Source organism: Nerophis ophidion, linkage group LG13, assembly GCF_033978795.1.
Source record: "Nerophis ophidion isolate RoL-2023_Sa linkage group LG13, RoL_Noph_v1.0, whole genome shotgun sequence".
NCBI classification, from domain to species: domain Eukaryota; kingdom Metazoa; phylum Chordata; class Actinopteri; order Syngnathiformes; family Syngnathidae; genus Nerophis; species Nerophis ophidion.
In genome coordinates, this window is record NC_084623.1 from 42848490 (window position 1) to 42919266 (window position 70777).

The 70777-nt window shown below is 38.9% G+C and overlaps 31 non-coding genes across 31 annotated transcripts; all 31 read left to right on the forward strand.

Annotated features, from left to right (window-relative positions):
- The first annotated feature begins 13285 nt into the window (after positions 1 to 13285).
- trnam-cau (transfer RNA methionine (anticodon CAU)) lies at positions 13286 to 13358 on the forward strand. Its single transcript has one exon. It is a non-coding gene; the product is annotated as a tRNA-Met (tRNA).
- A 3068-nt stretch (positions 13359 to 16426) lies between these two features.
- trnam-cau (transfer RNA methionine (anticodon CAU)) lies at positions 16427 to 16499 on the forward strand. The gene has a single exon. It is a non-coding gene; the product is annotated as a tRNA-Met (tRNA).
- A 1435-nt stretch (positions 16500 to 17934) lies between these two features.
- Positions 17935 to 18007, forward strand: trnat-cgu (transfer RNA threonine (anticodon CGU)). Its single transcript has one exon. It is a non-coding gene; the product is annotated as a tRNA-Thr (tRNA).
- Positions 18008 to 18250: 243 nt separating this feature from the next.
- trnam-cau (transfer RNA methionine (anticodon CAU)) lies at positions 18251 to 18323 on the forward strand. Its single transcript has one exon. It is a non-coding gene; the product is annotated as a tRNA-Met (tRNA).
- Positions 18324 to 19864: 1541 nt separating this feature from the next.
- trnam-cau (transfer RNA methionine (anticodon CAU)) lies at positions 19865 to 19937 on the forward strand. The gene has a single exon. It is a non-coding gene; the product is annotated as a tRNA-Met (tRNA).
- Positions 19938 to 20791: 854 nt separating this feature from the next.
- On the forward strand, positions 20792 to 20864 carry trnam-cau (transfer RNA methionine (anticodon CAU)). The gene has a single exon. It is a non-coding gene; the product is annotated as a tRNA-Met (tRNA).
- A 1520-nt stretch (positions 20865 to 22384) lies between these two features.
- trnam-cau (transfer RNA methionine (anticodon CAU)) lies at positions 22385 to 22457 on the forward strand. The gene has a single exon. It is a non-coding gene; the product is annotated as a tRNA-Met (tRNA).
- Positions 22458 to 22708: 251 nt separating this feature from the next.
- Positions 22709 to 22779, forward strand: trnam-cau (transfer RNA methionine (anticodon CAU)). Its single transcript has one exon. It is a non-coding gene; the product is annotated as a tRNA-Met (tRNA).
- Positions 22780 to 23353: 574 nt separating this feature from the next.
- Positions 23354 to 23426, forward strand: trnam-cau (transfer RNA methionine (anticodon CAU)). The gene has a single exon. It is a non-coding gene; the product is annotated as a tRNA-Met (tRNA).
- Positions 23427 to 25379: 1953 nt separating this feature from the next.
- On the forward strand, positions 25380 to 25452 carry trnam-cau (transfer RNA methionine (anticodon CAU)). Its single transcript has one exon. It is a non-coding gene; the product is annotated as a tRNA-Met (tRNA).
- Positions 25453 to 25703: 251 nt separating this feature from the next.
- Positions 25704 to 25776, forward strand: trnam-cau (transfer RNA methionine (anticodon CAU)). The gene has a single exon. It is a non-coding gene; the product is annotated as a tRNA-Met (tRNA).
- A 246-nt stretch (positions 25777 to 26022) lies between these two features.
- trnam-cau (transfer RNA methionine (anticodon CAU)) lies at positions 26023 to 26095 on the forward strand. Its single transcript has one exon. It is a non-coding gene; the product is annotated as a tRNA-Met (tRNA).
- Positions 26096 to 27300: 1205 nt separating this feature from the next.
- trnam-cau (transfer RNA methionine (anticodon CAU)) lies at positions 27301 to 27373 on the forward strand. Its single transcript has one exon. It is a non-coding gene; the product is annotated as a tRNA-Met (tRNA).
- A 579-nt stretch (positions 27374 to 27952) lies between these two features.
- On the forward strand, positions 27953 to 28025 carry trnam-cau (transfer RNA methionine (anticodon CAU)). Its single transcript has one exon. It is a non-coding gene; the product is annotated as a tRNA-Met (tRNA).
- Positions 28026 to 29651: 1626 nt separating this feature from the next.
- On the forward strand, positions 29652 to 29724 carry trnam-cau (transfer RNA methionine (anticodon CAU)). The gene has a single exon. It is a non-coding gene; the product is annotated as a tRNA-Met (tRNA).
- A 251-nt stretch (positions 29725 to 29975) lies between these two features.
- Positions 29976 to 30048, forward strand: trnam-cau (transfer RNA methionine (anticodon CAU)). The gene has a single exon. It is a non-coding gene; the product is annotated as a tRNA-Met (tRNA).
- Positions 30049 to 30947: 899 nt separating this feature from the next.
- On the forward strand, positions 30948 to 31020 carry trnam-cau (transfer RNA methionine (anticodon CAU)). Its single transcript has one exon. It is a non-coding gene; the product is annotated as a tRNA-Met (tRNA).
- Positions 31021 to 31578: 558 nt separating this feature from the next.
- trnam-cau (transfer RNA methionine (anticodon CAU)) lies at positions 31579 to 31651 on the forward strand. Its single transcript has one exon. It is a non-coding gene; the product is annotated as a tRNA-Met (tRNA).
- An 896-nt stretch (positions 31652 to 32547) lies between these two features.
- trnam-cau (transfer RNA methionine (anticodon CAU)) lies at positions 32548 to 32620 on the forward strand. Its single transcript has one exon. It is a non-coding gene; the product is annotated as a tRNA-Met (tRNA).
- Positions 32621 to 33123: 503 nt separating this feature from the next.
- trnam-cau (transfer RNA methionine (anticodon CAU)) lies at positions 33124 to 33196 on the forward strand. The gene has a single exon. It is a non-coding gene; the product is annotated as a tRNA-Met (tRNA).
- Positions 33197 to 33447: 251 nt separating this feature from the next.
- trnam-cau (transfer RNA methionine (anticodon CAU)) lies at positions 33448 to 33520 on the forward strand. Its single transcript has one exon. It is a non-coding gene; the product is annotated as a tRNA-Met (tRNA).
- An 899-nt stretch (positions 33521 to 34419) lies between these two features.
- Positions 34420 to 34492, forward strand: trnam-cau (transfer RNA methionine (anticodon CAU)). Its single transcript has one exon. It is a non-coding gene; the product is annotated as a tRNA-Met (tRNA).
- A 558-nt stretch (positions 34493 to 35050) lies between these two features.
- Positions 35051 to 35123, forward strand: trnam-cau (transfer RNA methionine (anticodon CAU)). The gene has a single exon. It is a non-coding gene; the product is annotated as a tRNA-Met (tRNA).
- An 896-nt stretch (positions 35124 to 36019) lies between these two features.
- trnam-cau (transfer RNA methionine (anticodon CAU)) lies at positions 36020 to 36092 on the forward strand. Its single transcript has one exon. It is a non-coding gene; the product is annotated as a tRNA-Met (tRNA).
- A 574-nt stretch (positions 36093 to 36666) lies between these two features.
- trnam-cau (transfer RNA methionine (anticodon CAU)) lies at positions 36667 to 36739 on the forward strand. The gene has a single exon. It is a non-coding gene; the product is annotated as a tRNA-Met (tRNA).
- A 1749-nt stretch (positions 36740 to 38488) lies between these two features.
- On the forward strand, positions 38489 to 38561 carry trnam-cau (transfer RNA methionine (anticodon CAU)). The gene has a single exon. It is a non-coding gene; the product is annotated as a tRNA-Met (tRNA).
- Positions 38562 to 40013: 1452 nt separating this feature from the next.
- trnam-cau (transfer RNA methionine (anticodon CAU)) lies at positions 40014 to 40086 on the forward strand. The gene has a single exon. It is a non-coding gene; the product is annotated as a tRNA-Met (tRNA).
- A 251-nt stretch (positions 40087 to 40337) lies between these two features.
- trnam-cau (transfer RNA methionine (anticodon CAU)) lies at positions 40338 to 40410 on the forward strand. Its single transcript has one exon. It is a non-coding gene; the product is annotated as a tRNA-Met (tRNA).
- An 885-nt stretch (positions 40411 to 41295) lies between these two features.
- trnam-cau (transfer RNA methionine (anticodon CAU)) lies at positions 41296 to 41368 on the forward strand. Its single transcript has one exon. It is a non-coding gene; the product is annotated as a tRNA-Met (tRNA).
- Positions 41369 to 41926: 558 nt separating this feature from the next.
- trnam-cau (transfer RNA methionine (anticodon CAU)) lies at positions 41927 to 41999 on the forward strand. The gene has a single exon. It is a non-coding gene; the product is annotated as a tRNA-Met (tRNA).
- An 895-nt stretch (positions 42000 to 42894) lies between these two features.
- trnam-cau (transfer RNA methionine (anticodon CAU)) lies at positions 42895 to 42967 on the forward strand. The gene has a single exon. It is a non-coding gene; the product is annotated as a tRNA-Met (tRNA).
- Positions 42968 to 70777: the final 27810 nt, after the last annotated feature.

The following is a 70777-nucleotide window of genomic DNA, read 5'->3' on the forward strand; positions in this document are numbered from 1 at the left end:
GGTATCAATCACAAATCCATAATAAAAAATTACATTTATTCACGCTTAATAATTAATCATTGTTATACAGCCTGTTTGTTACAGGTATTTAATCATCATTACTTGAATATAAAATGCAGTTCTCCTCTCATACTTTCTTGCTTTTTCTTGTCAAACAACATTAACAAATGGAGGTCAAATCCAAACATTTACAGGCATTATGACAGTTAATGTCCTAAAATAGAAGTCTTCAACAGGGGTTCTGTGGAGGTACTGCAAGGCGGTCGTGAAATGTTACTTTGATTGGATTTAAAACCAAATATTAGTTTTTATATTCCTTTAAGTGTTCTCTGTGAGTGCCTTAGAAGATAATTTAGGAATATTTTAGGTGTGTCTTGCAGAATAACAAGGTACTCTTTTGTGATTAGCAATATTATGTTTTCAGACTATTCCAATACCTTTTAGTTCATTTTCTAGATGTCACGCCTGTGGATTATGTTGTTTTTGTTGTTTGGTCATGTTATGTTTTGCTTTTTTGGACATTCAGTTCTTGCATTTTGCACTTCCTGGTTTGTTTTGTTTCCATAGTTACTGATTAGTTTCCACCTGGTCTCCTAGTCACGCCCCCGTCCTCAGCCTCACACTTGTTAGTAATTGTCATCATAGTCATTATTTAAACCATTCTGTTTTTGTCCTCGTCCTGGCAAATTTATTGAACTTTACCCTACCTTCCGATACCGAAACGACATTTCCATGTATCTACCTTCATGCTTTGCTTGTTTGTTTTCTGATCACGCCACGCCAGATTGTAGATTTTATTTATGCCTCAGTGCAAGTTTTTGGTTTGTTTGTGACACAGTTAGTGTCTTTTGTTCGTTTGTATTCAGCCATGCCATTGCGCTGTTTTTGTTTTCGAGTATAGTGTAGTTTGTTATCCGCCATTGTGCGCGCCCTTGGTTTTCCTGTTTTGTATTATAGTGTTTAACTAAATCAAATATGTACTCACACTCTCGTCTGGCTCGTGCCAATCTTCTTTTGCGTGGAAGAAGCAAAACAAATCCGAGTCCAGTTTGACACTAGGCACCTTCATATCCATATTTTACCTGTTTTATTTATCAGTCTTAATTTTTTTTTCCCAAAAGCACTCTGTATTTCCTCACTACACTTCATGCATCATATTTCTCCCATATTACTTATCATAACTAAGGTTTTGAGCATTTGTATTGTTATATCACTCCTTAGGGCCGAATTTACTAAAGAATTGCGTGTATTAAAATACCTGCAAACTTGATGACACACATGCAAAGCTGATCTACTAAACGTGTGAAAAGTGAATTGCGTCTGTTAAGCGAGCAGAATAAGGTGTGCAATTCATTTTGCGTCTCTGTCTTCATTAATATGCAAAATATGCTGATCATCAAAACGGCCACAATAGTGGGAAGGGAAAATGCAAATATAATTATTCAGCAACACTCATCACCGTGTTAAGTTTTAATTAGCACGTTTAAAATGGATGCGCAAACTAACACAGTTAATTATAATTAAAAACTAATAGCTGCTAGATGACTTAAAGAGGAACTGCTATTTTTTTTTTATGTTGCCTAGCATTCACAATCCTTATATAAGACAATAACACATACTGTATTTTTCTGCACTCTATATATTAAAAATATGCGATCAAAAGTTCGCTTACAATGGAGCCTAAGGGAGTTCTTCTATTTTGTACATACCGCCCTTAATAAAACATGCAAACACCTTCATTAAGGTTTTATATACATGCTGTATGTGTCACGACGCAGACTCGATCTCACTTGTCTTCTGCAGCAAGGGCTGCCAGTATCTCTGTTGGCAGCAAGCCAGGGCACGCCTCTGCTCACGCCCACACGACGGCAAGGCTGTGAGCGATCAGCAATCAGCACCCCTGGAGAGGATGGGGCGAATTGTATAAAAACCATTGGACCCAAGGATCCGCGCCGGAACTTAATATTCTGTTACCTTTGTATTCAACCCGTGTCTGGCTTCTATCCCACAAACTCGGTCTCCCTCTTCCCTGTTTCCCTTGATCCCCTGTTGTTATCCTCTGGTGCTTTGGCTGCCCCTTTTGGGTTCTCGACCTCCCGCTTGGACACGTACCTTTGACGCCTAGCCATTCGCCCTGACTATCTGCCTGCCCATGGACTGCCTTCTTGCCTCGTCCCTCCTCTCGCTTAACACATCACAGTAATACACCACAATTAATCACACACATATACATCCTTTTGGATTTTGGTCAAACGCCATTTTCTAGTTTACTTATAGTACTATTGTTGATTATTCTATGTATAAATATTGTAAATATATATAACAAAATACATACAGCTACATCATCCCCTGTGGTTCTGTGCCGTCAACTCCCCCTGTTTTGGATGGTTATTTATTAGGTTTTATAGGCGTAATAGAGGACTTCCCTTTGAATCCATTGTAAGCTGACTTTTGATAACGAGTTAGAATGTGTGTGCGTGTGTGTCATAGATTCCTTTTTTAAAAAAAAAAAAGTTGCATAGCACTTTGTGTTTGCCACTCGCCTGTGTATTAAAAGTGCTATTTGAAAAAGGTTTGATTTGATTAGATAAGCAGTGTTTTAGTGCTCCAAATTAGCTTTCCTCTGTGAGGCATGGAACCAATTGGCCACGATAAATGAGGGAGGGCTGTATATTGTTTGGTATATTGATTACGATTAACCCTTTTCAAAACCGGTTACAGAAACTCCTTTGTCGCCTGGCATATAACGTATACATGCAGCAAGTAAAACTGATCCAGTCCTTTGCAACCCTCCTGCTTACCTTTCATTGAATCCTGACAATTTATATGTTTTTCAGTACACCGGTGGTTTACTGCGTTTGGATTTTCCACATGGCTATATTTGTAGATTGACTGATGTTCTCTTTGGTTTTCCAAGGATGCTTTTACCCACAGCATAATTGCACGGCCAAAGTATATGTTGGGGGAGAGACTAATACAATTTATTTTTCGACAAATCATCATCAACAAACATCCAGATATAATTTAATGACAGACTTCCAAATTCTAATCTTGTGAATGTGATTAATTAAGACGAATAAGTCAATAAAGGAACAAAACAATGCAATAGTAACCTCAGCTGTGACCACTGAGAGTAGCAATAATGAGATTTAGGAAACAAAAGCAAATACTTTCCAGGCCTTAAGTGGATCACATTAACTTCTACTTCTGAGTAGAGGAGATTCTTTTTATCTTTAATTATATTTTCCAAAACAGACCATTTAACAAGTTAGCTGAACTGTCAATTCATGGACTGTTAAATATTGGTGGGTTGCAACCATGTTACCTAAAGGCACCGTCAGGTTGGAATTTGTGGGCATGCAACCAATGTGGTTACTGTCTTTTCACCGTATTTACCATGTAAATACATAAAGATTGAGAGCCGAATATACAAGCCAGATATCATCAAAAATACCTTGATGGGATCGACTGGATCCATACACTCTTAAGGAGACATACGTTTCACATGGCTCCAAAAATAAGGCTTTAAAGGCAAAATGTACTTTTAAAATTTGTTTTGCCTAACACAAAAACATTAATGTTTTTTTTTATTGTGTGCATTCTGATTAATAAAGTACAGACAATACAAAGTGGATAACAAAACTGCGAATGGGAAAAAAAGCCATCTAAAAAAACCTCAAAAATAATACTCCATTTCCATCTTGTGACCGGAATTTTAATAAAGTATTTGCGATATTGTTATTCCAACAAACTTTTGACAAACTTTTTGTAGTGATGCCTTGATCATAGAGCGCTAACTAGCTTGTGCCATTGTATTGACATACTGAGCCGGCGAGCTGCTGCATAACCTCTGAGCTCGTGAAAGTTAATTCTCAATTATGAATCATTGCCTTTTTCCTGAAAAGTAGAACGATGTGGCCATAAACTGAAAATTTGGTAAACTTTAGCATTCCATTCCATTCTGTTTAATTCTTCATCTAAACGGGAATATATGAACATCCCATCAGTCGGCATCCCAGTGAGAACAGATATTGAACCGTAAGTGATTGTTTTATTATGCTCGTAGTTTGTATTTCTTGTATAACACCTTGGCAATACTTCTGCATGATGCTTATAGTTTAACTGAAGCAAGATTTGTTTAACACACAGCTTCTAAAATTTATAGATCCTCCTCCTTATTTTTAGGCTTAAAAAGATGAGGTACTGGATCATCATTTGTACCAAAATAGTCTTTGATGGCTCTGTCATGATTAGTAGTAGTTGTTAAATGGTAAAGTTAATGTTGTGATGCATCTATGAAATTAATACGCTGCCGTATGTTTCACGGTTTCTGCAGGTAATTAAAAAAACAAGTCATTATTGGATTTTGAAAATATATTTAGGCATTAAATGACAATAGAAAGCGTTAAATTCAATGTCCAGAGGCATTAAAAAAATATAACAAATGTAGACTGGTACAGAACGATAAATGAAAATGAAATTAATAATGTTGTTGTCATCGATAAATCGCTATGGTTGAGTATAAAACTCTGAGACTGGTTTATTAGGATATTGACCACGTTGGGGTTCCGGTCATGGAAGGCAAAATATGTATGACTCAAACCAGTTTCAAAGTGGACACTTGTAAAGTTGGACTCGTCAACTTCAATGGCACACATTGGAGTATACACAGCAGTACTTTGGTTCAAGTTAGTATCTGTATTACACAAGTAAAATACTTACTAATATTTATGTTATCCAATTAAAAAACAATCTATGTATTTTGCCTATAGATATGTTTAAAGTATATAGTGTATGTTTTCCAGAAATAATATGAAGATCAGAAAACATACATGCACAAACAAGCTGTCAATATATTGTAGTTTCACGATAGCATGTGTGAACTAGCCACATTAGCAGCAGCAGTGCTACCCATAGCAGTGAGATAGATGTTAGCCGGTAGTTTCTTAACAACCACGCACTAATAATGTTCTTAAAACACTACTAAACATTACATAAACACCTGTAATGTCTATTAATAGTTTAAATCATGGGTGTCAAACTCTGGCCAACGGGCCAAATTTGGCCCGCCGTGCAATTTCATTTGGCCTTTGAGGCAATATCAAATTAACATTAGAGCTGGTCCGCCGCTGTAACACCGCATTCACCACTAATACTCATACTCATAAACCCTCCCAATTTTCCCGCGAGACTCCCGAAGTTCAGTGCTCCTCCCAAATTTCGCACGATTTCCACCCGGATAATAATATTGGGGCATGCCGTAAAAAGCACTGCCTTTGGCGTTCTCTACATGTCGCCACGTCCGCTTTTCCTACATACGAACAGCGTGCCGGCCCACACACATAATATATGCGGCTCATTCACACACATAAGTGTATGCAAGGCAAACTTGGTCAACAGCCATACAGGTCACACTGAGGGTGGCCGTATAAACAACTTAAACACTGTTACAAATATACGCCACACTGTGAACCCACAGCAAACAAGAATGACAAACACATTTCGGGAGAACATCTGCACCGTAACACAACATAAACACAAACCAAGAAATACCCAGAGTCCCTTGCAGCACTAACTCTTCCGGGACGCTACAATATACACCCCCGCTACCACCAATTCCCGCCCCAACTCAAACCCGCCGCCGAAAAGAGACATTCAATTTATATCTTTATTTTATTTGATATGCCATTGATATTTTTTAATTATTATAATTTAAATCTCGATTTTGCATGTCACTATAAAGTTATATAAGCCTTGCTTGGTCAATATTCAATGCAAAACTTGTTTGGGTCCCTATTAGAGGATTAATTTGTTCAACCTCGGCCCGCGGCTTCGTTCAGTTTTAAATTTTGGCCCACTCTGTATTTGGGTTTGACACCCCTGGTCTAAATGAATATTGTCTATCTGTGTTGGCCTTGCGATGAGGTGGTCGACTTGTCCAGGGTGTACCCCGCCTTCCGCCCGATTGTAGCTGAGATAGGCGCCAGCGCCCCCCGCGACCCCAAATGGGAATAAGCGGTAGAAAATGGGTGGATGGATACAATCATCAAAATACTCACACCGTCAAAGACCAGAGCACCGATTAAAAATAGCAGAGAGAAAACAAGTTACCACACATTAACACCAGTCAAAAAGGACGGGAAAGTGACACTTTCAAGAAATGCTTCAAAATAAAAGTTTCTGTAAAACATATATAACCATGGAGAATTCTTAACAGCTACTTATGTGTGTTTCTTTCTTCCTCTCTGGCTTTCATACTAGATACAAGAGGACTCCCTCTGTGCATCGCTGGCAGCACCTGTATTCGACAGTGCAATTACCTGAACAAGGTGAACCTCTTGTCAGTCATCTACAATCTTTGTTTTAAGTATGTGCTGGTGGGACCTACCTCTTCGAACTGTTTTCCTGTTTGTAGCAGAGGAGTGGGAGTGACACAATATTTATTGTTGGAGCTGAAACTAATCATGTTAAAACAGCACTAAGTAACTTTTCAACATTGATAAAGTATTTTCAGAACTTTTGGGATGAGACATCGACTTATGTCTAGTTGAATGACACCTCTGTCATGGCCTGAGGGGATCTACATCGCTTTCAGTGGCATTCAGCAATTTTGTTGAGGGTGGCAGGAATCCTGCTACAAAAAAATAACTACGCATGTGCTGAGTTGCTTTACGGCTAACATGACTTCCCCTTTTTCCATTCGTTAATAAGACGGAAGTCGATTCAAGCGTTTACGTGCAATTAATGCTATCATGGTAGAAGCTGCAAAACAACCCAAGGAACTGCAAGTTTTGTCTGAGGAGAAAAATTTAGTTAAAAGGACAGTCAAGGATCAACATTGCCCTGTCTTTCATTTGCTGGCATGAGCTTAAAGACCAGGAGATAATTTCGACCAATGCTGCCGTTGCTCGGTTCATACTGAAGTAGTAAGTGACTTTCGATGTAAAAATCAAAATCCATCCATTTCTATCGCTTGTCCCTCTACCGCTTGTCCCTTTCGGGTCGTGAGGGGTGCCGGAGCCTATCTCAGCTGCATTCAGGCGTTAGTCGGGGTACACCCTAGACAAGTGGCCACCTCATCACAGGGCCATTACAGACAACATTCACACTCACATTCACACACTAAGGCCAATTTGGTGTTGCCAATCAAGGAGGAAAAGTTATTCCAGAAGGAAGAAAAGAACAAAAAAATAGTAAAATGTTCCAGCAAAACAGCGCGCTAATATCCGGAAACGGACAAGCTGAGAGGACAAACGACGGCTTTTCTCCACCGGAAATGTCAATTCTTCGTCTTGGAGGTGGGAGTTGGGAGTTTCATAAAAAAAAAGTGTGTATGTGTTCAAAAACCTGGTCTGTAAATGATGCACAAGATGAGACCACACATATCAAATAAGAAAACAATCACACAAAAAAACTGTCACAGTATCGGAAACTTTAAACAGGAAGGCAATGTGACTATTTTTTATTTTGAATGTTTAACCTCATGAATAAAACAATATCATAGAGCCGCATGCTTTCCCATTAGACTGTTAAACCAAAGTGTCTGTTCTGTAAACCCGGCACATTTCCACTAAGAATATGCATATATTTTGTATTCAAAAGACAGTTCAGTTAATAACATTATCCTAGGTTAGGTTTGCTCTAGTTTTCAATGATTTGAATATTTTAATTACAGTCGCCCTTGATATGAATCTCCTGCAGTCATGCGTTTAACAAAATGAAATTTATACTGAATGCTGTCTTGGTCACCATTATGAAGTAATTTATGCTATTAAACGGTACAACAAAATCACAATCCTCACTTGCCCGCAAAATCAGTGGTGCTATAGTTTCCCATACTTGCGTTTTGGTTTGTACTGTGACACTGGGGCCAAATTTGACCTCTCAAAACACTTCAATGCCCATTGACCAATTGAGCCAGAAGCAAACAGCGTTCCTTTGTCCAGTTGGGTTTCCCTGTTCTTTTTTCTTCATTGCTGTTCGCTGGTTTGAGGTAGATTCGAAAAGCAACCAACACTGCTTCCCAAAAGTTAGCAAAACCCAAAAACCTTTGCCGCAGCTTCCAAGGGGACGGAATTGGCCAGTCTACCACAGCTTGGACCTTAGCTGGGTCTGACCTAACCAGCCCCTTTTCCACAATCAACCCCTAAATCGACACTTTGGGACAATTAAAACTGCCCGTCTGGGGCTTAACAAATAATCAGTTCTCCAAAGGTCTCTGCAAAACAACACGGACATACTTTTGGTGTATGGAGGGTTAAAAGATAAGTATGGCATCCAGGTAGACTACCACAAATCAGCCTCTTATGTCGCAGAGAACATCATTAAACACTGAAAACCACCAGGAGCATTTGTGAGGCCGAACAGCATGACACAATACTCGACTGAGCCAAGAGGGGTGTTAAAAGCGGTCTATCAGGGTATTTATTTTTAACCGTAATTTCGTGTATACAGGGTCCCCCAACCCACCATCCTTCTTCTTAAAAAAAAAGAACCTAGCCGCCCCAGGAGCGGAAGGGGGATGAAGGTGTCTGGCGGCGAGAAAAGAGAAATATATTCCACAATGGCATGTTGTTCACGACTCAAATATTGTACAGCCGTGAAGAAGGTAGTGGAGACCCTAGAAGAAGATCAATGGCACAGTCATACGGGCGGTGGGAGGGTAGAGACGGAGCCTGGTCTGTAGAAAACATCACTAGGAGAACGGTATTCCTCAGGAATCAACGAAAGATCAGGGGGCTGAAGAGTTGGACGAATGAATGGACTATTACGAGACGAAGTTGAGCGCGAACAGTAACTATGACAAATTTTACTCCAATTACTAATTTTAAGTGTTTTTCAATCTATGCTGGGACTGTGACGTCACAACCATGGACGTCCAACAACTAAGGGTGCCGAACGAGAAGGCGTTATAAAAAAAATGTACCTCCTCACAGTGATTACCAAAAACAAGCAGAGATGTGCCGTGTGTCTGATGACTAATATTAGCCAGGTAGCGCCCGTCAAGTGAGCTAACATTCTTAATGCGTTCAATACCCACAGTAGGAATCTTAAAAGTCTCAACAAACCCACTGTCAATCATGTTCTCAACTGCCCATGAGTCGATTAGTGCCTTATTAGGGCACTAATTGACTCAGACACAGTACCTTCCATTTGAACTCTTGCAACTAACGAAGAAGATGCAGATTACGCCGCAGGAGCAGGTGGTGAAGGTGGCAATCTCTCCCGAGAAGAGCTCCGGTGGAAGCCGAACAGCCCGTGGGGGACCCCACCAGGACAGCGAGCAATGACGTGGTCCGCTGCACCACAGTACAGACACAACCGCAACTTCAGTCAACGACTCCTTTCTACTGCCCCCCAGCAGCATAGGTACGGTGCCGTCGAAGTCCTCTGCCGAGGCACCGTACACAGAAGGTGGAAGCGAAAAGCCCTGTGGCTGGGACTGCGACCGGTGATTGACTTCTGTGGACGGAGGATCCACCCCCTTTTGGGTGTGTCGTTCTTGCAGGCAGTTGTATAATGGTCTGGGTCTCATCTCAGGCAGCCAACTCGTCCTGGATGTGGGCGCTGAGACTAGCCAGGAATGTTACCTGGAATGATCTCTCTCCTCAGCCACTTTCCGCCGCCAGGATCCGGGAGGAGATCAAGCGGTCGGCTACAGTGGAAACCCCTTTGCGAGTAGCGAGGAGGCGGCTGCCTGCCGCTCGTTCCCTTACCGAGTGATCAGAAATGCTATGTAGCTCAGCAGAAAACGGGTAGGCTGGAACAAAGTTTTGGTTTGCTCTCACACACTTCCATGGCCCAGGTGTGCTGCTCTACCAGCAAGTATACTGAGGACCTTTGCCACACGGGCGGGGTCTGTTGTGTACGAGTGAGGCTGTTGTCCAAACACTACGGAGCACTGATATAAAAAAAAGTCTGAATTCTCCAAAGTCCGCCTCGTACCTCTGCAGGTGAGGTATGCTGGGCTGTCTGGTAGGAACACTCGATGGTGAGGCAAGAGGAGCAAGAAGTTTCAGCTGCAGCTTTGACTTGACTCTTGACATGTTGCCAGGTTTGACAAAATGTGTTCACCATGGCTTAAATGCTGGCCATGAACCCTGAGAAACAGCCAAACAGGGTTCTTGTCTGCGGGTTCAATGGATGACTCAGCGATGTTGTCACAATACTGTTTACCACAGTTGAGAAGAAACCAAGAATGGGATGGACGGTGAGTAAAATAGTTTTTTTACTAAGGTATTGTATTCACAAAAACATTCCTCACAGGAGGGACAAAACAACAATCTGCACCGTGGAAAACATTTAAACTATTATGTCCAAAAATAAACTAGACTTGGGTCGGAGTTGCAAGACATGCTCACTACAAAAAAAACACCAAGCTGGAAGGCACTGGGAATGACCAAGGTAGCAAGTAGCAAAAAACTAGAAGCATGGGAGTTGTCAGATGTGGAGAACCAAGGACTGGAATCGCTGAATGCCATTCAGCTGCCAAATTGCTGCTTCAGTGCACATCTCACAACTCCGCCCACAAGGGAAACACAGGAAATCCAAGGGGAAGGAGAAATTTAGTAAGGATACCAGGTCAACTGCACCAGAAGAGGGAAACTAAAAATACAAACCACAAAGTGCCAGCAGGTGGTGATACGTCCCCTACAGTGTTACAATTGTTAAGATTAGATTAGATTAGATTAGATAGTACTTTATTGATTCCGTCAGGAGAGTTCCTTCAGGAAAATTACAATTTTCAGCACAATCCCATTCAAGATCAGACAAACATTACAGGGAGCCAGAACAGGATCGCTGACGGGTCTGCCGGCTTCCAGCGCCCCTTACAAAAAAGATGACATACAGGTAAACGGGGGGGGGGGGAGAAAAGAATAAAAGATTAAAATAAAATAAAATAAAAATCGGTCTTAGCCAGGGCCCTGGAGTGGGGGTGCAGACTGAGGCCAAGGGGAAAAAAAAAAAAATAACGACTCATAGCCATAGTACACATCCCTCTTACATGTGTGTAAGAGGGAAACATCAAACATCAAAGAACACAGAGGACATTAAAGACATTAAATCAGCAGATACAACCAGACACTTCTACATACAGCTATGAATAAAAAGTAAAATAAACATATACACTGTGGTGGCCTCTGCGGTGTTCCACGCCATCGTCCGCTGGGGAGGAGGGAGCATGGCCAGAGACAGAAGCAGACCCAACAAAGCAACCAAGACAGCCGACTCCACTCTTGGCCAATGTCCAGTCCGCATGGATGAGCGAGGATACATCCAAGGTGACTGAGGTGTCCGACACCTGCTCACCCAGTCGAGACACCGCAAAGCCTCTCCGTCCCAGCGCTCAGTGCTAGCTCCGCAGCCCTGTCTCCTCATCCGCATCTCCTCCAGTCCCTCCAAACAGACTCCGGTGTAGCAGAGACCCAGCAGCTGGTCTCCATGGCCAAAAGGCTCCCGGGAGGCAGATCCAAAAGTCCACAAAAAAAGCACCACAGAGGTCACGAAAGTGCCACCCCTTCTTGATCTTTGGTAAGAGAAAGAAAAGTATGCTCCAACAGACCCACAAAATAGTCAGCAATGATATTTATGTGCTCGTATCCTTGTGAGAACTCTTCAGCAGCCTGAAAAAGGAACATTTTGAAAAGAGTGAAATTGTGAGTTAATAAAACCTAAACATGATGTATTAAACAGTCTTGAATAGAAGATCATTACAAAAAAAAATACTTTATCTTTCAGAGGAACATCAAGTCCTGGGGCTTTTAAATGAAGTGTCGGGTAGCTGGCTGGATGTTGCTGGAGAGATCTTTTTTAAGGTGACTGACTGAATGTCCGGGTTGGGGAAGGATTTGAATATTTTTAAAGCCAACTACAGATTTTGACATGAGGGTGTGAGGTACTTGCAAGCTGCAATGATCATCAAGACAGGCCTGCAGAGGTAGAGTAACCATGGACACCAGGAGTCAGGTGGGACAAAGACAACCCAACCCTCCGTTGGAACGGTTTATCAGTCCTTGGGACGTAGGAGAAGATAGACATTTTGCAAGGAGCCAGAGGTGGCAGGATGTCTCCGTTTCCCTGCTTGTGGCCATAAGGTAATTGTATTGCTTTGCTTCAAACAACCACACTGTAAAATAAATCGAAGATGGTTAATCCGAAAATTGATATTGACTTGGTGAGCTTGATGAACACGCGTAGGAAAAAAAACTTCTCCCTTTAATTTGGTGACCCGTCAAGTGATCTCTAAAAGCTGCAGCTCGACAATTTCACACCAGTTAGGGTTAAAAGCCTACTGAAACCCACTACTACCGACCACGCAGTCTGATAGCGTCTAAGTCTCATATTTTGAAGGTTGTGTGTACGACCCTCACGCGAGGCATTTATTTTGAAAATAACAAAGGTTCATCAACCTTTAATCAAGAAGCATTATCCAATGGCAATGAAGGAACTTCATTGCAGAATTTGTGAAAAATGCAGAAGATTAGACCTTCCTGTCTAAGAAAATGGGCAAAGCTTGTCTTTCTCAACTTCTAACACCTACCATTGTCAGATTTCATCATTGTGCATTGTTTCTGATGAAGATAAATATATCAAAAACAGTCTGAACTGATTTCGACAAGACTCTAGAGACAAACCCTGTTGGCGCAGCAGGCAGCGCGCCAGTCTCATAATCTGAAGGTCGTGATTTCGACCCTCACACTAGGCAATTGTTTTGAAAATAACACAGCTTCGTCAATCCCTCATCAAGATACAACATTTCGTGCCAATGAGGGAAAATTATTGAAAAGATTATGAACAATGCTGTCGATCAGACTGGCTTGCCTAAGAAAATGAAAAATGCGAATCTATCTCAACTTGTGACAAGTACTAATGACCAGGATCATCATTATTTAGCGTATTCGAAGAAATTCAAACCAAAAACTCTGTGAACTGATTTTAAAAAAACATTTTAGCACAAGCCCCGTTGGCCCAGCAGGCATCGTGTCAGTCTCATAATCTGAAGGTCGTGAGTTCGAACCTCGCACGAGGCACTTGTTTTGAAAATAACACAGGTTCATCAACCTTTCATCAAGAAGCAACATCCAAAGGCGATGAATGAACTTCATTCCAGATTTTGTGAACAAGGCTGAAGAATGGACTTTCATGTCTAAGAAAATGGGCAAGGCTTGTCTTTCTCAACTTCTAACACCTATCGTTGTCAAAAATCATCATTATGTATCCTCTCTGATAAAGATAAATATACAAAAAACAGTCTGAGCTGACTCCTAACAGTCCCCAGAAACAAGCCCCGTTGGCGCAGCAGGCAGCGCGTCAGTCTCATAATCTGAAGGTCGTGAGTTCAATCCTCACACGAGGCACTTCTTTTGAAAATAACACAGGTTCGTCAATCTCTCATCAAGATGCACCATCTCATGCCAATGAGGGAACTTGATAGAAAATATTATGAATAATGCTGACGATCACACTGCCTTGTTCAACAAAATGGAAAATGCTTATATTTCTCAACCTGTAACAAGTACTATTGTCCAGAATCATCATTTTTTTGCGTATTCGAAGAACTGTATCCAAAAAACTGTCTGAACTGTTTTTAAAAAACTGGTTGAGAACAAGCTCCGTTGGCGCAGCAGGCAGAGCATCAGTCTCATAATGTGAAGGTTGTGAGTTCAATCCTCACATGAGGCACTTGTATTGAAAATAACACAGGTTCATCAACCCTTAATCAAGAAGCAACATCCATTGGCAAGGTAGGAACTTCATTGCAGAGATTGTGAACAATGCTGAAGATTAGACTTTCCTGTTTAAGAAAATGGGCAAGGCTCGTCTTTATCAACTTCTAACACCTACCATTTTCAAAAATCAGCATTGCGTATTGTTTCTGATGAAGATAAATCTACCAAAAACAGTCTAAACTGATTTCTAAAAGTCTCTAGAGACAAGCACTGTTGACGCAGCAGGCAGCGTGTCAGTCTCATAATCTGAAGGTTGTGAGTACGACCCTCACACGAGGCATTTGTTTTGAAAATAACACAGGTCCATCAAACTTTCATCGAAAAGCAACATCCAATGGCGATGAATGAATTTAATTGCAAAGATTGTGAACAATATTGAAGATTATACTTTGCTGTCTAAGTAAATGGGCAACGCTCGTCTTTCTCAACTTCTAACTGCTACCGTTGTCAAAAGTCATCATTGTGCATCGTTTCTGATGAAGATGGAATGAAAATGGAAATGATTTATTGTCAATTCTTAACATGCACAAGACACATAAGAACTGAAAAGTACATTTTCGGCACAGTCCCACTTAGAGCAGACATACGTTACAGGGAGACAAGACGGTACCGCCAACGGATCAGCCGTTTTTACGGCACTCCTTAAAAAAGGTGAGAAAAAGGTGATATTGGGAAAGGGGGGAAGAGTAAAAAAAATATCAGTCAAAGGCTGGACCCAAGGGAAAAAACCTAATTTGCAATGCACACATAAACACATTACATTAATCACGACAACTCGCACAGAAGGAAGGGGGGAGTTGGAGCCCTGGAAGAATCTAAGGGGAAAAACAAGCAGTGGTGAAGGCATGGGGTGGGGGAGGGCAGGTGTGTGTGTGTGTGTGCCCAATTGTCTTGGGTGTGATGGTGTAATGTTTTTGTAGACTGAGGCTGTTCTGAAAAAGTTCGACTCCAGGTGTCGTTGAGAAGGTAGGGAGGCCAAAGCGTCCATCATTGAGGTGTCCTTGGGGGTGTTTTCAGAACAGTCTGGTCCTCAAGGCCATTCAAGGGAGTAAAATCGTAGATTAAGATGTTTGTTTTTTGCGGACAGACAAAACAACGGCTTTTCTGTCCTTAGTCCATGCTGGCGCTCTCAAATTCAATTCAATCTTCCTTTTCAGCAAACTTCTCCATGATGTGATTCATCTTGCGATGTAGGTCAGAAATCGCCACAGTCTCTGTTCCCACTGCCCTGACTAAACCTTCCTTTGCGACGAACAGCCTTTGGGCTCTTTGGGTGGCTGCCATCATCTTACGAATTTTACGATACACGAGAGCAATGCCCAACCTAATCAGCAGGTGCCCTGCGATCAGGGTTCCAAATAGGTAGATGTCTTCCACGTCCTCGATGAAAACGACTAAGAGGCACATGATTTGCCATTTATCAAAGGAGTCTATTACGTACCCCGCAGCAATGGTTCCATCAGGGCAGCCAGGCTCCCCCAAACCGCTTTTCCTCGTCAAAAAGACTTTGTCAATTGCATTTAGCGTCCAGCTGATCATATTCATGTCTGATGTTTTAGATTTGAGGACAGCGCAAAGAAAGAGGCTTCAAAAAAGTTCAAACAAGACAAGAACCAAAAGAGCAAGCTGGGAAAGGAGGGAGCGAAGAAAAATGCGACCGCCCTCACCAGAGGCAAGACAGATAGATATACCAAAATCAATCCGAACTGATTACTAAAAGACAGGTAAAGAAAAGTCCCGTTGGCACAGCAGGCAGGGCGATAATCTGAAGGCCGTGGGTTCAATCCTCACACGAAGCAGTTGTTTTTAAAATAACACAGGTTAGTCAATCACTCATCAAGGTGCACCATTTAGTGCCAATAAAGGAACTTGATAAAAAAATTATGAACAATACTGACGATCGGACTGGCTTGCCTAACAAAATGGAAAATGCTTATCTTTCCCAACTTGTAACAAGTACTATTGTCCAGACTGTTCGTTATTTAGCGTATTCGAAGAAATGTATACGAAAAACTGTCTGTAATTATTTTAAAAAACGGGTGGGGAACAAGCCCGTTGCCGCAGCAGGCAGTGTGTCAGTCTCATAATCTGAAGGTAGTGAGTTCATTCCTCACACGAGGCATTTCTTTTGAAAATAACACAGGTTTGTCAATCTCTCATCAAGAAGCACCATCTCGTGCCAATGAGGGAACTTGATAGAAAAGATTATGAATACTGACGATCAGACTGGCTTGCCAAAATGTAAAATGCTTATCTTTCTCAACTTGTAACAAGAACTATTGTCCAGAATCATCATTATTTTACATATTGGAAGAAATGTATGCAAAAAACTGTCTGAATTGATTTTGAAAAACAAGATGAGACCAACCCCTGTTGGCGCAGCAGGCAGCGTGTCAGTCTCATAATCTGAAGGTCGTGAGTTCAATCCTCACACGAGGCATTTCTTTTGAAAATAACACAGGTTCATCAATCTCTCATCAAGAAGCACCATCTCGTGCCAAAGAAATAACTTGACAGCAAAGATTATAAACAATGTTGACAATCACACTGGCTTGCCAAACACAATGGAAAATGCGGATCTATCTCAACCTGTAACAAGTACTATTGTCCAGAATCTTCATTATTTAGCGTATTGGAAGAGATGTATACAAAAAATTGTCTGAATTGATTTAAAAAAAAAAAATGGTTGAGAACAAGCCCCGTTGGCGCAGCCGGCAGCGCGTCAGTCTCATAATCTGAAGGTCGTGAGTTCAATCCTCACACGAGGCATTTATTTTGAAGATAACAAAAATTCGTCACTCTTTCATCAAGATGCACCATCTTGTGCCAATTAGAGAACTTAATAGAAAAGATTATGAACAATAATGACGATCAGACTGGCTTGCCTAACAAAATGGAAAATGCTTGTCTTTCTCAACTTGTAACAAGTACTATTGTCGAGAATTATCATTATTTCACATATTGGAAGAAATGTATACAAAAAAACTGTCTGAATTGATTTTAAAAAACAACCTGAGTAGAAGCCCCGTTGGCGCAGCAGGCAGTGCTTCAGTGTCATAATCTGAAGGTCCTGAGGTCAATCCTCACATGAGGCATTTTTTAAGATATTAACACAGGTTTGTCAATCTCTCATCAAGAAGTGCCAATGAGAGAACTTGATAGAAAAGATTATGAACAATACTGACGATCAGACTGGCTTGCTTAACAAAATGGAAAATGCTTAACTTTCTCAACTTGTAACAAGTACTGTTGTCCAGTATCATCATTATTTTACGTATTGGAAGAAATGTATAAAAGAAACTGTCTGAATTGATTCTAAAAACAGTTGGAGATGAATCCCGGTTGAAGCAGCAGGCAGCGCGTCAGTGTCATATTCTGAAGGTCGTAAATTCAACCCTCACATGAGGCATACATTTTGATAATAACATAGGTCCGTCAACCCTCCTCAAGAAGTGCCAATGATTGAACTTGATAGAAAAGATTATGAACAATGTACTATTGTCCAGAATCATCATTATTTTACATATCAGAAAAAATGTATATAAAAAACTTACTGAATTGATTTTAAAAAACTAATTGAATACAAGCCCCGTTGGCGCAGCAGGCAGCGCGTCAGTCTCATAACCTGAAGGTCGTGAGTTCAATCCTCACACAAGGCATTTGTTTTGAAAAAAACACAAGTTCATCAATCTCTCATCAAGAAGTGCTTATGAGTGAACAATGTTGACGATCAGACTAACTTGTCCAACAAAATGGAAAATGCTTATCTTTCTCAACTTGTAACAAGTTCTATTGTCCAGAATCCTCATTATTTTACATATTGGAAGAAATCCATACAAAATTCTGTCTGAATTTATTTTTAAAAACAGCTTGAGAACAAGCCCCGTTGGCGCAGCAGGCAGTGCGTCAATCTCATAATCTGAAGGTCGTGAGTTCAATCCTCACACGAGGCATTTGTTTAGAAAATAACACAAATTCGTCAATCTCTCATCAACAAGCACCATCTCGTGCCAATGTGGGAACTTGATAGCTGATATTATGAACAATGCTGACGATCAGACTGTCTTGCCTAACAAAATGGAAAATGCTTATTTTTCTCAACCTGTAACAAGTACTATTGTCCAGAATCTTAATTATTTAGCGTATTTGAAGGAATGTATCCAAAAAATGTCTACATTGGTTTTAAAAAAAAGATTGAAAGGAAGCCCCGTTGGCGCAGCAGGCAGCGTGTCAGTCTCGTAATCTGAAGGTCGTGAGTTCAATCCTCACACGAAGCATTTGTTTTGAAAATGACACAGGTTCGTCGATCACTCATCAAGAAGTGCCAATGAGTGAACTTGATAGAAAAGATTATGAACAATGGTGACCATCAAATTGGCTTGCCTAACAAAAGGGAAAATCCTTATCTTTCTCAACTTTTAACAAGTACTATTGTCCAGAATCATCATTATTATACATATTGGAAGAAAAGTATACAAAAAAACTGTCTGAATTGATTAAAAAAAACAGGTTGAGTACAAGCCTCGTTGGCGCAGCCGGCAGCGCGTCAGTCTCATAATCTGAAGGTCGTGAGTTCAACCCTCACACGAGGCAATTGTTTTGAAAATAACACAACTTCGTCAAACTCTCATGAAGAAACACCATCTTGTGCCAATGAGGGAACTTGATAGAAAAGATTATGAACAATGCTGACGATCAGACTGGCTTGCCTAACAAAATGGAAAATGATTATCTTTTTCAACCTATATCAAGTACTATTGTCCTAAATCTTCATTATTTAGCGTATTCGGAAAAATTTATACAAACAACTTTCTGAATTGATTTTAGAAATCAAGTTGAGAACCAACCCCGTTGGCACAGCAGGCAGCGCGTCAGTCTCATAATCCGAAGGATGTGAGTTCAATCCTCACGTGAGGCATTTGTTTTGAAAATAATACAAGTTTGTCAATCTCTCATCAAGAAGCACCATCTTGTGCCAATGAGGGAACTTGATAGAAAAGATTATGAACAATGCTGACGATCAGACTGGCTTGCCTAACAAAATGGAAAATGATTATCTTTTTCAACTTGTAAAAAGTACTATTGTCCAGAGTCATCATTATTTAGCGTATTCGAAGAAATGTGTACAAAAAACTGTCGAAATTTATTTTAAAAAGTGTTTGAGAACAAGCCCGTTGGCGCAGCAGGTGGTCTGTCAGTCTCATAATCTGAAGATCGTGAGTTCAACATTCACACAAGGCCTTTGTTTTGAAAAAAAGACAGGTTCATCAACCTTTCATAAAGAAATAACATCCAGTGGCAATAAAGAAACTTCTTTGCAGAGATTAAGAACAATATTGAGGATTAGACTTTCCTGTCTAAGAAAATGGGCAAAGCTCGTCTCAATTTATATACAATACAAAATCATGATTTTGTATTGTTTCCGATGAAGAAAATTCAACCAAAAAAAGTCTGAACTGATTTCTTATAGTGTGTCAACACAAGCCCTATTACTGCAGCAGGGAGTGCGTCAGTCCCATAATCTGAAGGTCGTGAGTTCAATCCTCACACGAGGCATTTGTTTAGAAAATAACACAGGTCAATCAATCTCTCATCAAGAAGCACCATCTCGTGCCAATGAAAGAACTTGACAACAAAGATTATAACCAATGTTGACGATCAGAGTGGCTTGCATAACAAAATGGAAAATGCTAATCTTTCTCAACCTGTAACAAGTACTATTTTCCAGAATCTTCATTATATAGCGTATTCGAAGAAATGTAAACAAAAAACTGTTTGAATTGGTTTTAAAAAACAGGTTGAGAGGAAACCTCGTTGCGTTGGCACAGCAGCAGCGCGTCAGTCTCATAATCTGAAGGTGTGAGTTCAATCCTCACATGAGGCATTTGTTTTGAAAATAACACAGGTTAATCAATCTCTCATCAAGAAGCACCATCTCGTGCCAATGGAAGAACTTGACAACAAAGATTATAACCAATGTTGACGATCAGACTGGCTTGCATAACGAAATGGAAAATGCTAATCTTCTCAACCAATAACAAGTACTATTTTCCAGAATCTTCATTATTTAGCGTATTTGATGAAATGTAAACAAAAAACAGTTTGAATTGGTTTTAAAAACAGGTTGAGAGCAAGCCTCGTTGGCGCAGCAGGTAGCGCGTCAGTCTCATAATCTGAAGGTCGTGAGTTCAATCCTCACACGAGGCATTTGTTTTGTAAATGACACAGTTTCGTCAAAACTCTCATCAAGAAGTGCCAATGAGTGAACTTGATGGAAAAGATTATGAACAATACTGACCATCAGACTGGCTTGACTAAGAAAATAGAAAATGCTAATCTTTCTCGACTTGTAATAAGTACTATGGTCTAGAATCATCATTATTTTACATATTGGAAGAAATGTATACAAAAAAAAACTCTCTAAATTAATTTTAAAAATAGGATGCGAACAAGCCCCGTTGGCGCAGCAGGCAGCACGTCAGTCTCATAATCTGAAGGTTGTGAGTTCAACCCTCACATGAGGCATTTATTTTGAAAATAACACAGGTTCGTAATGTCTCATCAAGAAGGTCCAATGAGTGAACTTGATAGAAAAGATTATGAACAATAATGACGGTCAGACTGGCTTGCCTAACAAAATGGAAAATGCTTATCTTTCTCAACCTATAGCAAGTACTATTTTCCAGAATCCTTATTATTTAGCGTATTCACAGAATTGTATACAAAAAACTGTCTGAATTGATTTTAAAATATATGGAGCGTCAGTCTCATAATCTGAAGGTCGTGACATCTATCCTCACAAGAGGCATTTGTTTTGAAAATAACACAGGTTCGTCAATCTTTCATCAAAATGCACCATCTTGTGCCAATGAGTGAATTTGACAGCAAAGATTATGAATAATGTTGACCATCAGACAGGCTTGCCTGACAAAATGGAAAATGCAGATCTACCTCAACCTGTAACAAGTACTATGGTCCAGAATAATCATTATTTAGTGTATTTTAAGAAATGTAAACAAAAAATGTCTGAATTGATTTAAAAAAAAAAAAAATTAGAACGAGCCCCGTTGGCGCAGCAGGCAGCGTGTCAATCTCATAATCTGAAGGTCGTGAGTTCAATCCTCACATGAGGCATTTGTTTCGAAAATAACACAGGTTCATCAATCCCTCATCAAGATGCACCATCTTGTGCCAATGAGAGAACTTATTTTACATATTAGAAGAAATGTATACAAAAAAAAACAGTCTGAATTGATTTAAAAAAACACTTGTAGAACAAACTCCGTTTTTGCAGCAGGCAGCACGTCAATCACATAATCTGAAGGTCATGAGTTCAATCCTCACACGAGGCATATGTTTCGATAATAACACAGCTTCGTCGATCTCTCATCAGGAAGTGCCAATGAGTCAACTCGATAGAAAAGATTATGAACAATGCTGACGATCAGACTGGCTTGCCTAACAAAATGGAAAATGCTTATCTTTCTCAACCTATAACAAGTACTATTCTCCAGAATCTTCATTATTTAGCGTATTCGAAGAAATGTATTCCAAAAACTGTCTACATAGATTTAAAAAAACTGGTCGTTAACAATCCCCGTTGGCGCAGCAATCAGCGCGGCAGTCTCATAATCTGAAGATTGTTATTTCAATCCCCACATGAGGCATTTGTTTTGAAAATAACATAGGTTCGTCAACCCTCATCAAGAAGTGCCAATGATTGAACTTGAAAGAAAAAGTTTATGAATAGGGCGAGAACAAGCCCTGTTGGCATAGCAGGCAGTGTGTCAGTCTCATAATCTAAAAGTCGTGACGTCAACCCACACACGAGGCAATTGTTTTGAAATTAACACAAATTCATCAATCTCTCATCAAGGAGCACCATATATTGCCAATGAGTGAACTTGATAGAAAAGATTATGAACAATACTGACCATCAGACTGGCTTGACTAACAAAATGGAAAATGCTTATCTTTCTCAACTTGTAACAAGTACTATTGTCCAGAATCATACTTATTTTACATATTGGAATAAATGTATACAAAAAAAACTGTCTGAATTGATTTTAAAAAACAACCAGAGCACAAGCCCTGTTTGCGCAACAGGCAGCGCCTCAGTCTCTTAATCTGAAGGTTGTGAGTTCAATCCTCACACGAGGCATTTGTTTTGAAAATGACACAGGTTCGTCAATCCCTCATCAAGAAGTGCCAATGAGTGAACTTGATAGAAAAGATTATGAACAATATTGACCATCAGACTGGCTTGCCTAACAAAATGGAAAATGCTTATCTTTCTCAACTTGTAACAAGTACTATTGTCCAGTATCATCATTATTTTACATATTCAAAGAAATGTATACAAAAAAAACTGTCTGATTTGATTCTAAAGACAGTTGGAGTTTAATCCCGGTTGGCGCACCAGGCATCGGGTCAGTCTCTCTCTCTAATGGTCTTGATTTCAATCCTCATACCAGGCATTTGTTTTGAAAATAACAAAGGTTCGTCAACCCTCATCAAGAAGTGCCAATGATTGAACTTGATAGAAAAGATTATGAACAATGTACTATTGTCCAGAATCATCATTATTTTACATATCAGAAAAAATGTATACAAAAAACTTTCTGAATTGATTTTAAAAAACAAACTGAATACAAGCCCCGTTGGCGCAGCAGGCAGCGCGTCAGTCTCATAATCTGAAGGTCGTGAGTTCAATCCTCACACGAGGCAATTGTTTTAAAAAAAACAGAAGTTCCTCAATCTCTCATCAAGATGCACGATCTCGTGCCAATGAGAGAACTTGATAGAAAAGATTATGAATAACGTTGACGATCAGACTGGCTTGCCTAACAAAATGAAAATGCTTATCTTTCTCAACCTATAACAAGTACTATTTTCCAGAATCTTCATTATTTAGCATATTCGAAGAAATGTAAACAAAAAACTGTTTGAATCGATTTTTAAAAACAATTTGAATACAAGCCCTGTTGGCGCAGCAGCAGCGCGTCAGTCTCATAATCTGAAGTCGTGAGTTCAAACCTCACACGAGGCATTAGTTTTGGAAAAAAACACAGTTTCGTCAAAACTCTCATCAAGAAGCACCATCTCGTGCCAATGAGTGAACTTGATAGCAAAGATTATGAACATTGCTGACGATCAGACTGGCTTGCCTAACAAAATGGAAAATCCTTATCTTCTCAACTTGTAACAAGTACTGTTGTCCAGAATCATCATTATTTTACATATCGGAAGAAAAGTTATAGTAAAAACTTCTCAATTGATTTTAAAAAGTAGATAGAGAACAAACTCGCAGCAGGCAGTGTGTCAGTCTCATAACCTGAAGGTTGTGAGTTCAATCCTCAATCGAGGCTTTTGTTTTTAAAAAAAAAAAAAAAAATCATCAATCTCTCATCAAGAAGCACCGTCTCGTGCCAATGAGTGAACTTGATAGAAAAGATTATGAACAATGCTGACGATCACACTGGCTTGCCTAACAAAATGGAAAATGCTTATCTTTCTCCACCTATAACAAGTAATATTGTCCAGAATCTTAATTTTTTAGGGTATTCGAAGAAAGGTATACAAAAAACTGTCTGAATTGATTTCAAAAGACAAGTTAAAAGCAACCCCCGTTGGCGCAGCAGGTAGCGCGTCAGTCTCATAATCTGAAGGTCGTGAGTTCAATCCTCACACGAGGCATTCGCTCTGAAAATAACATAGGTTCATCACTCTCTCATCAAGAAGCACCAACCCGTGCCAATGAGTGAACTTGATAGAAAAGATTATGAACAATGTTGACGATCAGACTGGCTTGCCTAACAAAATGGAAAATGCTTATCTTTCTCAACTTGTAACAAGAACTATTGTCCAGAATCATCATTATTTTACATATTGGAAGAAATGTATGCAAAAAACTGTCTGAATTGATTTTGAAAAACAAGATGAGACCAACCCCCGTTGGCGCAGCAGGCAGCGTGTCAGTCTCATAATCTGAAGGTCGTGAGTTCAATCCTCACACGAGGCATTTGTTTTGAAAATAACAAAAATTCGTCACTCTTTCATCAAGATGCACCATCTTGTGCCAATTAGAGAACTTAATAGAAAAGATTATGAACAATAATGACGATCAGACTGGCTTGCCTAACAAAATGGAAAATGCTTGTCTTTCTCAACTTGTAACAAGTACTATTGTCGAGAATTATCATTATTTCACATATTGGAAGAAATGTATACAAAAAAACTGTCTGAATTGATTTTAAAAAACAACCTGAGTAGAAGCCCCGTTGGCGCAGCAGGCAGTGCTTCTGTGTCATAATCTGAAGGTCCTGAGGTCAATCCTCACATGAGGCATTTTTTAAGATATTAACACAGGTTTGTCAATGTCTCATCAAGAAGTGCCAATGAGTCAACTCAATAGAAAACATTATGAACAATGCTGACGATCAGACTGGCTCGCCTAACAATATGGAAAATGCTTATCTTTCTCAACCTATAACAAGTACTATTCTCCAGAATCTTCATTATTTAGCGTATTCGAAGAAATGTATTCCAAAAACTGTCTACATAGATTTAAAAAAACTGGTCGTTAACAATCCCCGTTGGCGCAGCAATCAGCGCGGCAGTCTCATAATCTGAAGATTGTTATTTCAATCCCCACATGAGGCATTTGTTTTGAAAATAACATAGGTTCGTCAACCCTCATCAAGAAGTCCCAATGATTGAACTTGAAAGAAAAGTTTATGAATAGGGCGAGAACAAGCCCTGTTGGCATAGCAGGCAGTGTGTCAGTCTCATAATCTAAAAGTCGTGACGTCAACCCACACACGAGGCAATTGTTTTGAAATTAACACAAATTCATCAATCTCTCATCAAGGAGCACCATATATTGCCAATGAGTGAACTTGATAGAAAAGATTATGAACAATACTGACCATCAGACTGGCTTGACTAACAAAATGGAAAATGCTTATCTTTTTCAACTTGTAACAAGTACTATTGTCCAGAATCATACTTATTTTACATATTGGAATAAATGTATACAAAAAAAACTGTCTGAATTGATTTTAAAAAACAACCAGAGCACAAGCCCTGTTTGCGCAATAGGCAGCGCCTCAGTCTCTTAATCTGAAGGTTGTGAGTTCAATCCTCACACGAGGCATTTGTTTTGAAAATGACACAGGTTCATCAATCCCTCATCAAGAAGTGCCAATGAGTGAACTTGATAGAAAAGATTATGAACAATATTGACCATCAGACTGGCTTGCCTAACAAAATGGAAAATGCTTATCTTTCTCAACTTGTAACAAGTACTATTGTCCAGTATCATCATTATTTTACATATTCAAAGAAATGTATACAAAAAAAAACTGTCTGATTTGATTCTAAAGACAGTTGGAGTTTAATCCCGGTTGGCGCACCAGGCATCGGGTCAGTCTCTCTCTCTAATGGTCTTGATTTCAATCCTCATACCAGGCATTTGTTTTGAAAATAACAAAGGTTCGTCAACCCTCATCAAGAAGTGCCAATGATTGAACTTGATAGAAAAGATTATGAACAATGTACTATTGTCCAGAATCATCATTATTTTACATATCAGAAAAAATGTATACAAAAAACTTTCTGAATTGATTTTAAAAAACAAACTGAATACAAGCCCCGTTGGCGCAGCAGGCAGCGCGTCAGTCTCATAATCTGAAGGTCGTGAGTTCAATCCTCACACGAGGCAATTGTTTTAAAAAAAACAGAAGTTCCTCATTCTCTCATCAAGATGCACGATCTCGTGCCAATGAGAGAACTTGATAGAAAAGATTATGAATAACGTTGACAATCAGACTGGCTTGCCTAACAAAAAGAAAATGCTTATCTTTCTCAACCTATAACAAGTACTATTTTCCAGAATCTTCATTATTTAGCATATTCGAAGAAATGTAAACAAAAAACTGTTTGAATCGATTTTTAAAAACAATTTGAATACAAGCCCCGTTGGCGCAGCAGGCAGCGCGTCAGTCTCATAATCTGAAGGTCGTGAGTTCAAACCTCACACGAGGCATTAGTTTTGGAAAAAAACACAGTTTCGTCAAAACTCTCATCAAGAAGCACCATCTCGTGCCAATGAGTGAACTTGATAGCAAAGATTATGAACATTGCTGACGATCAGACTGGCTTGCCTAACAAAATGGAAAATGCTTATCGTTCTCATGTTGTAACAAGTACTGTTGTCCAGAATCATCAATATTTAGCGTATTCGAAGAAATATATACAACATTTTTTTTTTTTTTAAAAAGGTGAAGAACAAGCCCCGTTGGCGCAGCAGGCAGCGCGTCAGTCTCATAATCTGAAGGTCGTGAGTTCAACCCTCACACGAGGCATTTGTTTTGAAAATAACACAGGTTCATCAATCTCTCATCAAGAAGTGCCAAAGAGTGAACTTGATAGAAAAGACTATGAACAATGCTGACCCTCAGACTGGCTTGCCTAAAAAAATGGAAAATCCTTATCTTTCTCAACTTGTAACAAGTACTATTGTCCAGAATCATCATTATTTTACATATTGAAAGAATTATATACACAAAAATTGTCTGAATTGATTTTAAAAAACAGGTTGAGAAGAATCCCCGTTGGCGCAGCAGGCAGTGCGTCAGTCTCATAATCTGAAGGTAGTGAGTTCAACCCTCACACGAGGCATTTGTTTTGAAAATAACACAAGTTCGTCAATTTCTCATCAAGAAGTTTCAATGAGAGAACTTCATAGAAAACATTATGAACAATACTAACCATCAGACTGGCTTGCCTAACTAAATGGAAAATGCTTATCTTTCTCAACTTATAACAAGTACTGTTTTCCAGAATCTTCATTATTTAGCGTATTCGAAGAAATGTAAAAATAAACCTGTTTGAATTGATTTTTAAAAACAATTAGAGAACACACCCCGTTGGCGCATCAGGCAACGCGTCAGTCTCAATATCTAAAGGTCGTGAGTTCAATCCTCACACGAGGCATTTTCTCTGAAAATAACACAGGTTCATCACTCTCTCATTAAGATGCACCATCTCGTGCCAATGAGAGAAATTGATGGCAAAGATGATGAACAATACTGACGATCAGACTGGCTTGCCTAACAAAATGGAAAATCCTTATCTTTCTCAACTTGTAACAAGTACTGTTGTCCAGAATCATCATTATTTTACATATCGGAAGAAAAGTATAGTAAAAACTTTCTCAATTGATTTTAAAAAGTAGATAGAGAACAAACTCGCAGCAGGCAGTGTGTCAGTCTCATAACCTGAAGGTTGTGAGTTCAATCCTCAATCGAGGCTTTTGTTTTTAAAAAAAAAAAAAAAAAATCATCAATCTCTCATCAAGAAGCACCGTCTCGTGCCAATGAGTGAACTTGATAGAAAAGATTATGAACAATGCTGACGATCACACTGGCTTGCCTAACAAAATGGAAAATGCTTATCTTTCTCCACCTATAACAAGTAATATTGTCCAGAATCTTAATTTTTTAGGGTATTCGAAGAAAGGTATACAAAAAACTGTCTGAATTGATTTCAAAAGACAAGTTAAAAGCAAGCCCCGTTGGCGCAGCAGGTAGCGCGTCAGTCTCATAATCTGAAGGTCGTGAGTTCAATCCTCACACGAGGCATTCGCTCTGAAAATAACATAGGTTCATCACTCTCTCATCAAGAAGCACCAACCCGTGCCAATGAGTGAACTTGATAGAAAAGATTATGAACAATGTTGACGATCAGACTGGCTTGCCTAACAAAATGGAAAATGCTTATCTTTCTCAACTTGTAACAAGAACTATTGTCCAGAATCATCATTATTTTACATATTGGAAGAAATGTATGCAAAAAACTGTCTGAATTGATTTTGAAAAACAAGATGAGACCAACCCCCGTTGGCGCAGCAGGCAGCGTGTCAGTCTCATAATCTGAAGGTCGTGAGTTCAATCCTCACACGAGGCATTTGTTTTGAAAATAACAAAAATTCGTCACTCTTTCATCAAGATGCACCATCTTGTGCCAATTAGAGAACTTAATAGAAAAGATTATAAACAATGTTGACTATCAGACTGGCTTGCCAGACACAATGGAAAATGCGGCTCTATCTCAACCTGTAACAAGTACTATTGTCCAGAATCTTCATTATTTAGCGTATTGGAAGAGATGTATACAAAAAATTGTCTGAATTGATTTTAGAAAAAAAAAGTTGAGAACAAGCCCTGTTGGCGCAGCAGGCAGCGCGTCAGTCTCATAATCTGAAGGTCGTGAGTTCAATCCTCACACGAGGCATTTGTTTTGAAAATAACAAAAATTCGTCACTCTTTCATCAAGATGCACCATCTTGTGCCAATTAGAGAACTTAATAGAAAAGATTATGAACAATAATGACGATCAGACTGGCTTGCCTAACAAAATGGAAAATGCTTTTCTTTCTCAACTTGTAACAAGTACTATTGTCGAGAATTATCATTATTTCACATATTGGAAGAAATGTATACAAAAAAACTGTCTGAATTGATTTTAAAAAACAACCTGAGTAGAAGCCCCGTTGGCGCAGCAGGCAGTGCTTCTGTGTCATAATCTGAAGGTCCTGAGGTCAATCCTCACATGAGGCATTTTTTAAGATATTAACACAGGTTTGTCAATGTCTCATCAAGAAGTGCCAATGAGTCAACTCAATAGAAAACATTATGAACAATGCTGACGATCAGACTGGCTCGCCTAACAATATGGAAAATGCTTATCTTTCTCAACCTATAACAAGTACTATTCTCCAGAATCTTCATTATTTAGCGTATTCGAAGAAATGTATTCCAAAAACTGTCTACATAGATTTAAAAAAACTGGTCGTTAACAATCCCCGTTGGCGCAGCAATCAGCGCGGCAGTCTCATAATCTGAAGATTGTTATTTCAATCCCCACATGAGGCATTTGTTTTGAAAATAACATAGGTTCGTCAACCCTCATCAAGAAGTGCCAATGATTGAACTTGAAAGAAAAGTTTATGAATAGGGCGAGAACAAGCCCTGTTGGCATAGCAGGCAGTGTGTCAGTCTCATAATCTAAAAGTCGTGACGTCAACCCACACACGAGGCAATTGTTTTGAAATTAACACAAATTCATCAATCTCTCATCAAGGAGCACCATATATTGCCAATGAGTGAACTTGATAGAAAAGATTATGAACAATACTGACCATCAGACTGGCTTGACTAACAAAATGGAAAATGCTTATCTTTCTCAACTTGTAACAAGTACTATTGTCCAGAATCATACTTATTTTACATATTGGAATAAATGTATACAAAAAAAACTGTCTGAATTGATTTTAAAAACAACCAGAGCACAAGCCCTGTTTGCGCAGCAGGCAGCGCCTCAGTCTCTTAATCTGAAGGTTGTGAGTTCAATCCTCACACGAGGCATTTGTTTTGAAAATGACACAGGTTCGTCAATCTCTCATCAAGAAGTGCCAATGAGTGAACTTGATAGAAAAGATTATGAACAATATTGACCATCAGACTGGCTTGCCTAACAAAATGGAAAATGCTTATCTTTCTCAACTTGTAACAAGTACTATTGTCCAGTATCATCATTATTTTACATATTCAAAGAAATGTATACAAAAAAAACTGTCTGATTTGATTCTAAAGACAGTTGGAGTTTAATCCCGGTTGGCGCACCAGGCATCGGGTCAGTCTCTCTCTCTAATGGTCTTGATTTCAATCCTCATACCAGGCATTTGTTTTGAAAATAACAAAGGTTCGTCAACCCTCATCAAGAAGTGCCAATGATTGAACTTGATAGAAAAGATTATGAACAATGTACTATTGTCCAGAATCATCATTATTTTACATATCAGAAAAAATGTATACAAAAAACTTTCTGAATTGATTTTAAAAAACAAACTGAATACAAGCCCCGTTGGCGCAGCAGGCAGCGCGTCAGTCTCATAATCTGAAGGTCGTGAGTTCAATCCTCACACGAGGCAATTGTTTTAAAAAAAACAGAAGTTCCTCAATCTCTCATCAAGATGCACGATCTCGTGCCAATGAGAGAACTTGATAGAAAAGATTATGAATAACGTTGACAATCAGACTGGCTTGCCTAACAAAATGAAAATGCTTATCTTTCTCAACCTATAACAAGTACTATTTTCCAGAATCTTCATTATTTAGCATATTCGAAGAAATGTAAACAAAAAACTGTTTGAATTGATTTTTAAAAAAAATTTGAATACAAGCCCCGTTGGCGCAGCAGGCAGCGCGTCAGTCTCATAATCTGAAGGTCGTGAGTTCAAACCTCACACGAGGCATTAGTTTTGGAAAAAAACACAGTTTCGTCAAAACTCTCATCAAGAAGCACCATCTCGTGCCAATGAGTGAACTTGATAGCAAAGATTATGAACATTGCTGACGATCAGACTGGCTTGCCTAACAAAATGGAAAATGCTTATCTTTCTCAACTTGTAACAAGTACTGTTGTCCAGAATCATCATTATTTTACATATTGGAAGAAATGTATAGTAAAAACTTTCTCAATTGATTTTAAAAAGTAGGTTGAGAACAAGCTCGTTGGCGCAGCAGGCAGTGCGCCAGTCTCATAATCTGAAGGTTGTGAGTTCAATCCTCAATAGAGGCATTTGTTTTAAAAAAAAAAAAAAAATTGTCAATCCCTCATCAAAAAGCACCATCTCGTGCCAATGAGTGACCTTGATAGAAAAGATTATGAACAATACTGACCATCAGACTGGCTTGCCTAACAAAATGGAAAATGCTTATCTTTCTCCACCTATAACAAGTAATATTGTCCAGAATCTTCATTTTTTTAGGGTATGCGAAGAAACGTATACAAAAAAACTGTCTGAATTGATTTTAAAAAACATTCTGAAAACAAGCCCCGTTGGCGCAGCAGGCAGCGCGTCAGTCTCTTAATCTGAAGGTCTTGAGTTCAAACCTCGCACGAGGAGTTCGTTTTGAAAATAACACAGTTTCCTCAAACTCTCATCAAGAAGCACCATCTCGTGCCAATGAGTGAACTTGATAGCAAAGATTATGAACATTGCTGACGATCAGACTGGCTTGCCTAACAAAATGGAAAATGCTTATCGTTCTCATGTTGTAACAATTACTTTTGTCCAGAATCATCAATATTTAGCGTATTCGAAGAAATATATACAACATTTTTTTTTTTTTTTAAAAAGGTGAAGAACAAGCCCCGTTGGCGCAGCAGGCAGCGCGTCAGTCTCATAATCTGAAGGTCGTGAGTTCAACCCTCACACGAGGCATTTGTTTTGAAAATAACACAGGTTCATCAATCTCTCATCAAGAAGTGCCAAAGAGTGAACTTGATAGAAAAGACTATGAACAATGCTGACCCTCAGACTGGCTTGCCTAAAAAAATGGAAAATCCTTATCTTTCTCAACTTGTAACAAGTACTATTGTCCAGAATCATCATTATTTTACATATTGAAAGAATTATATGCACAAAAATTGTCTGAATTGATTTTAAAAAACAGGTTGAGAAGAATCCCCGTTGGCGCAGCAGGCAGTGCGTCAGTCTCATAATCTGAAGGTAGTGAGTTCAATCCTTACAAGAGGCATTTGTTTTGAAAACAACACAGGTTCGTCAATTTCTCATCGAGAAGTGCCAATGAGTGAACTTGATAGAAAAGATTATGAACAATGCTGACGATCAGACTTGCTTGCCTAACAAAATGGAAAATGCTTATCTTTCTCAAACTATAACAAGTACTATTGTCCAGAATCTTCATTATTTAGTGTATTCAAAGAAATGTATACAAAAAACTGTCTGAACTGATTTTAGGAAACATTTTGAGAAGAAGCCCCGTTGGCGCAGCAGGCAGCGCGTCAGTCTCATTATCTGAAGGTCGTGAGTTCAATCCTCACACGAGGCATTTGTTTTGAAAATAACACAAGTTCGTCAATTTCTCATCAAGAAGTTTCAATGAGAGAACTTCATAGAAAACATTATGAACAATACTAACCATCAGACTGGCTTGCCTAACTAAATGGAAAATGCTTATCTTTCTCAACTTATAACAAGTACTGTTTTCCAGAATCTTCATTATTTAGCGTATTCGAAGAAATGTAAAAAAAAACCTGTTTGAATTGATTTTTAAAAACAATTAGAGAACACACCCCGTTGGCGCATCAGGCAACGCGTCAGTCTCAATATCTAAAGGTCGTGAGTTCAATCCTCACACGAGGCATTTGCTCTGAAAATAACACAGGTTCATCACTCTCTCATTAAGATGCACCATCTCGTGCCAATGAGAGAAATTGATGGCAAAGATGATGAACAATACTGACGATCAGACTGGCTTGCCTAACAAAATGGAAAATGCTTATCTTTCTCAACTTGTAACAAGTACTGTTGTCCAGAATCATCATTATTTTACATATCGGAAGAAAAGTATAGTAAAAACTTTCTCAATTGATTTTAAAAAGTAGATTGAGAACAAACTCGTTGGCGCAGCAGGCAGTGTGTCAGTCTCATAACCTGAAGGTTGTGAGTTCAATCCTCAATCGAGGCTTTTGTTTTTAAAAAAAAAAAAAAAAAAATCATCAATCTCTCATCAAGAAGCACCGTCTCGTGCCAATGAGTGAACTTGATAGAAAAGATTATGAACAATGCTGACGATCACACTGGCTTGCCTAACAAAATGGAAAATGCTTATCTTTCTCCACCTATAACAAGTAATATTGTCCAGAATCTTAATTTTTTAGGGTATTCGAAGAAAGGTATACAAAAAACTGTCTGAATTGATTTCAAAAGACAAGTTAAAAGCAAGCCCCGTTGGCGCAGCAGGTAGCGCGCCAGTCTCATAATCTGAAGGTCGTGAGTTCAATCCTCACATGAGGCATTCGCTCTGAAAATAACATAGGTTCATCACTCTCTCATCAAGAAGCACCATCCTGTGCCAATGAGTGAACTTGATAGAAAAGATTATGAACAATGTTGACGATCAGACTGGCTTGCCTAACAAAATGGAAAATGCTTATCTTTCTCAACTTGTAACAAGTACTATTGTCCAGTATCATCATTATTTTACATATTCAAAGAAATGTATACAAAAAAAACTGTCTGATTTGATTCTAAAGACAGTTGGAGTTTAATCCCGGTTGGCGCACCAGGCATCGGGTCAGTCTCTCTCTCTAATGGTCTTGATTTCAATCCTCATACCAGGCATTTGTTTTGAAAATAACAAAGGTTCGTCAACCCTCATCAAGAAGTGCCAATGATTGAACTTGATAGAAAAGATTATGAACAATGTACTATTGTCCAGAATCATCATTATTTTACATATCAGAAAAAATGTATACAAAAAACTTTCTGAATTGATTTTAAAAAACAAACTGAATACAAGCCCCGTTGGCGCAGCAGGCAGCGCGTCAGTCTCATAATCTGAAGGTCGTGAGTTCAATCCTCACACGAGGCAATTGTTTTAAAAAAAACAGAAGTTCCTCAATCTCTCATCAAGATGCACGATCTCGTGCCAATGAGAGAACTTGATAGAAAAGATTATGAATAACGTTGACAATCAGACTGGCTTGCCTAACAAAATGAAAATGCTTATCTTTCTCAACCTATAACAAGTACTATTTTCCAGAATCTTCATTATTTAGCATATTCGAAGAAATGTAAACAAAAAACTGTTTGAATTGATTTTTAAAAAAAATTTGAATACAAGCCCCGTTGGCGCAGCAGGCAGCGCGTCAGTCTCATAATCTGAAGGTCGTGAGTTCAAACCTCACACGAGGCATTAGTTTTGGAAAAAAACACAGTTTCGTCAAAACTCTCATCAAGAAGCACCATCTCGTGCCAATGAGTGAACTTGATAGCAAAGATTATGAACATTGCTGACGATCAGACTGGCTTGCCTAACAAAATGGAAAATGCTTATCTTTCTCAACTTGTAACAAGTACTGTTGTCCAGAATCATCATTATTTTACATATTGGAAGAAATGTATAGTAAAAACTTTCTCAATTGATTTTAAAAAGTAGGTTGAGAACAAGCTCGTTGGCGCAGCAGGCAGTGCGCCAGTCTCATAATCTGAAGGTTGTGAGTTCAATCCTCAATAGAGGCATTTGTTTTAAAAAAAAAAAAAAAATTGTCAATCCCTCATCAAAAAGCACCATCTCGTGCCAATGAGTGACCTTGATAGAAAAGATTATGAACAATACTGACCATCAGACTGGCTTGCCTAACAAAATGGAAAATGCTTATCTTTCTCCACCTATAACAAGTAATATTGTCCAGAATCTTCATTTTTTTAGGGTATGCGAAGAAACGTATACAAAAAAACTGTCTGAATTGATTTTAAAAAACATTCTGAAAACAAGCCCCGTTGGCGCAGCAGGCAGCGCGTCAGTCTCTTAATCTGAAGGTCTTGAGTTCAAACCTCGCACGAGGAGTTCGTTTTGAAAATAACACAGTTTCCTCAAACTCTCATCAAGAAGCACCATCTCGTGCCAATGAGTGAACTTGATAGCAAAGATTATGAACATTGCTGACGATCAGACTGGCTTGCCTAACAAAATGGAAAATGCTTATCGTTCTCATGTTGTAACAATTACTTTTGTCCAGAATCATCAATATTTAGCGTATTCGAAGAAATATATACAACATTTTTTTTTTTTTTTAAAAAGGTGAAGAACAAGCCCCGTTGGCGCAGCAGGCAGCGCGTCAGTCTCATAATCTGAAGGTCGTGAGTTCAACCCTCACACGAGGCATTTGTTTTGAAAATAACACAGGTTCATCAATCTCTCATCAAGAAGTGCCAAAGAGTGAACTTGATAGAAAAGACTATGAACAATGCTGACCCTCAGACTGGCTTGCCTAAAAAAATGGAAAATCCTTATCTTTCTCAACTTGTAACAAGTACTATTGTCCAGAATCATCATTATTTTACATATTGAAAGAATTATATGCACAAAAATTGTCTGAATTGATTTTAAAAAACAGGTTGAGAAGAATCCCCGTTGGCGCAGCAGGCAGTGCGTCAGTCTCATAATCTGAAGGTAGTGAGTTCAATCCTTACAAGAGGCATTTGTTTTGAAAACAACACAGGTTCGTCAATTTCTCATCGAGAAGTGCCAATGAGTGAACTTGATAGAAAAGATTATGAACAATGCTGACGATCAGACTTGCTTGCCTAACAAAATGGAAAATGCTTATCTTTCTCAAACTATAACAAGTACTATTGTCCAGAATCTTCATTATTTAGTGTATTCAAAGAAATGTATACAAAAAACTGTCTGAACTGATTTTAGGAAACATTTTGAGAAGAAGCCCCGTTGGCGCAGCAGGCAGCGCGTCAGTCTCATTATCTGAAGGTCGTGAGTTCAATCCTCACACGAGGCATTTGTTTTGAAAATAACACAAGTTCGTCAATTTCTCATCAAGAAGTTTCAATGAGAGAACTTCATAGAAAACATTATGAACAATACTAACCATCAGACTGGCTTGCCTAACTAAATGGAAAATGCTTATCTTTCTCAACTTATAACAAGTACTGTTTTCCAGAATCTTCATTATTTAGCGTATTCGAAGAAATGTAAAAAAAAACCTGTTTGAATTGATTTTTAAAAACAATTAGAGAACACACCCCGTTGGCGCATCAGGCAACGCGTCAGTCTCAATATCTAAAGGTCGTGAGTTCAATCCTCACACGAGGCATTTGCTCTGAAAATAACACAGGTTCATCACTCTCTCATTAAGATGCACCATCTCGTGCCAATGAGAGAAATTGATGGCAAAGATGATGAACAATACTGACGATCAGACTGGCTTGCCTAACAAAATGGAAAATGCTTATCTTTCTCAACTTGTAACAAGTACTGTTGTCCAGAATCATCATTATTTTACATATCGGAAGAAAAGTATAGTAAAAACTTTCTCAATTGATTTTAAAAAGTAGATTGAGAACAAACTCGTTGGCGCAGCAGGCAGTGTGTCAGTCTCATAACCTGAAGGTTGTGAGTTCAATCCTCAATCGAGGCTTTTGTTTTTAAAAAAAAAAAAAAAAAAATCATCAATCTCTCATCAAGAAGCACCGTCTCGTGCCAATGAGTGAACTTGATAGAAAAGATTATGAACAATGCTGACGATCACACTGGCTTGCCTAACAAAATGGAAAATGCTTATCTTTCTCCACCTATAACAAGTAATATTGTCCAGAATCTTAATTTTTTAGGGTATTCGAAGAAAGGTATACAAAAAACTGTCTGAATTGATTTCAAAAGACAAGTTAAAAGCAAGCCCCGTTGGCGCAGCAGGTAGCGCGCCAGTCTCATAATCTGAAGGTCGTGAGTTCAATCCTCACATGAGGCATTCGCTCTGAAAATAACATAGGTTCATCACTCTCTCATCAAGAAGCACCATCCTGTGCCAATGAGTGAACTTGATAGAAAAGATTATGAACAATGTTGACGATCAGACTGGCTTGCCTAACAAAATGGAAAATGCTTATCTTTCTCAACTTGTAACAAGAACTATTGTCCAGAATCATCATTATTTTACATATTGGAAGAAATGTATGCAAAAAACTGTCTGAATTGATTTTGAAAAACAAGATGAGACCAACCCCCGTTGGCGCAGCAGGCAGCGTGTCAGTCTCATAATCTGAAGGTCGTGAGTTCAATCCTCACACGAGGCATTTCTTTTGAAAATAACACAGGTTCATCAATCTCTCATCAAGAAGCACTATCTCGTGCCAAAGAAATAACTTGACAGCAAAGATTATAAACAATGTTGACTATCAGACTGGCTTGCCAAACACAATGGAAAATGCGGATCTATCTCAACCTGTAACAAGTACTATTGTCTAGAATCTTCATTATTTAGCGTATTGGAAGAGATGTATAAATTGTCTGAATTGATTTTAGAAAAAAAAAGTTGAGAACAAGCCCTGTTGGCGCAGCAGGCAGCGCGTCAGTCTCATAATCTGAAGGTCGTGAGTTCAATCCTCACACGAGGCATTTGTTTTGAAAATGACAAAAATTCGTCACTCTTTCATCAAGATGCACCATCTTGTGCCAATTAGAGAACTTAATAGAAAAGATTATGAACAATAATGACGATCAGACTGGCTTGCCTAACAAAATGGAAAATGCTTGTCTTTCTCAACTTGTAACAAGTACTATTGTCGAGAATTATCATTATTTCACATATTGGAAGAAATGTATACAAAAAAACTGTCTGAATTGATTTTAAAAAACAACCTGAGTAGAAGCCCCGTTGGCGCAGCAGGCAGTGCTTCAGTGTCATAATCTGAAGGTCCTGAGGTCAATCCTCACATGAGGCATTTTTTAAGATATTAACACAGGTTTGTCAATGTCTCATCAAGAAGTGCCAATGAGAGAACTTGATTGAAAAGATTATGAACAATACTGACGATCAGACTGGCTTGCTTAACAAAATGGAAAATGCTTAACTTTCTCAACTTGTAACAAGTACTATTGTCCAGTATCATCATTATTTTACGTATTGGAAGAAATGTATAAAAGAAACTGTCTGAATTGATTCTAAAAACAGTTGGAGATGAATCCCGGTTGAAGCAGCAGGCAGCGCGTCAGTGTCATATTCTGAAGGTGGTAAACTCAACCCTCACATGAGGCATACATTTTGATAATAACATAGGTTCGTCAACCCTCCTCAAGAAGTGCCAATGATTGAACTTGATAGAAAAGATTATGAACAATGTACTATTGTCCAGAATCATCATTATTTTACATATCAGAAAAAATTTATATAAAAAACTTTCTGAATTGATTTTAAAAAAGTATTGAATACAAGCCCCGTTGGCGCAGCAGGCAGCGCATCAGTCTCATAACCTGAAGGTCGTGAGTTCAATCCTCACACAAGGCATTTGTTTTGAAAAAAACACAAGTTCATCAATCTCTCATCAAGAAGTGCTTATGAGTGAACAATGTTGACGATCAGACTAACTTGTCCAACAAAATGGAAAATGCTTATCTTTCTCAACTTGTAACAAGTTCTATTGTCCAGAATCCTCATTATTTTACATATTGGAAGAAATCCATACAAAATTCTGTCTGAATTTATTTTTAAAAACAGCTTGAGAACAAGCCCCGTTGGCGCAGCAGGCAGTGCGTCAATCTCATAATCTGAAGGTCGTGAGTTCAATCCTCTCACGAGGCATTTGTTTAGAAAATAACACAAATTCGTCAATCTCTCATCAACAAGCACCATCTCGTGCCAATGTGGGAACTTGATAGCTGATATTATGAACAATGCTGACGATCAGACTCCCTTGCCTAACGAAATGGAAAATGCTTATTTTTCTCAACCTGTAACAAGTACTATTGTCCAGAATCTTAATTATTTAGCGTATTTGAAGGAATGTATCCAAAAAATGTCTACATTGGTTTTAAAAAAATATTGAAAGGTAGCCCCGTTGGCGCAGCAGGCAGCATGTCAGTCTCGTAATCTGAAGGTCTTGAGTTCAATCCTCACACGAAGCATTTGTTTTGAAAATGACACAGGTTCGTCAATCACTCATCAAGAAGTGCCAATGAGTGAACTTGATAGAAAAGATTATGAACAATGGTGACCATCAAATTGGCTTGCCTAACAAAAGGGAAAATCCTTATCTTTCTCAACTTGTAACAAGTACTATTGTCCAGAATCATCATTATTATACATATTGGAAGAAAAGTATACAAAAAAACTGTCTGAATTGATTAAAAAAAATAGGTTGAGTACAAGCCTCGTTGGCGCAGCCGGCAGCGCGTCAGTCTCATAATCTGAAGGTCGTGAGTTCAACCCTCACACGATGCAATTGTTTTGAAAATAACACAACTTCGTCAAACCCTCATGAAGAAACACCATCTTGTGCCAATGAGGGAACTTGATAGAAAAGATTATGAACAATGCTGACGATCAGACTGGCTTGCCTAACAAAATGGAAAATGCTTATCTTTTTCAACCTATATCAAGTACTATTGTCCTAAATCTTCATTATTTAGCGTATTCGGAAAAATTTATACAAAAAACTTTCTGAATTGATTTTAGAAATCAGGTTGAGAACCAACCCCGTTGGCACAGCAGGCAGCGCGTCAGTCTCATAATCCGAAGGATGTGAGTTCAATTCTCACGTGAGGCATTTGTTTTGAAAATAACACAAGTTTGTCAATCTCTCATCAAGAAGCACCATCTTGTGCCAATGAGGGAACTTGATAGAAAAGATTATGAACAATGCTGACGATCAGACTGGCTTGCCTAACAAAATGGAAAATGATTATCTTTTTCAACTTGTAAAAAGTACTATTGTCCAGAGTCATCATTATTTAGCGTATTCGAAGAAATGTGTACAAAAAACTGTCGAAATTTATTTTAAAAAGTGTTTGAGAACAAGCCCGTTGGCGCAGCAGGTGGTCTGTCAGTCTCATAATCTGAAGATCGTGAGTTCAACCTTCACACAAGGCCTTTGTTTTGAAAAAAAGACAGGTTCATCAACCTTTCATAAAGAAATAACATCCAGTGGCAATAAAGAAACTTCATTGCAGAGATTAAGAACAATATTGAGGATTAGACTTTCCTGTCTAAGAAAATGGGCAAAGCTCGTCTCAATTTATATACAATACAAAATCATGATTTTGTATTGTTTCCGATGAAGAAAATTCAACCAAAAAAAGTCTGAACTGATTTCTTAAAGTGTGTCAACACAAGCCCTATTGCTGCAGCAGGGAGTGCGTCAGTCTCATAATCTGAAGGTCGTGAGTTCAATCCTCACACGAGGCATATGTTTCGATAATAACACAGCTTCGTCAATCTCTCATCAAGAAGTGCCAATGAGTCAACTCGATAGAAAAGATTATGAACAATGCTGACCATCAGACTGGCTTGCCTAACAAAATGGAAAATGCTTATCTTTCTCAACTTGTAACAAGTACTATTGTCCAGTATCATCATTATTTTACATATTCAAAGAAATGTATACAAAAAAATCTGATTTGATTCTAAAGACAGTTGGAGTTTAATCCCGGTTGGCGCACCAGGCAGCGGGTCAGTCTCTCTCTCTAATGGTCCTGATTTCAATCCTCATACCAGGCATTTGTTTTGAAAATAACAAAGGTTCGTCAACCCTCATCAAGAAGTGCCAATGATTGAACTTGATAGAAAAGATTATGAACAATGTACTATTGTCCAGAATCATCATTATTTTACATATCAGAAAAAATGTATACAAAAAACTTTCTGAATTGATTTTAAAAAACAAACTGAATACAAGCCCCGTTGGCGCAGCAGGCAGCGTGTCAGTCTCATAATCTGAAGGTCGTGAGTTCAATCCTCACACGAGGCAATTGTTTTAAACAAAACAGAAGTTCCTCAATCTCTCATCAAGATGCACGATCTCGTGCCAATGAGAGAACTTGATAGAAAAGATTATGAATAACGTTGACGATCAGACTGGCTTGCCTAACAAAATGATAATGCTTATCTTTCTCAACCTATAACGAGTACTATTTTCCAGAATCTTCATTATTTAGCATATTCGAAGAAATGTAAACAAAAAACTGTTTGAATTGATTTTTAAAAACAATTTGAATACAAGCCCCGTTGGCGCAGCAGGCAGCGCGTCAGTCTCATGATCTGAAGGTCGTGAGTTCAAACCTCACACGAGGCATTAGTTTTGGAAAAAAACACAGTTTCGTCAAAACTCTCATCAAGAAGCACCATCTCGTGCCAATGAGTGAACTTGATAGCAAAGATTATGAACATTGCTGACGATCAGACTGGCTTGCCTAACAAAATGGAAAATGCTTATCTTTCTCAACTTGTAACAAGTACTGTTGTCCAGAATCATCATTATTTTACATATTGGAAGAAATGTATGATAAAAACTTTCTCAATTGATTTTAAAAAGTAGGTTGAGAACAAGCTCGTTGGCGCAGCAGGCAGTGCGCCAGTCTCATAATCTGAAGGTTGTGAGTTCAATCCTCAATAGAGGCAAAAAAAAAAAAATTGTCAATCCCTCATCAAAAAGCACCATCTCGTGCCAATGAGTGACCTTGATAGAAAAGATTATGAACAATACTGACCATCAGACTGGCTTGCCTAACAAAATGGAAAATGCTTATCTTTCTCAACTTGTAACAAGTACTATGTTCCAGAATCTTCATTTTTTTAGGGTATGCGAAGAAACGTATACAAAAAAACTGTCTGAATTGATTTTAAAAAACAAGCTGAAAACAAGCCCCGTTGGCGCAGCAGGCAGCGCGTCAGTCTCTTAATCTGAAGGTCTTGAGTTCAAACCTCGCACGAGGAGTTCGTTTTGAAAATAACACAGTTTCCTCAAACTCTCATCAAGAAGCACCATCTCGTGCCAATGAGTGAACTTGATAGCAAAGATTATGAACATTGCTGACGATCAGACTGGCTTGCCTAACAAAATGGAAAATGCTTATCGTTCTCATGTTGTAACAATTACTTTTGTCCAGAATCATCAATATTTAGCGTATTCGAAGAAATATATACAACATTTTTTTTTTTTTTAAAAGGTGAAGAACAAGCCCTGTTGGCGCAGCAGGCAGCGCGTCAGTCTCATAATCTGAAGGTCGTGAGTTCAACCCTCACACGAGGCATTTGTTTTGAAAATAACACAGGTTCATCAATCTCTCATCAAGAAGTGCCAAAGAGTGAACTTGATAGAAAAGACTATGAACAATGCTGACCCTCAGACTGGCTTGCCTAAAAAAATGGAAAATTCTTATCTTTCTCAACTTGTAACAAGTACTATTGTCCAGAATCATCATTATTTTACATATTAAAAGAATTATATACACAAAAATTGTCTGAATTGACTTTAAAAAACAGGTTGAGAAGAATCCCCGTTGGCGCAGCAGGCAGTGCGCCAGTCTCATAATCTGAAGGTAGTGAGTTCAATCCTTACAAGAGGCATTTGTTTTGAAAACAACACAGGTTCGTCAATCTCTCATCGAGAAGTGCCAATGAGTGAACTTGATAGAAAAGATTATGAACAGTGCTGACGATCAGACTGGCTTGCCTAACAAAATGGAAAATGCTTATCTTTCTCAAACTATAACAAGTACTATTGTCCTAAATCTTCATTATTTGGTGTATTTGAAGAAATGTATACAAAAAACTGTCTGAACTGATTTTAGGAAACATTTTGAGAAGAAGCCCCGTTGGCGCAGCAGGCAGCGCGTCAGTCTCATTATCTGAAGGTCGTGAGTTCAATCCTCACACGAGGCATTTGTTTTGAAAATAACACAAGTTCGTCAATTTCTCATCAAGAAGTTTCAATGAGAGAACTTCATAGAAAACATTATGAACAATACTAACCATCAGACTGGCTTGCCTAACTAAATGGAAAATGCTTATCTTTCTCAACTTATAACAAGTACTGTTTTCCAGAATCTTCATTATTTAGCGTATTTGAAGAAATGTAAAAAAAAACCTGTTTGAATTGATTTTTAAAAACAATTAGAGAACACACCCCGTTGGCGCATCAGGCAACGCGTCAGTCTCAATATCTAAAGGTCGTGAGTTCAATGCTCACACGAGGTATTTGCTCTGGAAATAACACAGGTTCATCACTCTCTCATTAAAATGCACCATCTCGTGCCAATGAGAGAAATTGATGGCAAAGATGATGAACAATACTGACGATCAGACTGGCTTGCCTAACAAAATGGAAAATCCTTATCTTTCTCAACTTGTAACAAGTACTGTTGTCCAGAATCTTCATTATTTTACATATCGGAAGAAAAGTATAGTAAAAACTTTCTCAATTGATTTTAAAAAGTAGATTGAGAACAAACTCGTTGGCGCAGCAGGCAGTGTGTCAGTCTCATAACCTGAAGGTTGTGAGTTCAATCCTCAATCGAGGCTTTTGTTTTTAAAAAAAAAAAATAAAAATCATCAATCTCTCATCAAGAAGCACCGTCTCGTGCCAATGAGTGAACTTGATAGAAAAGATTATGAACAATGCTGACGATCAGACTGGCTTGCCTAACAAAATGGAAAATGCTTATCTTTCTCCACCTATAACAAGTAATATTGTCCAGAATCTTAATTTTTTAGGGTATTCGAAGAAAGGTATACAAAATACTGTCTGAATTGATTTCAAAAGACAAGTTAAAAGCAAGCCCCGTTGGCGCAGCAGGTAGCGCGTCAGTCTCATAATCTGAAGGTCGTGAGTTCAATCCTCACACGAGGCATTCGCTCTGAAAATAACATAGGTTCATCACTCTCTCATCAAGAAGCACCATCCCGTGCCAATGAGTGAACTTGATAGAAAAGATTATGAACAATGTTGACGATCAGACTGGCTTGCCTAACAAAATGGAAAATGCTTATCTTTTTCAACTTGTAAAAGGTACTATTGTCCAGAGTCATCATTATTTAGCGTATTCGAAGAAATGTGTACAAAAAACTGTCGAAATTTATTTTAAAAAGTGTTTGAGAACGAGCCCCGTTGGCGCAGCAGGTGGTCTGTCAGTCTCATAATCTGAAGATCGTGAGTTCAACCTTCACACAAGGAAATTGTTTTTAAAATAACACAAGTTCATCAACCTTTCATAAAGAAACAACATCCAGTGGCAATAAAAGAACTTCAATGCAGAGATTAAGAACAATATTGAGGATTAGACTTTCCTGTCTAAGAAAATGGGAAAAGCTCCTCTCAACTTCTAACACCTACCATTGTCAAAAATCATGATTTTGTATTGTTTCCGATGAAAAAAAAATCGATCAAAAACAGTCTGAACTGATTTCTTAAAATCTGTCAACACAGGCCCTATTGCTGCAGCAGGCAGCGCGTCAGTCTCATAATCTGAAGGTCGTGAGTTCAATCCTCACACGAGGCATTTGTTTTGAAAATAACACAAGTACTTCAATCCCTCATCAAGAATTTCCAATGAGTGAAATTTTGAACGATTTTTCTTTAAGAAGCAACATCTCGTGCCAATGAGTGAACTTGATAGCAAATATTATGAACAATGTTGACGATCAGACTGGCTTGCCTGACATAATGGAAAATGCTTATCTTTCTCAAACTATAACAAGTACAATTGTCCAGAATCATCATTATTTTACATATCGGAAGAAATGTATACAAAAAACTGTCTGATTTGATTTAAAAAATATATTTTAAGTCAAGCTCCGTTGGTGCAGCAGGCAGGGCGTCAGTCTCATAATCTGAAGGTCGTGAGTTCAATCCTCACACGAGGCATTTGTTTTGAAAATAACACAAGTACTTCAATCCCTCATCAAGAATTTCCAATGAGTGAAATTTGGAACAATTTCTCATCAAGAAGCACCATCTCGTGCCAATGAGTGAACTTGATAGCAAATATTATGAACAATGCTGATGATCAGACTGGCTTGCCTAACAAAATGGAAAATGGTTATCTTTCTCAACTTGTAACAAGTACTATTGTCCAGAATCATCACTATTTTACATATTGGAAGAAATATATACACAAAAACTGTCTGAATTGATTTTATGAAACAGGTTAAAAACAAGCCCCGTTGTCGCAGCAGGCAGCGTGTCAGTCTCTTAATCTGAAGGTCTTGAGTTCAAACCTCACACGAGGCATTTCTTTTGAAAATAACACAGTGTCCTCAAACTCTCATCAAGAAGCACCATCTCGTGCCAATGAGTGAACTTGACAGCAAAGATTATGAATATCGTTGACGATCAGACTGGCTTGCCTAACACAATGGAAAATGCGAATCTATCTCAACCTGTAACAAGTACTATTGTCCAGAATCATCAATATTTAGCGTATTCGAAGAAATGTATACAAAAAACTGTCTGAATCGATTTAAAAAAACAGGTCAGGAGCAATCCCCGTTGGCGCAGCAGGCAGCGCGGCAGTCTCATAATCTGAAGGTGGTGAGTTCAATCCTCACACGAGGCATTTGTTTTGAAAATAACACAGCTTCGTCAATCTCTCATCAAGAAGTGCCAATGATTAAATTTAATAGAAAAGATTATGAACAAGGTTGACCATCAGACTGGCTTGTCTAAAAAAATGGAAAATGCTTATCTTTTTCAATTTATAACAAGTACTATTCTCCAGAATCTTCATTATTTAGCGTATTCGAAGAAATGTATTCAAAAAAACTGTCTGAATTGATTTTAAAAAATAGGCTGAGAACAAGCCCCGTTGGTGCAGCAGGCAGCGCGTTAGTCTCATAATCTGAAGGTCGTGAGCTCATTCCTCACACGGGGCATTTGTTTTGAAAATAACACAAGTTCGTCAATCCTTCATCAAGATGCACCATCTCGTGCCAATGAGAGAATTTGATAGCAAAGATTATGAATAACGTTGACGATCAGACTGGCTTGCCAAACACAATGGAAAATACTTATCTTTCTCAACCTATAACAAGTACTATTTTCCAGAATCATCATTATTTAGCGTATTCAAAGAAATGTAAACAAAAAACTGTAAACAAAAAACTGTTTGAATTGATTTTTAAAAACATTTTGAGGAGAAGCCCCATTGGCCAGCAGACAGCGCGTCAGTCTCATAATCTGGAGGTTGTGCGTTCAATCTTCATACGAGGCATTTGTTTTGAAAATAACACAGGTTCATCAATCTCGCATCAAGAAGTGCTAATGAGTGAACTTGATAGAAAAGATTATGAACAATATTGACGATCAGACTGGCTTGCCTAACATCTTTCTCAACCTATAACAAGTACTATTTTCCAGAATCTTCATTATTTAGCGTATTCTAAGAAATGTATACAAAAAACTATCTGAATTGATTTTAAAAAACAGGTTAAGAACAAACCCCGTCGGCGCAGCAGGCAGCGCGTCAGTCTCATAATCTGAAGGTCGTGAGTTCAACCCTCACACGAGGCATTTATTTTGAAAATAACAGGTTCATCAACCTTTCATCAAGAAGCAACATCAAATGGCAATGAGGGAATTTCACTGCAGAGATCGTGAACAATGCCGAATATTAGACATTCCTGCATAAGAAAATGGGCAATTTGTAAATGTATACACAAATATTGTTAGCGCAGCAGGTAGCGTCATCTGAAGGTTGTGAGTTGAATCTTCATACAAGGCATGTCCTTGGAAAAAAACACAGGTTCGTCATCTTTTATCAGGAAGCATTATCTAATGCCAATGCCACCATTATTTAGATTAATCATTATTTAGCGTATTCAAAGAAGATATGTATATGAAAAGCAGTCCAACAACCACATTTGGCAAATAAGGACTGGGTAATCGCCTTGGACCGCTATCCAATGGTGGGTCGCTTGCTATGTTCAGCCGGGATCCGTGGAGGATTTCCCAGTGTCCAGGCGCTTGCTAATCAGCCTGTGCCATGGGCCTGGCTCCAGAGTGGGACCCCGGTATTCTCAATTTTCTTTTCTTCGTAAGACTCTTTTTGACCCATTTTTAGTCCGACCCATCACATTCGGACAGTTTGCCTTGGGAAAGCCTAAAAGGAATTTGTAGCTTCTTGGATCATTTGGGTACTCTAACTCCTCCACCACGTTAAGGTGGCGATTCATGGAGGAGAAGCAGATACCGTTCAATAAAAACAGCAACAATTGTAATGAAGAGACGACGATTAATTTGCTTCACAAATTAGAAGAACAAAACATTTTCTAGTGCCGCGATGGCAGACATAGAGGAATAGATTCATTAAAGAAGGTATCAAAGGAAATGTGAGATTCAGGCTTAATTTAGACCCCTGAACAAAATATGAAAGAGATGAAAGAGAATGAAACACATGTTGTATATTATGAGGTTATTAATAAAGGATACACAAACCTTTTCACGCATTTGTGCACCCCAAACTGATTAACAATAACTCTGTATACCACACAACTGGCAAGAAAGATAGTCCAGATCTATGCCGCAAATGTCAATCAAGTGATGTTATAGTGAAGATCGATGATCACTAACTTTTAGGACCGGTAGCTAGCGATCGACTTAATGGGTACTTCTGCTTTAGATGGACCCTTTTTGTCTTTTCTGGAGAAAAAAACCAACATTGAATAAACATACAGTATATCGCTAATATTCAGTTGGCTGTGTGTTTGTCTAATTTTTGAAACATTTAAGTATGTTGGATTTAGCTTTGGAAGGCTAAATTAGAGATGGATACGAGAGTTGTTTGTGCATTAAAACTTAATTGTTTTTTATCGCCTGTCTATAAATGCTAACACACTCTCAAAAAGGCAGCCAATGTTACGTTTGGATGAGGTTTTTGATTTCTATACCAGCATGCATCACATAATGCAGGGGTGGGGAACCTTTTTGGCTGAGAGAGCCCTGAAAGCCAAATATTTCAAAATGTATTTCCGTGAGAGCCATATAATATTTTTTAACACTGAATACAACTAAATGCGTGCATTTTTAAGTAAGACCAACATTTTTAGAGTATAATAAGTCTATTAGTATTTTTAATAACGTTGTTATTCTGAAGCTAACCAATAATAAATAAAATGTCATGTCTGTTGATCATGTTTTTGTTTAGCCATGTGCTGTTTGTCCTTTGGACTCTTTAAGTTACTGTTTTTTTTCCACTCCCTTGTCTGGTTTCCTTGGTTACTCATTTTGTCCTCCTGTCTCTGGTGGACAAAATGCTCGCTCACCTGCTTCTCTAGCACTAATCAGAGGCAGTATTTAAGCTCGTTTTGCCAGTCTGTCTCCCTGTGCTGACTTGTTTCATGCCTCGCCATAGTTTCGTGCTTCATGCCATGCCAAGTAAGCTTTGTTTGATTTATGTTCATAGTCTGTTTATGCGTTAGCTTTGTTCTTTAGACCAAGTTGTGCCTCCGCTGTGAGCGATTTTTGTTTGTATATTTTTTTAGTTAAAATTAAATCATGTTTTTACCTAAATGCCATGTCCCGAGTAGTCCGTCTGCCTTACTGGGAGAACGACACCGCAGAAAGCTGCAAACCCCCCCGCATCGTGACATAAAATACTTCTTACCATTATTGCGACTTCTTGAACAGGTGCGGTAGAAAACGGATGGATGGATATAAATGCATGAGAATGTTTTAGATTTTGCTCATTAATTTTTAGCACTGTGATTACCAGCAAAATTATTCATAAGTATCGCGTTAAGCAATGTCAGCAAGATTTGTCTGAGAGCCAGATGCAGTCATCAAAAGAGCCACATCTGGCTCTAGAGCCATAGGTTCCCTATCCCTGACATAATGCATTAATAATATGTTCCTGTCAAGGCAATTAAGGGGCCTTATAGCTCTGTACATAAAAGATATATACATTTTTAAAGGCAAATATAAATTCAAATATCTTGGGTTTGGACTTGAATTTAATTATGATTGAACAGAGGGGTCAACAGATATCAAGGAAAACCCACATGCCTGAAATCATATTGTTTAGGCCGGGGGTCGGCCCTAGTGGCTCTCTGGAGCTTTTTCAAAAATGTATGAAAAATAGAAGAAAAAAAAAACAATAATGACATTTTTTTTGTGGTCCTCATTATTTTGAAAAGTATATATGTATATGTATGTATGTATATATGTAGTGTTTTTGACTTTGAGGATTTGCAGCATGTTTGACCATTAGTGTAGTATGATATGTACTTAATATACATTGAAAAGTACATATGCAGTATGTATATTTCTATAGTCCTTGTCATGCTAGAGCCACACACTATCCACTGTAACTGTTACCCCCCCAGAAGTGAATCACTTACAGCAAGGGTACAAATCCCCAGGAGTGTTCTGTGTTAATGACCACTGGAACTCTTGGTAATTCCTCTTGTTGGCCGTGAATAGTCCTCCTTGATTGTTTGCATCCCACTAGTTTCATTACACCTCACTTTCAGTGGCAAGTGACATTGCTGAGAATGTCTGTTTTATGATTTTTTTTCTTGTTACACCCACTAAGAAACAAAGAACCATCACGTCTCAGATTCAAAAGACACATTTTTTCTCTTTGTTTCCTCTACTTTTTTGTCACAATGAAATATAAATCTATTAAATAACTTGAAGTTGTCACCATTATACTGTTTTAAATAGATAGATTAACCAATTAATTGATTCTTTTCAGAAAATACAGCTGGCTTGTTTTTTGAAAATGTCATTCTATATTCAATTTTGTTGTTTGCTAATTTAATGCTACATACTACGCAAACAGATAAGACAGTGTCATTGGCAGAGAAGGCAAATGAATCTGTCCATGCAAAATGTATCTCTCTGGTATTATTTTTTGAGTTATATTTATGCTTATCTTACTGCCAGGGTGTCGCCGATGTCTCTCTGTGTATCACCACACCTGCTAGTCGGAATTCAGCATGGCCTTACAGACAGTCGAAAAGTATAAAACTCTTGTCGTTTCACATTTGGTATAAAAAAGAATAATTTTATAGCTCTGCGAAGGCAGACCAATGGAAGAGCCAGAAGTTTTGCAGGCAAACAAAAACATTAAATATACATTGCTTTGGCAAATGAGTGTCACGATACGCGACTCGGATCGTTTATGGTTTTGCCTGTTATGTTTTTGATCATGTTTAGTTCTAGACTCTGCCGATCCCTGTGTTTGTGCACTTCCTGTTTTATCTCGTTTTCATGGTTTCTTCTTTGTCCCAGCTGCTATGCCTTTGTCGCACACCTGATGGCAATTTTTGTTTGAGTATTTAAGCCTTGATTCTACCTCAGTTCGTTAAATCCACGCCAAGCTCCAACGCCTGCACCACGCCGAGCTGGAACGCCAAGTCTAAGTCGACCGCCAAGTCCAAGTCCTAGTCGACCGCCAAAACCTAGTCGACCGCTAAGTCCTAGTCGACCGCCAAGTCCAAGTTGAATTCGACCGCCAATTCCAAGTCCAAGTCAACCGCCAAGCCCATGTCTAAGTCGACCGCCAAGTCCAAGTTCAAGTCGACGTCCAAGTCCAAGTCCAAGTCGACCGCCAAGTTGACGTCCAAGTCCAAGTCGACGCTCAAGGCCCAGTCGACGTCCAAGTCCAAGTCCAAGACGACCGCCAAGTCGACGTCCAAGTCCAAGTCGACGTCCAAGTCGACGTCCAAGTCCAGGTCGACGTCCAGGTCGACGTCCAAGTCGACGTCCAAGTACGAGTCGACGTCCAAGTCCGAGTCGATGTCCAAGTCCGAGTCGACGTCCAAGTCCACGTCGACGTCCAAGTCGATGTCCAAGTCCGAGTCGACGCCCAAGTCCAAGTCGACGTACAGGTGAAGCTCACAGTCATGATATCAATGATTCACATCTTTGTTTGAACATTTGTGTTTGCATGTTGTTTGAGTTCTGAGCGTTGTCCTTTTGCATCTTAAAATCAAGCATTTTAGGGTAATTGAAGACTCTGAATAGTCCACTCGTGTGAGGGGTTGTTTGTCCATGTATGCCGCATGCATTCATTCCTACATTCCTGGATTTTCCGGGAGATTCCCGAAATTCAGTGCCTCTCCCGAAAACCTCCCGGGACAAATTTTCTCCCGAAAATCTCCCGAAATTCAGGCGGAGCTGGAGGCCACGCCCCCTCCAGCTCCATGAGAACCTGACTCAACAATGTTGTGACCCTCTTAAACAGGACAATACTGCCTTCTACTGTACATAGAATAGAATAGAATGTACTTTATTGATCCCTGGGGGATATTCAGCACCACAGTTCGCTCACAATAAATAATGATAATAATAAATAATATAATATATATAATATATGATATATATATATATATACATATATAATATATATGAATAATATAAATATATTCCACATATATCTACATATAATCCTCCCCTCTTAACCACGCCCCCCATCGCAACCGCGTCTCCGCCCCATCCCCGACCACGACCACCACCCCCCGACCTCCCGAAATCGGAGGTCTCAAGGTTGGCAAGTATGGCCACATGACAGTACAGAGTGTACCCTAAATCACCTAGGATTGGTTCCAGCTCTCCCGTAACGCTCACAAAGACAGATGTTATAGAAGAATGGATGACCAGAGACATTTGTTATACATGAACAAGAACAGCTTCAGGCTTTTGTTCTGACAAAAAAACAAGACGGGAACGACATCAACAATTTATCTGCGGATCAGCCAAGGGACAACACTGAAAGGATGGAATCAAGGACAGGACACTGAGAGGAGACTTCAGGCAGTCCAAGAGGAATAGTGAAAAAAGGTTCACACGAAATGAAGATAATATCCTCATCTTAACTGAGACTGCAGGGTTCTGTCCACAGATATCACTTAATGTGTTGGGCAAATGTCTGCATAAAGTCAGTGTTGTGCAAGGGACACTCTGCAAAAGGAAGATCGACTAGACTGCAAAGTTACTCTAAAAAAGGTGACGTCAAGTTGCATACAGTGGTTTACAAGCCATAATTTGCTTGTAAACCACTGTATGCAACTTGACCTGGGCATGGTTTAATAAAACTACAACCTGACGTGACAATTAGGGACATACTTGCCAACCTTGAGACCTCCGATGTCGCGAGGTGGGGGTCACCAACTCGAGTATTTCATATATATTTCAAATATATATATATATATGTATATGAATTACTTGACTTTCAGTGAATTCTAGCAATATATATTTATTGTATTATATATAATATAAATAAAAGAAATAGTTGAATTTCAGACGGCACCTATCAAATACACAGTAATAAAAACACAGTTGTTCTACTAACCGTACTGTGCTTGCTGGTTACCAAAAAAAAATAAATAAATAAAAAACACTTACCTTTCACTATTTGAGTAACCTTTGTTCTGCCATTAGCGTACTGGCGAGCGATCTCCGAATCCGGGAATATAGCCTTCACAGATTTGTTGTAGACATCCGCAAAGGAGAATGGGATGTTGCTTCCAGCTATCAGCATAGCCATCTTTGTCTCAGCATAAGTTACACCAACGGGTCTCCATTTTGCGAGGTGGCCCATAATACTGGGCTGTGAACGACGCTTTGTGGTCCGCTGACCGTTCATGACTGAGTATATCCGTTTGGCCACCGTGTTCAATGGAGAGGTCTGTTCTACCAAATTTACAGGCAACATACCCCTTCCCCTTCGAACTCTCCTGGATAAACTGAAATTCTTATTTCCATTCGTTTTGGAACTTGCAAGCTTATTTCTTCATTTTGCCTGTCGAGGGTGTAATATATTGGGTTGGAGTCAATAACCAGGCGAGGTGATGAAGTTATGTCCCTTTGCAGTGGGCTTCAGAACAGGCTCCCTCACTTGCCGTCAGGTGCGCAACACCACGTAAATTGTCGGCCAATCAAAAAGCAACTCCATAACGCTATAGCCAACATTCACCAGGAGATGGCAACAGTTAACATGGATCAGTCTATTACAGACGGCGTTGCCGTGGCTGTAACTTCCTCGTTCTTCTGCTTCCTCTCCATGTGTGTGCAGTTTTTTTATTAAAATCCATAGATGTTGAAACGTGATTGGGCAGGCAAGCTGTTTATATAGTGGGAAAGCGGACGTGAAAACAGGCTGTCACCACTCAGGTCCGCATGGAGCTGGAGGGGGCGTGGCCTCCAGCTACGGCTGAATTTTGGGAGGTTTTCGGGAGAGGCGCTGAATGTCGGGGGTCTCCCGGAAAATCCGGGAGGGTTGGTAAGTTTGATTAGGGATGTGCCGATTGATCGTTTGATTTTTGTGAGAAAGTACAATATCGTCATTGCCAAATAAGGCCTTTTAATTTTAAGACCCAATATGGCAGCTAATTATGGCTCCATCCGCAGTGTGGAGACACTCCCCTAAGCTAATAATAACCTCCATTATGTCAAATAAAGTGCATTAAGAAAGTTGTATTCTTTAATTAAAAAAAAATCATATTAGCATCGTACAGTAACAGTAATAATTTCAGAAAAAAATCATAGGTCCCATGCTCTCCGTGCCTTATAATTGAGTATTTTCTTCCTGGCAGTCAACCCCTCAGATTCAACCACAGGATTTAGAGAAAGGAGGCTTAAGCAGAGCCTCCTCATTGGCTATAGTATCAAATATCAAATAAATGCAATCAAAAGACTTCTTACAATGGAACCTGAGGAAGTCGCTCTATTCTGCCTATAAAAGCCCTCGAAAGAGATCCAAACATCTCCATTGAAGTTTTAAATACATGATGTAAGTTTGTATGTAATGTAGTAAGGGGCACATTTATAATAGCATTTAATATTGACATATACTGCAATCGCAGCGTATTAATTGAAAAAAGGTATCACAACGTTCGCTTTTTCCCCCACTACATCACTGCAGACTTCATGAGATCCAACAAACATAATAAAACATCACTTTACAAAATGTCTGCTATCACAAGGATGCCAACTGAGAGACTCTTGTTAAATCCCCATTTTAGATTAAAAAATGACTCATAATTCGCACGAAGAAAAGTGGGGTGAAACCAACCGTCTTTTTCGATTGTTGTTGCCTTTATCGGGTCTAAATTGGCTGTCAAAGTGTACTAACATGTCAGATTACATCCTCTTCCTTCTACTATCCAGGTGAGAACTTGGATAGTAGAAAACTTTCACAAGCAAGGGAAGCGAGGAAGCACCTTAACACTCGATGATGTCAGCAAAAGCCACACAAGCTCATGATCAAGGGGCCGCTATAAATAGTTTTTTCTGTGTGAGCGCTTGTAATACCAATATCACTAATAGTTGGTTAATATTCAAGTCACGAAATGTAAATGGAATATTGTTGGCACTTTTTAGATGTTTTTAGTTGTGTTTTAAGGGAGATATAAAGGACCTCCAAATCACTCATCAGCAAGCAGACTTATTTGTTTATTTGCGAGTTTGAGCAAGACAATTCACCCTTGCGCCTGATGGGTCGTGGTTAGGTCCTTGCATGGCAGCTCCTGCCGTCAGTGTGTGAATGTGTATGAATGGGTGGATGTGGAAATAGTGTCAAAGTGCTTTGAGTACTTTGAAGGTAGAAAAGAGCTATACAGCTACATCCCATTTATGTTACAAAACCTTCTTTAAAGTAATAGGTGTGAACAATTACAAGTCATGGTTATTATTTACAACAGTGTGAGAGTTGATTTCATTTACTTCATCTAAAATATACTGCTGCAACTCATATATATATATATATATATATATATATATATATATATATATATATATATATATATATATATATATATATATATATCTATATCAATCAATCAATCAATGTTTATTTATATAGCCCTAAATCACAAATGTCTCAAAGGACTGTACAAACCATTACGACTACGACATCTTCGAAAGAACCCACATCAGGGCAAGAAAAACTCACACCCGGTGGGCAGGGAGAATTCACACTCAGTGGGACGCCAGTGACAATGATGACTATGAGAAACCTTGGAGAGGACCTCAAATGTGGGAAACCCCCCCGGCCCCCTCTAGGGGACCGAAAGCAATGGATGTCGAGCGGGTCTAACATGATACTGTGAAAGTTCAATCCATAGTGGCTCCAACACAGCCGCGAGAGTTCAGTTCAAAGCGGATCCAAGACAGCAGCGAGAGTCCCGTCCACAGGAAACCATCCCGAGCGGAGGCGGATCAGCAGCGTAGAGATGTCCCCAACCGATACACAGGCGAGCGGTCCATCCTGGGTCCCGACAGCCAGTACTTCATCCAAGGTCATCGGACCGGACCCCCTCCACAATGGAGGGGGGCACAGAGGAGAAAAAGAAAAGATGCGGCAGATCAACTGGTCTAAAAAGGAGGTCTATTTAAAGGCTAGAGTATACAGATGAGTTTTAAGGTGAGACTTAAATGTTTCTACTGAGGTAGCATCTCGAACTGGTATATATATATATATATATATATATATATATATATATATATATATATATATATATATATATATATATATATATATATATATATATATATATATTTATTTTTTTTTTGTCCTGTCCAGCTTTTCAGGCAAATCATATATTTGATGTAAAAGCCCATATCGTCTGTTCAGATTTACTTTACAAAAGAGAAGTGTAGGATACTTCTCTTGTTGCCTTATTTGAATTTGACTTTATTAAATGTATTTATATTATCATTTGGTGCAGCCGGGCCGGAGCAGGAGGGGATAGGAAGAGAAAAAAAAGAAGATGGAGGGGGAAATTGTGGGGATAAGAGGGGGGTTGGACAGAGAGACAAAAACAACAACAGCAAACACAACAATAACAACAAAAATAACAACAACAATAGAACACCAGCACATATGATATAAACAAATATGATCGTAAAAGTGATAGCAAATAAGCAGTTAGTGAAATAAATACCAATATAGAAATGACATTGAGCATTTTTACACTACAACTGGTGCAATACAAATACCAATAGAAAAAGCGCTATTGATCATGAACAATACCAATAGTTTACCTCTATTATGAACAATACAGTCGTTCAAATGCAACAATACGTATACATAATGATAACTAGAGAGATGAAAAAAAAAGGAATACCGAAATATGGAGGGGAAGAGAGGGACACAACCTAGTAGATTGTTATAGTAACAATGGGTTAAGCTTGGTCAGTGTGCCATGTGGTACTCAGTTTCCCCTAGGACAACAAAGTAGATATATTTTTGATGAAACGTGATTATGTGCATGAGTGTATGTATGTATATGTACTTGGATATGTACAGAATGTGTATGCTCCAAATCATATTTGATTTCACAGCAAGACAGTTTCCAAGAAAAAAAAAACATGAGCATTACGTCATCTTGGCTGTGTGTGGGTGAGTAAAAGATTGAAGGGGAAGGTCTTAATGTCCTCCCAAAACACTGCTCATTTGAAAGACAAGACATAAATAATACATGAACCTGCCAAGCACCTTGGAGTGTGCGCACCTTGAGATCAGGCTGATATTTACAAGATAATACATTTTGAATTCAACATGAAACTCAACTATTTACTGGCTGCTGTCTGAGCTGCTTCACGACCATTCCGGTCATCTTGGAAACTGTGAGCTACGACCAATTTTAACTGTTTCGTCGACTGAATATCAGATTGAACCCAAGGGCACCTGAGAGCTCACAGATCACAGTTAATACTCATGTCATATTTTAGTTTGGAAAACAGGATGCAAGTATCACAATTTCAAAGATACATTCATAAAAAACCAAGTTGTTCTTAGGCTTTGTTGATCCCCAGACTAAAAACCGCCTCTGTTATCACTGAAAACCATACTGAAACATTTGTGTTTTTAGGGACCAAAACCACAATTTTTATATTTATAGTTAACATGATTAGTAGTAGTGGTACAGGTACGGTTAATGTTACAATTCCGAATGGTGTGCCTTAGTGCGGTGCAATATGTCCACGATGTTTATATTGAAATTTTTCGTTTGGGCTGTACTTAACATAATTGCAGCAACAATGCTATTTTGATATTTTAAATCACTTGAAACAACCTTACGATGGCAACATGGTTGTCAACAACATTGAAGAGACGGAGACCACCATGGAAGCTACACCAACAAAATCCGAAAAAATAATTATGCCGAAAAGACGAACGAGAATCTCCGTTAGCTGGGTTAAAAAAGTCAAACAACAGGAGGCTAATCTGCCAAACGGGCATCCAAAGCTAATTTTTATGGCCCAGTAATTCTCAAACTATTGGTTCGCGGGTTCCATGTAGTGGTACGCCAAAGGATCACTTGAATATAGGGATGTTCCAATGCCGATACAGTACTTTTTGAAGGTATTGGTATTATTTCTTGACAGTCCGTGAAGTCACAAACGCGCGTCATCATTCCGCGACGTTTTCAACAAGAAACTCCGCGGGAAATTTAAAATTGCAATTTAGTCTTATTTTCACAATTTATTTTGAATTTTTTCAAGGTCAAATGTACCATTTTTTGATTAAATAAGTAGTCTTCTTATACTCATTGTAACATGTTTTCATGTGGCCCCCTGCGACAGTGCTGCATATAAGAGCAACCCTAGTTTGAATGGTTTCATCAAGGCTATTAGGGTGATGTGTTCTGCGAGCCAAATGAAAAGCTTTGGCGGGCCGCATGTGGCCCTTGGGCCGTCAGTTGAATAGCGGTGCTTTAAGATTGTCAACCACTCAACAAACTGCAGTGTGTATCGGTTCACTAATTCAGTGGTTCTCAAATGGAGATACACGTATTCCTGGGGGTACTTGCAGGTATGCCAAGAGGTACGTGAGATTTTTTTTAAATATTCTAAAAATAGCAAATATTTAAAAATCCTTTATAAATATATTTATTGAATAATACTTCAACAAAATATGACCTACTCAGTGGCCTAGTGGTTAGAGTGTCCACCCTGAGATCAGTAGGTTGGGAGTTCAAACCCCGGCCGAGTCATACCAAAGACTATAAAAAAACGGCACCCATTGCCTCCCTGCTTGGCACTCAGCATCAAGGGTTGGAATTGGGGGTTAAATCGCCATAAATGATTCCCGGGCGCGGCCCTGCTGCTGCCCACTGCTCCCCTCACTTCCCGGGGGGGTGGGGGTGATCAAGGGGATGGGTCTAATGCAGAGGACAAATTTCACCACACCTAGTGTGAGAGTGACAATCATTGGTACTTTAACTTTAACAAATGTAAGTTCATAAACTTCAGTGTTGACACCTAAATTTTTTTGTGGACATGTTCCATTAATATTGATGTTAAAGATTCATTTTTTTGTGAAGAAATGTTTAGAATTAAGTTCATGAATCCAGATGGATCTCTATTACAATCCCCAAAGAGGGCACTTTAAGTGGATGATTACTTCTATGTGTAGAAATCTTTATTTATAATTGAATTATTTGTTTATTTTTTAACAAGTTTTTTGTTATTTTTATATCTTTTTTTCCCCAATAGTTTAAGAAAGACTACTACAAATGAGCAATATTTTGCACTATTATACAATTTAATAAATCAGAAACTTATGACATAGTGCTGTATTTTACTTTTCAACCAAAAATGCTTTGCTCCGATTAGGGTGTACTTGAATAAAAAAAAATGTTCACAGGGGGTACATCACTGAAAAAAGGTTGAGAACCACTCCACTAATTCATCCTTTAATATGGTATTTGTCATGATGTCACTTGACCGTTTTAACCTTGTTCACTATTTGCTGTGTTTTGTTTACTTTCCTGTCCTGGTGCTCTTATTTTGGTAGTATTTCTTGTTTTGCTGTACCTTCACTTTCTGCTGTTTCCTACCAGCATGCCTGTTTCTCATGAGCTAATCAAGCCTAGTTAGTTTCACCTGTTGCTCCTCCTTCCTATAAATAATTTGGCTGTGTACCTTGACAAGTGATTGACTTTTGTGCACTCCCATGCTGTGCTAGATTCGTACGGCACTACCTGTGTTTTAATATTGAATGGACTTCTTGCCCGTATTCCTCCTTCCTTGCTCTATATTCTGGGGTACAAATTAACAACTCCAACATAAGATCCTGCATGGTTAAACCTCTAAAATATTAAAAAAATGGGACGTCTGTATACAGTCATTCTCCGCCCCTTTGAAGTTTGCAGTTTCAGGGTCAAAGTATATTTTGTTCATTGAATTATATTAAGAATGGGATTGGTTTATTTGAAATTAATTTTGAAATACAAAACATTTATTAGAAAACAAAGCATTCTTCTTTTTCGTGTCAATAAACAGATCTAAAAATTAATTAAAATTGTATATTTTAAAATACAAAAATAAAGAGACAAGAATGTTACTGTGTTACTGGCTGGTAGGGAAAAAAACGGTGTGGTGTTGTATCTGGTATCAGAAAGACCAGATGATCATTAATCAATATTTTTTTTGTGACAGACCTTTTTTTTTATATCGGCTTACTGATAATTTTCATTATTTTTTTATTTATTTTTAAATGTAACTTTAAACAGGTTGCAAACAGTCCCTTTGGTCATTTCTACTTTGCAGATATTCATTTACCACCAATTAACCATTTACCTGCGATGAGTGAGGTTTAACTGTGTATTGAAGTCATCCGTCCATTTTCTACCGCTTGTCCCTTAGCCGGTCGCAGGGGGGTGCTGGAGCCTATCCCAGCTACATACGGGCGGAAGGCGGGGTACACCCAGGACAAGTCGCCACTCAACACTTTCTGAAAAAGAAAACACCAAATAATTTAGGAAGGTTTAAGATTAATTTAGGGAGTCTTTAGTTGCCCTAAAAAGAACTTAGGTGCCACTAGTTTGAACGCTTGAATTTGAGTGTGTTTATTTCGAACATGCATGCATACGACATGATACATCACAATTCCCAGTTTTTCTATTCAACATGTTCGAAAAGAAGTAGGAAGAAGCAGAGTTTATTTAATCCAACCCCTTCTCCTTTACATAGCAGTTGCAAAACATGGACGGTTCTCAATGTATTCACAATTAACTCCATAATAATAATAAATAAATAATAATTTGTGAATTAGGTTACCGTATTTCCTTGAATTGACGCCGGGGCGCTAATTAATTCAAAACCTCTTCTCACCCCTGCGCTTACCAAAGGCATGTGGTAAAAGTAAGCATGCGCTAATTATTTGAAAACTTCTTCTCACTCCGGCACTTACCAAAGGTACACAGTAAACATTTGAGTGTGATGTAATCTTGGACCTTAAATCCTACTGAATAGCTCTTAATCTTCTCCCCTTTATGCGATTTCAAATTACCAGGATTGAAATCAGCCTCCTCCCTTTTGAAAATGATGACAGGGGAAGGGTCACTCGTGACGTCCCAAGTTTGACCAGGTGGTAATACTAAGCATGCGCTAATTATTTTGGGAAGCGAGTTTGACCCGGCAGTAATTCAAGTAAATACGGTATATTTCATATAGTGAGATAAATAAGATTATCTAGATAATGAATAGATGGATGAGATAAATTCAGAATGTTTATCATGTTTTTTTTTTCTTTGTACTTTGTAAACACTTGAAGTTTGAAGAGTTTCTTAAAGTGGATCATATTAGTACATTGATTTCTTTGATTAATCCATTCCATAATTTAATTTCACATACTGATATAGTGAAGGTCTTGAGTGTTGTATGTGCATACAAATGTTTTAAATTACGTTTTTCTCGAAGATTATATTCCTCCTCTTTTGTTGAGAAGAATTGTGGTATATTCTTGGGTAGCAGGTTACAGTTTGCGTTGTGCATAATTTTAGCTGTGTCCAAATTCACTATGTTGTAGATTTTTTAGTATTTTCGATTCAATGAATGAGGGGTTTGTATGTTCTCTGTATCCAACATTATGTGTTATTTTAACTGATCTTTTTTGTAAAACGAATAATGACTGAAGTGTACTTCTGTTGTTATTTCCCCATATTTCTGTACTTGCGAGCAGCAGGTAATATGAAGTGATTTTTGGTCTAGAACATAATTTCCTTTTTTTTTACTATTGACTTGTTTATTGCCACTTTATGTTGTATATTTTGTATATGAAATGTCCGGTTCATTTTATCATCAATCACTATACCTAGAAATTTGGTTTCATATACTCTTTCCATTTCTATTCTGTCTATTTGTATTTGTGTTTGACTTTACCTTCTACTGTTACCGAATAACATTATTTTAGTTTTACTGGGGTTTAAGAGGAATCACATTATTGATGAAACAAAGACATAAACATTTAAATATGGTGAGCTTTCTGATCATTGAAGACACCATCTGCACCAAGACTAGCAATGAGAACACTGCGTTATAGCCTACTGTATGATATCTAGGGGAGGTGAAGAACATAGTCTGACAGCAATTAATGCACATTAATATACTGCATATGTGATAATAGGAGAAAAAAACCTTAAGTAATCTTTTTTCCGTATATCCCACCTCCTAGCGAATACTACGACTATCGACCATTCATCAAAGATCTTCAATTAAGTCAATCTATTCTGTTTTTTGTTTCTCTGACCACATGTGAGGTTTGTTTTGTAACTTGACTCATAACAGCAATTTCTCCTTCCGCTCATTTTTATAGCAAGTAATCACAAACAGTGGACATTCTCTCCATCCTAAGGGGAAAATTATTTAAATTACATCTATTAAAGAGCACCAAATGATACACAAAAAAAAATATGATGCGTATTTACATCCAACGTGCATAGCAAGTGTTTCATCAAGCACTGCTACTGAATCAACAATAAAGTGTTTTTTTTCTAATGATTTGTGATTTGACTACAAATGCATGTCTTAAACAAAAGGGGTAACCTGTGCTGATTATGGACCTGCCTTGGTTCATTCTGTGGGTGTGATTTAACGTCCTTGTGCATCACTACCTTACCGTATATTATCTTGGAAACAAGGCTACCTTTCAAAACAGACAGTGTTAGGCAAAGTTCAAGGGTGGACCCCGGGATGCAGAGAATGAAGGCAAAGTATGCGACAAAAAATGAAAATATTTAATAAGTCCAAAATGGTAACAAAGGGTGATGGGGCAAAAGTGCACACCATGGGACATTTAACAAAATTAGTATCTTTCGGTGGTTGGCGGAGAAATGGCCAGGACGCACAAAGCGTGGCAAAAATAGTCCTCTCAAAACAAGGTGGCTAGGAAACAAAACACAACAAGGTCAAAATTAACAGGAATATGCAAAGGCAACAACTTACCAGGGCAGCTGAATCATAGTAGCACATGTCAGAGCGGAGTTCAGTAACAATAAATGGCAGGGACCAGCTGGCGGTGACGCGCTTAAATGCTACAGAGTAGTGATTAACAGCAGGTGTGCCTCGTTTGGGACAAATAGACTGGGGAAAGAAACTGACAAACCAATAGACATGGCCGGGAGAAGACAACAAACACAACAGACAGCATGTTAAGTTATGTTATGTAATTTCACCTAATTGGGTTAAAAATATTTTTTTGCAAACCAGTAATTATAATCCGCAAATAATGTGCCATTGTTTCGTGTCTGTGATGTCTAGAGCTCGGCAGAGTAACCATGTAATATTCTTCCATATCAGTAGGTGGCAGAAGGTAGCTAATTGCTTTGTAGAGGTCGGGAACATGGTTTGTTGTGATCAGAATATGCTTAAACCTAAAATAAGCTAAGAAAAAGTATTGTTAAAGGGGAACATCATCACCATACCAATGTAAGTGTCAATATATATCTTGATGTTGCAGAAAAAAGACCAAATGTTTTTTTAACCGATTTCCAAACTCTAAAAGGGTGAATTTTACGATTGAAACGCCTTTCAATTGTTCGCTGTCGCAGCAATGACCTTTCACCCGTGACGTCACAACGTGAAGCAATCCGCCATTTTCTCAAACACATTACACACACCAAGTCAAATCAGCTCTGTTATTTTCCGTTTTTTCGACTGTTTTCCTTACTTTGGAGACATTATGCCTCGTCGGTGTGTTGTCGGAGGATGTAACAACACGAAAGGGGACGGATTCAAGTTGCACCAGTGGCCAAAAGATGCGAAAGTCCCTCGTTTGTTCAGCACACTTTACCGACGACAGCTATGCTACGACAGAGATGGCACAGAGATGACAAGAATGTGTGGATATCCTGCGACACTCAATGCAGATGCATTTCCAATGATAAAGTCAACGAAATCACAAAGGTGTGTTTTGTTGATGTTGTTGACTTATGTGGAGTGTGCTAATCAGTCATATTTGGTCACGGCATGACTGCAAGCTAATTGATGCTAACATGCTATTTAGGCCAGCTGTATGTACATATTGCATCATTATGCCTCATTTGTAGCTATACTTGCATCCAGCCTTTCCCTCCACCCACATTTAATGTCGTTGGTTAGAAGGCGATCGCCGAATTTGTCCTTGCTTCTTCCCGTGCCGCTGTCTGTCTTGATATGGCTCAATAGCTTCAGTTTCTTCTGCAATTTTGTTTTTGCTATATGCCTCCCCACTCCAAACATCCGTTTCAATACATGCGTAATCTGTTGAATCGCTTGCGCCACTGAAATCCGAGTCTGAATCCTAGCTACTATGCTATACCTTTCTGTGCTATCCGCCATGTTTGTTTCTGGTGGCTTCACGCAGTGACGTCACAGGACAATAGACAGGTGGCTATAACAACGGTTAAAATTAGGCACTTTGAAGCCGTTTTTCGGGGTATTGCGTGATGGGTAAAATTTAGAGAAAAACTTCGAAAAATAAAATAAGCCACTGGGAACTGATTTTTATTGGTTTTAACCCTTCAGAAATTGTGATAAATATTCCCCTTTAAGGGATGGCTACGCAAAACGAAACTAAAATTGCTGCAATGTACACAAAAACAGAATGCTGGATGACAGCAAAGACTTACAGCGTGTGGAGCAGACAGCGTCCACAAAGTACATCCGTACATGACATGACAATCAACAATGTCCCCACAAAGAAGGATAGGGTCCGCACTACTTAAATAGTCTTGATTGCCAAAACAAAGCAGGTGCGGGGAATAGCGTTCAAGGAAGACATGAAACTGCTATAGGAAAATAACAACAAAACAGGAAAAGCCACCGAAATAGGAGCGCAAGACAAGAACTAAAACACGACACACATTAAAACGTCAAAAATAAGTCACAACATGATGTGACAGGTCGTGACGGTACACCTAATTTGAGACAAGAGCTATAGTGATGCATGTTTGGTTATGGTTTAAAGTCACATCCAACAATTGCGAAAACTGTTTTATTTTCAATATCGGCTGCTGAGTTTCATTTTTCAATGATTTCTGCTGGTTGTGTGCCTCAGGATTTTTTCAATGAATAAAATGTGCCTTGGCTCAGAAAAGGTTGAAAAGCACTGGCATAGGCCAGACTATATTGTCACTCACTCCGCATAACAACACGTACACCAATACAATCATATAAACTGTATCCATTCTTGTCATATGTTGCATTTCTTAATTTTAATTATGGGTGAGCTGGAAGGATTTTAAACCATACGTATAATGAAGTAATTTTAGAAATGATATCTATGCCTTATAAAATATATTTACACCTCTCAATATTATGTACTGCAGTTCTATATGACTGCAAATGACAACAGCGTCACCATCAAAATAGCATCACTTTATTATGCACTATAGTACCAAAGTGCAGCATCGTTTATTTGTAGGATGAAACTGAAAACCAGGCTGCAGTTTAGACTCAACTACCCAGAGACATCTTTTTATCATTAGTCAAAACAAAGTTCCACAATTACAATAACAACCATAACTGCAATACTAATCTAAACTAAAAAATCAATTTGCTGACTATAAAAAAAAATAATAAAAACATATCTCCCTTGAAACTGTTACCCTTGTGAAATGTGTAATTAAAATAATACAGTTTCTTTCTGCAGGTTTGAGGAGAAAAAATACTGACCCCCCTGTGCAGGAAGAGTTTTTTTAATTTTAAAAGTGAGAGGGACTTGAGTATGGTAGTGTGTCTTGAAGGGATTAGATCAGGGGTCGGGAACCTTTTTGGCCGAGAGAGCCAAGAAGTCAAATATTTTAAAATGTATTTACGTAAGAGCCATATAATATATTTTTAACACTGAACACAACTAAAAGTGTGCATTTTTAAGTAAGACCCACATTTCTAGAGTATAATAGGTCTCTTATTCTTTGTAATAACGTTGTTATTCTGAAGCTAACTTAGGAGGGGGAGTGGCCTGCGGGTCTGCAGCGAAGCGGGGTGTTGCCAGGACCGGCCTCGAAATCAGCGACAGGTGTGTAAAGGCCCACCTGGGCCTTGTTGAAGAACCCCCAAGAGGGCTAGCCCTACACTAACCAATAATAAATAAATAATTTCTTAACCTTAAAGCAACTTTTTGAACAGGTGCGGTAGAAAAATAGGATGGATGGATTCAAATGCATGACCATTTTTATATATTTAACGTTATTTTTAACACTGTAATTACAAGTGGAATTATTCATTACTTATTGTGTTAAGCAGTGTCAGCTTAGATTTATCCGAGAGCCAGATGCAGTCATCAAAAGAGCCACATCTGGCTCGCGAGCCATATGTTCCCTACCCCTGGATTAGATGAATGTTTTGAAGTAATATGAATACATGCGAAATAATTGTTCAATAATAGTTTTTTTGTACAAAATAACAGAATGAAAATACGTTACTACACTGCCTTGGCATAGGATTGAACCATGTCTTCTGCAACAAAATGCAGAATACAATGAATAATTATTTAAAAAAATAATAATTGATTCAATCTGTAAATAATAAAAAAACAATGTATAAATTCCAATTATTATTAAGTATTGGAATTATGAATTAAATAAATATAATGCTCATCAAATTAATTTCCAAAATATTTGACATTAATGTGAAGACACTTTTTTAAAGTGTATATGTGTTCTTTTCATTGCTGCTTTTATTCATTTATTAGATGTGTTTTACTGATGCACATGTACAAACACTGTTTTAGTATTATGTGATAATGCCTTTTATTTTTTATTTTTTTTATTTTTTAATGTTCTGTATGTGATTATTGTATGTCTATTTGGACGTTGGCCTCTGCAATAAAGCTTGATTGACAACACATTAATTTATTAATTTAAAATTTAAAGATTTAATGACACATTTTTACGTAATTATTCCGAATTGTATTCATCCATCCATCCCTTTTCTACCGCTTGTCCCGTTCTGCTGCAGCCTATCTCAGCTGCATTTGGGCGGAAGGCGGTGTACACTCTGGACAAGTCACCACCTCATTGCAGGGCCAACACAGATAGACAGGCAACATCCACACTCACATTCACACACTAGGGCCAATTTAGTGTTGCCAATCAATATATCATTCTGTATTATTTGACACTCCATAAGGTTATTTTTGGATGGTAAAAATTGCAGAAGACAAAAACTGTCTTTTGGAAAAGTACTCCTTAAACTCCTTCAAATTACGTGCCTCCTCTTTGTAATTTGTGGTGTTTTTTTTTATTTATTAGGATTTTTTTTTTTGTCATTAAAATATTAAATGTAATGTTGCAATTTATGCAAAAGGTCTTTCAACCTAAGTCAACTTTATGCATAAAACAGTGAATATAGAACAACTTAGTATAGGGTGGTTTATGCAAAACTGAAGGACCCATTGCATTTGGGTGTGTCACGGCCTGAGCGCATTCCAATGCGCACTCATCCGTTCGCTCTACTGAGTGCACCTTCAAGAGCACACCTGCGCGCACCACTCCTGCAGAAGCTGTGCCGGTGCACAGCTGCAATCAATCAGCACTCAACACACTAGTCGCTAATGAGAAGATCGGCCTTCTTAAACTAGTGCAAACCTGCATCCTGGGCCAGAACATAGTCATCTGTCCCCTTACACCTGCCTTCGTTCCCACGTCACGAAAAGTGTGTCTCGTCTCCCTGCGTTCCCTTTGGATCTCTGGCTGCTTCTTGGATCCCGACCTCCCGCCTGGACACAGACCTTAGACACCTCTCTCCTGCCCTCGACCTCACGTCTGTCGCACGGATCTCCGAGCTTGTCTTGCCCCCACTTGGACTACCGCACCTCGCTCAACACTTCCGTTTAACTTTCTTCAAGTAGTCACATCCATTTTCTTCCGCTTGTCCCTTTTTTGGGGTGGTGGGGGGAGCTGGAGCCTATCTCAGCTGCATTCGGGCGGTAGGTGCGGTACACTCTGGACAAGTCGCCACCTCATTGCAGGGCCAACACAGATAGACGGACAACATTCACACTCACATTCACACACTAGGGCATAGGTGCATGTCTTTGGAGTTGGGAGGAAACCGGAGTACCCGGAGGGAACCCACGCAATCACGAGGAGAACATGCAAATTCCACACAGAAAGATCCCGAGCCCGGGATTGAACCCAGGACTACTCAGGACCTTCGTATTGTGAGTCAGACACACTAACCCCTCTTCCACCGTGAAGCCCCACCCATTTCTTATCAACACAATTTCTTAATTCCTCAGATTTTATTCCTTCCCATTCTTTGCCTCAATAAATTCTTTTTTTCTCCCTTCTTCCGATCAATTATTCTCTTTTCTTGGCTCCTCAAACATTTTTTCCCATCTTTTTTTTGCTCCGATTTCACTCCCCTCGTCGTCAACCAATTCTTGTGTTTCACAGGATCTGTTGTGTTCTTTCTTCATCCCTCTCATAGTGTACTTCGGAGGAGAGTGGGATGATGCTAGAACTTCTCAGGTCACTGTCTTGCTCTTCTGTGACTGACTGAAAGTTCTCAGACTTTCCAAACTTGTGTGCAAAACAACAGTTACAGGTTGTAAAGAATCAGTGCTGTGACATTCCAAAGCAAATAAACGGCGGTGTGATTCAAAACATGAAATGAAGGAGCACAATACGATATGCAGTATATATAACTCACTATCACTCTAGTGTTAAGATTACAGATAGAACGAATTTTGTCATATTAATAAAACATCAACTGCAGTAGCTCAAACACAGAAGCAGTTGAAAGGTTATACAAAGGATCATTAAAGCTGAACTAGAGATGAGATCCATGTCTTCTTGAGACAAGTCTTCCTTTATGTCAGAGTCAACCCTGCCAAGGCCGCTGGTCAGTTGGAATACATTTGAATGATTTCAGTCCTGAAGAACATTACTTTTTTCATACATTATTCATAGCACTGCCAATAGATGTGTTTGTGTCTGTTGCTAAATGCTGTTTATCTTAATACCACAATGCAACAAGCCAACGCAATGTGCTTTCACACAGAAAAGAAGAGGAGGGCAGAGCACAGAGAATGAGACACACCGAACACACAATCCTATAGATCAGGCGATGTCAAACTCAAATACAGAGTGGGCCAAAATTTTAAACTGAAAGCCGCGGGCCAAGGTTGAACCAATTAACCTTTTAATAGGGACCCAAACAAGTTTTGCATTGAATATTGAACAAGCGATACTTATATAACGTTATAGTGACATGCAAAATCGAGTTTCAAATAATACTAATAATTTAAAAATAGCAATGGCATATCAAATCAAATTTAAATAAAAAATTGAATGCCTCTTTTCTATTTGCAGACTTCTCAGGTAAATATCAAAATCAACTTTTCGTACAGGCTAATAATACATTTTTATATTGTAGTGTCCAGGAAGAGGTAGTACTGCAAGGGGTTCTGTGTATTTGTTCTGTTGTGTTACAGTGCGGATGTTCTCCCGTGCCATTCACGTTTAGTGTTGGTTCACAGTTTGGCGCATATTTATAACAGTCTTAAAGTTGTTTATACGGCCACCCTCATTGTGACCTTTATGGCTGTTGACCAATCTTGCATTGCATTCGCATGTGTGTGTCTAAAAGCCACATATATCATCTGACAAGGCCGGCACGCTGTTTCTACGTAGGAAAAGTGAAGTGAATTATATTTATATAGCGCTTTTTTCTAGTGACTCAAAGTGCTTTACATAGTGAAACCCAATATCTAAGTTACATTTAAACCAGTGTGGGTGGCACTGGGAGCAGGTGGGTAAAGTGTCTTGCCCAAGGACACAACGGCAGTGACTAGGATGGCGGAAGTGGGAATCGAACCTGCAACCCCCAAGTTACTGGCACGGCAACTCTAGCAACCGAGCTATACCGCCCACCTAAAAGCGGACGTGACGAAAGGTTTTAGAGGACGCTTGAGGCAGTGCCCTTAAGGCACGCCCCCAATATTGTTGTCCAGGTGGGAATCGGGAGAAATTTGGGAGAATGGTTGCCCCCTGTGATATTCGTGAGGGGCACTGAAATTTGGGAGTCTCCTTGGAAAATCGGAGGGGGGGGGTGTTAGCAAGTATGCGTATTAGCGGTGAATGCGGTGTTACAGCATCACCGCCACTGTATAATACCGGCGGGCGAGCTCTAATGTTAATTTGATATTGCCTCAAGGACCAAATGAAAATACACGGCGGGCCAAATTTGGCCCGCGGGCCATAGTTTGACACACGTGCTCTAGGTGCAGGAAATGTACGCGTTAGAGAAGACTCGCTATCAAACACATTATCCTGAGTATCACAGATGGAAATAATATTTTCTTTGCTTTGACACATGTTTGCGTTACAATAACTAACATAACAATGTGCATTGACACTCATGTTAGTGTACTAGTTAATGAATATAGCTAAATTGTCTGATACGATATCAGCATCAATCATACTTGATCAAGTGCAATTAGTTAAATAGACAACCATGGTAAGTATGAAAATCACTAACTCACTTATTTGTTTTATATACCGTATTTTTCGGACTATAAGTCGCAGTTTTTTTCATAATTTGGCTGGGGGCGGGACTTATACTCAGGAGGGACTTATGTGTGAAATTATTAACACATTACCGTAAAATATCAAATAATATTATTTAGCTCATTCACGCAAGGGGCTAGACGTATTGTTTGGTAAACGTATAGCATGTTCTATATGTGATAGTTATTTGAATGACTCTTACCATAATATGTTACATTAACATCAGTGACGTGCGGTGAGGTTCATGGCTGGTGAGGCACTGACTTCATCACAGTCAGATTTATAAACAAATGAACCCTATAGAGTATCTTATTCACCATTTGATTGGCAGCAGTTAACGAGTTATGTTTAAAAGCTCATACCAGCATTCTTCCCTGCTGGGCACTCAGCATCAAGGGTTGGAATTGGGGATTAAATCACCAAAAATGATTCCCGGCCGCTACTGCTCACTGCTCCCCTCACCTCCCAGGGGGTGAACAAGGGGATGGGTCAAATGCAGAGGACAAATTTCACCACACCTAGTGTGTGTGTGACAATCATTGGTACTTTAACTTAATGTAGCAGGTACTTTAGCTAATATAGTAGAAGTTCTCAATATTTGGGCTAATCTGAAGTCTAGATTACGACTCGGAAAGAGTAGGACACACACAATGAAATACTTTAAATGATTCTGGTGTTATTTAAACATGTACAGTGCAACAACTAGTGGACAGACATCAATAGGAATGGCCATTCAAAACAAAAGAAAAAAACAGAAAGGAATCTCAACAAACAATGTTGGTTTAGTTCAGGTAATTCATAAAAAGTACTATCAAAAGTTCTTCAAGTTTATAGGAGCCATATGAGACTGATCGCAGTCCATATGTGCATTCACAGTTCAAACAGCCACACAGGTTGGCGTTGTAGATATGGCAGTTTGTAGTGAAAGTTCAGTTTATGGGCAGGTTGTACTGAAGCATAAACAATGCAGATGGCCTTAAAACGCCACAATACTCAGTCTCCATATTTAAGTACACAAAATAAAGACTCATCATATATCAATCAATCAATCAATGTTTACTTATATAGCCCTAAATCACTAGTGTCTCAAAGGGCTGCACAAACCACTTCGACATCCTCGGTAGGCCCACATAAGGGCAAGGAAAACTCACACCCAGTGGGATATCAGTGACAATGATGACTATGAGAACCTTGGAGAGGAGGAAAGCCATGGATGTCGAGCGGGTCTAACATGATACTGTGAATGTTCAATCCATAATGGATCCAACACAGTCGCAAGAGTCCAGTCCAAAGCAGATTCAACACAGCAGCGGGAGTCCCGTTCACAGCGGAGCCAGCAGGAAAACGTCCCAAGCGGAGGCGGATCAGCAGCGCATAGATGTCCCCAGCCGATACACAGGCAAGCAGTACCTGGCCACCGGATCAGACCGGACCCCCTCCACAAGGGAGAGTGGGACATACGAGAAAAAGAAAAGAAACGGCAGATCAACTGGTCTAAAAAGGAGTCTATTTAAAGGCTAGAGTATACAAATGAGTTTTAAGGTGAGACTTAAATGCTTCTACTGAGGTGGCATCTCGAACTGTTACCGGGAGGGGATTCCAGAGTACTGGAGCCCGAAATGAAAAAGCTCTATAGCCCGCAGACTTTTTTTGGGCTTTGGGAATCACTAATAAGCCGAGTCCTTTGAACACAGATTTCTTGCCGGGACATATGGTACAATACAATCGGCAAGATAGGATGGAGCTAGACCGTGTAGTATTTTATACCTAAGTAGTAAAACCTTAAAGTCACATCTTAAGTGCACAGGAAGCCAGTGCAGGTGAGCCAGTACAGGCGTAATGTGATCAAACTTTCTTGTTCTTGTCAAAAGTCTAGCAGCCGCATTTTGTACCAACTGTAATCTTTTAATGCTAGACATGGGGGGACCCGAAAATAATAT